The following is a 72,089-nucleotide window of genomic DNA, read 5'->3' as shown; positions in this document are numbered from 1 at the left end:
CGTTGCTGCTACGGTTGCAGGTTCGAATCCTGCCTCGGGTATGGATGTGTGTGATGTCCTTAGGTTAGTTAGGTTTAAGTAGTTCTAAGTCTAGAGGACTGATGACCTCAGATGTTAAGTCCCATAGTGCTCAGAGCCATTTGAACAATTTTTTTGAACAACTGAGGCTGACGAAACCCTGATCTATCTCCTTTACTTTCTTGCACGTGGAACTTTTAATGCAATTGAAATAAAAAACATTCAACTTTCTCCAGGAGTACCTGTATTCTACATCCATTCACGCAAACAAGGCTCATAAAACACATCTACCAAAATCAGGAATGTTGCCTATTAACAAATTTATGTACTGAATACACTGGCTAATTTGCAGTGAGCTACTGTTCGCTAACGTAATGCGGGAAAATACGCAACTGTTCAGCACACAATAATCCACGTTATAATTGGTGCAAAAACAAAGGAACATGCAAGTAAAAAAATGCCACTATAAAAAACAGAAATAAATTTTCAAAGGCAGTTAAGAAGCGAATGAAAACTAAAGGCTGAATAACTTCGGTCTCGTTAGTACTAATAGCAGTTATCTGCAATAACGACTGTGTCGGCAGATACTGGACTTGCAAAGAAATGACTTACGTAAAACCAGTTGATTTACTGAACCAAAGTGACTTTAATCTTTGATTTTCAAAGTTACTGAAGCATACAGTTCAATATTAGGTGCAACTTCAATCATTTGAAAGATAATAACCAAGGAATAAAGTAAACTAACTTTCACAGAATTTATAACTTGAATATAAGGGTCTTTTCAGCAGTAGTTCGCGTGGGTTGAGAATTTTTTGTTATACGTAAGTCAGTCTCCGCGACGCCGATGCTGTATGCGAGTTGGCCAAGTCGCCGTTGTTGGTCAGTAATCCTTGAGCTTCTGATCCAGTAGTTATCGGCATCTTTCCAATCCTCTTGACTGTAACCGCCCGTTGCGAACGTCCCACGAACGCACGATGTTTGTAGAATTATCGTAATTAGCGCATTTACGTGCAACGATGAAATAAGACATGATACCTTCATTTAACGGTTGACCTAGCCCGACGTCATAATGTTTGTTGGCCGTCACCAGCCAGTGTTCCAAATTTACGGTTTTCCGTTCGATCGCGGCTAGGCACATTTCACGGCACAGCTGTCCGCGATTCGAAAATACATCGGATTAATTGTAACTTAACAGTCCGCGGTGTACTTCAAACAATCCGCGCCGTGGTCATTAGTCACCGCAGTCACGTCACTTGTGCGGAGGTCGGCACATCGTGCATTCGAGATTAAAGTTATTGATATCTGTTCATGACAACGGCTGTTTACTTTTACAATCCACAGAACGCGCTACAGCCCATGGTGCCTACAATCAAAACAAGGCACTAATAACGTTCACTCAGCTTAGCGGTTTGCACATCACAGTTTTTAAGCTTAATCTGTCGAACAGCAGTTCCGACTAGTAAGCCATTAACTTTGTCCGTGGTACACGCCAAAACCACACAACGTATCGCTGTTCACGCAGTTGTTTTACGTGGGCCACGGACAAGGTACAGATACTACAACTCACGTGCCACGACAATCCTCTTGTAGTTCTCGTTCCCGACTCTTTGCGTCCTTGTCGACCTGTCGATATTAGAGCTGTAAAAGTAACGAGAAAATGTGTATCCGTATGTATTCGTTACTACAGACAACAATACTCGTTACAAACGTATCGTTACTCGTTACTTTCGTTACCGTCGGTACTGTATAACCCGTATGGAGTCCAGTCGCATTCATAAGATTACATTTTGGTACTTTGGTGTATTTTTTGTACTTGAATCAGTTTTAAGCGGGTTTAACAACTGAATAAAACGTAATATAAAATTCCCTACGTATGTATTCGAAATTATGCAGGACTCGCGAGCACCATAAGCTTCGAAATTGCATAATATGGATGGCTATTCGATGAATGTTCTGATCTCCTTTACGGCCTGTCTCTGCCCATCTCCTCCGCCACCCTCTCTTTGTCTATTTCTTCCTGCTCCACCTCTCTCTGCACATCGCCTGCTCTTCCCTCTCTCTGTTCATCTCCTACTCGTTCCTATTTCTCGTCTTCTCCTCAATCTTGAATTATTTAATGTGACAGCTAAAGACAATTTGTTGCAAATGCACTAGCAAAAAAATAACGGTGCAATAATCAATATAATATGTACCCTACACAACAGACAGAAAATATGCAGAGAAATGTCGTACAGAAACCTATGGTTCAAATTTAAAAATAAAATTTTTTCCATGGATTTCGGCTTCAGGGAACTCCGCCTCTCAGACAATATTTGGCCTGACTCCGAGAATGCTCTTTCTGACGGTACTGAAGTAGCCACGACAGATAAATATCTTTGTGCTGAGCATGACAGCTCAGGATAGAGAAGTGTTCGCGCCTGCCGCCATTTTAAAGGACACTCGTGCCTACTTCAAACTTTCCTTCCATACATTGCCTCATTGAAATTAGGCCGGTAACACCCGATGTCGTAGACCTTGACGTCTGTCGCCTTAGCATCAAATTCTTTCCAAATTGAGTCCTCTTCGTTAAAAGGAATGACCGATACAGACTCGGGCAAATCTGCTTCAGCTGGTATTCTTGAATGAATATTTGTTTCCAATTCAGTTTTTAATGAGCTTTTGGAGAACTCGTAAGCAGATTCGTCTTTAAATGCAAGTGTAAGCTAAAAACAATTTTTTACAAATGCAAGACACAACGTATGTATTTTAAATAACTGATCAGCGAAATGAAAATAATATCAATGATTCAATCAAATAAATAAACTAAAAAACATATCGAGACAAAAAAAATAGTAACCATTAAACTGAAACATTCCCTGGTAATTTTTTTTTTTAAAAAAGTGAGTCTGCGGTAAAGGCAGTGAACCTGCAGATCATCGTGGATTAAGCTGCAAACACGGACCAAGAAGTAAGATCGAAAATATTTTATAATAGTAACCATCTAGATCATGGAGCCACGCACGTCAAATTCGTCGATAAGGTCTATACAAATTACTCACCTCACAATAAATATTAATACAGAATATTCCAGTTCCAAAAACAATATTAATGAAACAAAAATTGGCACGACAACAAGGCTTGTACAATAGTACCTATATTCTCTAAATAGTAACTATTGCGCCTACGGGCGTGCTTCCTTAAATCTTCCGCAAACGGCCGCGCAGAACCGAGCGATACGAGCCGAACGCGGAGTATGGTAACGGGTACCGAAATGTATTTACGAGTAACGATTCGGTACTTCGAGTCAGCCAAAGTATTCGTTACTCAGTGCCGAATACATACGCTTTGCTACAGCTCTAGTCGATATGTTTCTACACCGCTCGCCCGTCTTACTTGACATTACACTTTCTAAAATTCCAGTCACGTCGTTTTGCAGTTTCGTAAAAAATTACTACATCAAATTACTCTGACCAGGGAAAAAATTTAAACAAGACGTTAATAAACGATAAAAAACCATGCAGCATCATAATAAATGAAAACAGCAATTACATTCATGATCATTGCATGACAAACAGAAACGTAGTTGTACAAAGAAATAACTTTACAAAACTTATCCTGAAGTAATTCTTTCAATATATGACGAAAATAGAGCAGAAAAAGGAAAAAGAAAGAAAGTATAAGGAAAAAAAGGGGGGGGGGGGGGGAAATCCATATCGTTCTCTAGCGTTATCTTCACACTGCGTCTCGCAGCGTTACGGGTTATGACCTGCCTCGCTCTTGATGAGACCTTTAACATCAATATTGTCTTTGTCTAGTTGTTTTTCTAATATGAATGTATGTTTTTCACGACATTCACTACTGACGCTGTTCAATGAATACCCGCCTACATTTACGATCTGAACAATCTGAAGACGGTTGTTATGCACAAACGAAACTATTCGTCTTGTTTTAAGTGTCTGTATGGTAAAAGTTTTTTGTATCAAAAGCTTTTTTTATTTAATTTTAATAGATTACACTGCAGTAACATAACATACTCTGTGAATGGTTGAAGTTTCATTTCGTTTCGTCCTCCCCTTCTGGATGCTTCGCTTCTCTTCTCAGGGTAGCGTATGTCACTTGTGAAGCCAAAGTGAAAGGCAAGAACTCCTTGTATCTGATCGGACTATAAGTTGCTCGATCGTGTACTGACGAGGGCTCACACGGTCGGTTTTACGGATGTGGCAGCAGCGAGTCATTGTGCTGCAACTGTTCGATACTGAGAAATGTTTTGGCGTTAGTCTCGCGTGCGACGTACCAAAAATCGCGAGTGACGCGGAACAGTGAATGGCATATATGAACAACACAGTACGATGACGGGAAAAGGACTATGGAATGTTCCCATAATGTGAGGTTCAACAGCCGTAAAGTATTTTATAAAATGCATTTTAACCATCAGCTGTTTATTTGTCCCATTAGTCATCTACCAGTTTCGGTTATTAATCATCATCCAGGTTGCAGGGTGTGGTGTCACCGCTAGACATTCATTACGTATCCTGTTTCAGACCTCACGCCAATCTGCGTGAGCTTAACGCGTGCCTTTCGGCTACTTCCGAGTGGCGTGGCTGTCTTGCTACGCCACAACACAGGGTACAACAGATTAATTAAAAGCGTCTCACATTCCTTTCAAGCTGAATAATACCGAAATTATCCAGTGAAAATGTTCAAACACCTTACATAATTTGTCTTAGAATACTGAAAGTTATGTCTCAGGTCAAATAGACAGACATCGCAGGAAAAACAAGACGAACGATCACTGGAAATGATTACAACAACTAAAGCGAAGTCGTTTCTTCTCAAGCATGGCCATCGCTACGTGGGCACAGAAAATGCTACGAGTATATGAACTGGTTCTACGTGAATTCCGAACAGAGTAAGTGCCGTGGCCGTTTAAAAACTGCAAAGGACATAATCATGGCTGATCATTAACGTTCTCGCCCACCTGACGTAGCAGATATGCATAACTGCACGAGAAGAGTCCACAAAGAAATTACAGTGCTCATTATCCAAATTTTTAAACAGGAATTTTGTAGATTTGAAGGATAAAGGTATAGACTTCGTTGAAAACAGGCCAAACTCCAAGACAGTAGTGTGCAAAGCAAGAGGGGAAGCTACTGTTAGGGCCCACGACCCTAGCGCTAGTTCGTATATTCAGCTGAGAGAAGATATTTTGAAATTATCTGAAGGTAATAGTTATTATTATTTTTTAAATATTGACTATGGGTCTGCTCCTAACAAAAGAGTTCTGGTGTTTTCCTACGAAGAAGCAGAGAAAATCCTGTGTGAGAATGGAATTGTTCTTCCGGACGTGACATTTAGCAGTTGTTCAAAACACTTCAAATAACTGTACACCATACGTATGAAAGTGTTCTTCTGAATTCAAAATTTTCCTGAGTGTTCGACGAAAACTGCGACGCCAGCCTTCGAAATGGCTAACATTAAAGCTTAGAAAACGGTATTCCTTGAAACATCCCTTTCCAGAAGCAGCTCTCACTCTAGCCGATGTCTGTGGAAGAAAATACATGAACTGAGATTAACGGAAGGATACACAGATAGGGAAGACGTCCGATTGTTCTGAAGCATGTGTGCTGCAGCGGCACATCTTCAAAAATGGCTCTGAGCACTATCGGACTTAACATCTGCGGTCATCAGTCCCCTTGAACTTAGAACTATTTAAACCTAACTAACCTGCCCGAAGCAGGATTCGAACCTGCGACCGTAGCAGTCGCGCGGTTCCGGACTGATGCGCCTAGAGCCGCTCGGCCACCGCGGCCGGCGGCACATCTTCCACAAAACAGTGTTGATGAGGCATGGATGGTAACAAAGGAGGGAATGCCTAGTGGATAGAAGGTCATGAAATTGGCAGACTACATGGTCAGTCAGTGGATAGAAAATCCTACTAAACCAACTGAAATGTGGAACGATTTTAACCGGCGCCAAGAGTGCTGTCATAGGTTGGCGTAGGAAACTAAGCTCCTGAAACAGAAACATCCCAACGCATACTCCGTCCGAGCAAGTCCCGGAGGGCCCAACGGCACCGACCGACCGCCGTGTCATTTTCGGTCGATAGGTGTCACTGAAGGCGGGTACGGAGGGGCATGTGGTCAGCACACCGCCCTCCCGGCCGTGACCGGAGCCGCTACTTCTCAGTTAGGCAGCACCTCAGTTGGCCTCACGAAGGCTACCGACAGCGCTCGACACACTCTATCCGAACCTATACTGATAAATAAGTCCGCAGCTCGTGGTCGTGCGGTAGCGTTCTCGCTTCCCACGCCCGGGTTCCCGGGTTCGATTCCCGGCGGGGTCAGGGATTTTCTCTGCCTCGTGATGACTGGGTGTTGTGTGCTGTCCTTAGGTTAGTTAGGTTTAAGCAGTTCTAAGTTCTAGGGGACTGATGACCATAGATGTTAAGTCCCATAGTGCTCAGAGCCATTTGAACCATTTTTTTGATAAATAAGCTGAAGAATGGAGCAGTAAATGCTACATTTGAAATTGAAAGAGATTCCATTGGTCTGTCTGCTCAAAAAACAAGAAAAATTAAAAGAAAATGTTTATTTAACACCACAAACGGTCGTCAAGTCTCAGTCACTAAAAGAATGAAACTATTTTCGACGTACTCAGTCGTCATTTTCAAACGGAATCACAAACCTGGAAAACTACATTAATAATTGCAACCACACTTAAAAACTGAAGGAAAGGCAGCAGAAACGGGTCACAAGACGTCATGACAATTTTTAGTTGCCCAGTCATTTCACACCTAAATGTAATGTAGATAAAAACTGCATCGGGATGTAATATATTATATACTCTTGTACTACGTCCTGCAGAGATGCAAGATTATTTTGCAAACAAAGACTCAGGCGTCTGAAAATTAAAAAATACGTGCATTTAACTAACTTCATAGCGAAAGCTGCCATGAGGTAGTTAGTTATCATTGCCTCGCCGTAATGTTGTAACGTGCAGAAGCCCAAAACTATGATATAGAACACAGCATGCATTCGTACTGTCTTCTGCTAATCAAATCTTGCAAAGACGATGCAAGCATGACATCGCTTCAGTTGTCTGGTTGCGTATCAATTCACTAGAGAGCATAAGCGTAGCTTCGAATCCTGCCTCGGGCATGGATGTGTGTGCTGTCCTTAGGTTAGTTAGGTTTAAGTAGTTCTAAGTCTAGGGGACTGATGACTACAGATGTTAAGCCCCATAGTGATTAGCGTCATTTGAATCACTTGAACCATAAGCGTAGCATACAAAAACAGAAGACAAAAAGAGATCTACATAGAGTTTAGAACAACAAGCGCTACATGGCGCCACCGTCAATTTTCTACGGACGTGTCTCTTGCTAAAACGTAAACACTAACCAGACGGCACTATTCATTATTTACAAATCATTAAGACGGTTGGCAGACTGCGTGATCGTAGTAGACGAATTGTAACAGCTTACAGCGAGAAGTCCCCTTAACACTGCAGTATTATGGCACCCTAAATACAACTGTTACAAATACAGTTTGAAGCGATAATCCTACGTACCCTATTACGATGCCATCTGTTACTCATTATTACATACATACGTACTGAATAAGCAATTAACCACATCTGTAGCGTACTGTGTTAATACTAAAGGACGACCATCACGTGTAGTAGGACGGGAAAGGTTAGGGGGGAGGGGAAGTAAACAAGGTCTTCATACTCGGTTTTTTGTCTTTGACTAAACTGCGAAAAAAAAGAAAAACAAGAAGAAAAAGTTACGTAGATGTTGACAGAAGATTAAAAGAGTATTGTATGAGTCCCATCAAATAAATTCACAATTGCGAATAAGGACTACCATCAACTGTAGAATGGAAAGACGAGAGTGAAAATTTGTGCCGGACCTAAGCCAGAACCCCGATCTCCCACGTATCTCGAGCGGTCACCTTTCCGTTTTTTTTTTTTTTTAATCTCATTTTGTTCGTTATTGGTCGTTGTATTTGTCCGGGACGGACGTCCCATGATGCTTGTTCAAGTTCGTCGTTGATCCATTCACTCAGTTTCTCTGTTACAGAGGGTAGCTAGTTCTCTGACCGAACACGCTGAGCTACCTTGCCGGTGTACCGTTGGGCTATCTGTGCACGACTCACGGCCACATCCAGACTTCCATATGTCGCCAACCATGCGTTTACGACGGCTGTGGTCGCCGCAGTGCCTGTAGCTTTGGATACTCATGCATGTCGGAAGGAACTTTGCATCGTAATCAGACTAACACAGGCACTGCAATATCGTATTTATCTGCCGATACCGGGAAAGCGACTTTCAAGTACCTGTACGGGAATATACATAATGGATGTTCGAGTACAGGCCGCAGACGCATGGGGCATAGCCAAATGGTAAGGCGACCGCTCGCGATGAGGGGGAAACCCGGGTTCCAGCCTCGGTCCGGCACAAATTTCCGTTGTCGACATTCCATTCTGCAGCCGATGGTAGCCCTTATTCGCAATGGCGAATTCATTTGATGTGTTTCGTAACGGCTGTGGTAGCCGCATGCATGTCCAAAGGAACTTTGCATCGTAATCAAAATAACAAAGGCACGGCAATATCGTATTATAAGAGCGTACAACTGCACGGGGAACTCAAGAAGAATCTCTGGCTTTCCTACAAAAAAATTGAGCGCGTAAGATAAGTCAAGAAGTTTAATCATTGCTGTGGTAATGTTGTAGAAAGGAAAAAAATTAAAGTGGGAAGGTGAAAATGACAAAAACATGTAAACATTACTATGTGCTCAGCCAGTGCTAAGCAGCGACAAAATGTGAAGTGAGGTTCTTATTACAAAACAGTGGGCAGTGTTGCGGATTCCACTGACGGCCGGAAGACCCACGGCTGAAGTAGTTGTACCACGCTGACGTCACGGTCGGGAAGCCCGCGACACCCGACACGCCGAAGCTGGCTGCCACACCCCCAGCTGCAGAGCCGCCCGCCGCCGTGGCAGCTGGCAGCGTGGCGTTTGTGTCACTGCGGGACGTCGTCGAGGGCGGCTGCGTGACTAGTTGGCCGTACCAGAATGGGCGGCCGACTGGTTCGTAATTGGATTGCCTTCTGGGTACTTTACCAGCGCGCTAAGAGGGCTAACGGGTCCTCGTTAACACAAGGACGCTCGCCCCGGCTCTGCGCCTGCCGGGTCGAAAGCGGTTCTCTGCTCCCGCCGACCGGTTCGGCAGGCGGCGCTTGTCGGCACAATCTCTGCCGCGGCCGCGGAATGCCACTCGTTCGTGGCTCGCATCCGGCACCGAGCGCTGGCACACGACTGCCGATCTCTCTGCCACGGACTGCCGATCACGACTGCGGGCAACAGCGTTCTCGTGCAGCAGACCATCGTCATCGGGGAATACGACTGAAATTAACACAATTATAAAAAAAGAAATCTGAAAAACAATGGCTCGTATGGTGTTGATGGAGTTTTAAATAAAATTCTGAAAAACTATTCGAAAGTAATAATTTTTTTTCCAAAATTACAGTTTCAAACATGGCTGTTTCTCAGCAACCGTATATAATTTTCAAACACAGGAATTTCACAGCTAACAGGTTGCAAATAGCTGTTTGGTACACTGACCTACGTTTCGACACTTACTAAGGGTGTCTTCTTCAGAACGAAATTCTGAGGACCGTAAAATTACATTGCGAAAGAGCAATGGTCAAAATTATAACAGCTATGCTCAAGTCTAAAATAAAATAAAACACGTACCAGTCTTGTCACGTACGTCAAGCTAGGAAATATAAGAAAAAATAATGTACTCCAGAGTAGTCTCACATTTAAGTGGAAACATTTTATGTAGCCCAACACAGTTTTGATAACGCAATGGTTCTTCTATGAAGAATGCTATTCACACATTCACGCACAAATATTAAACGCCTTAAATCGTAATAGGATTTTCTGTGTCCTCTCTTCAATGCATTGTGCAGATCACGCAACATCTTAGAAAAAGGTAATGTTTTCTGGATTTGATAACTTTAGCCTCAGCTGGTTTGAACCGTGCTTAGCAATCAGAATGCAATAAGTTGTGCTGAATAATACAAACAATACTGGAAGGAGAGAAAGTTGTAAAGGATGGAGAAAAAAAAAAAACTCAAAAAGTTAGTCCCACAGGGTTTAATCTTGGATTCATTCCTACTCCTCGTACATGTGAAAGACCTTCTGCTTAACATTCAGTCCACACCTACAACACTAGAGTAAAAACATGACCTTCATTACCGCCCCCGCCCCCCACCGACACAACTAAATAATGACAACTTCCTTGACACTAATCATGTATACCTGTGAACTGTGAAATAACTCGTACCACGTCATCTCCATAAAAGAAACGTTAAAATGAACTATGGAACATTTGACTAACGAACTAATTTGTACTTGTGCCAACCGTCTAACAAAGCCATTTACACTTGACGAATCAGGAATCACCAATACATTTTAAACGCAGAGGAAAACTATATATATACTACTGGCCATTAAAAGTGCTACACCAAGAAGAAATGCTGATGATAAACGGGTATTCATTGGACAAATGTATTATACTAGAACTGACATGTGATTACATTTTCACACAATTTGGGTGTATCAATCCTGAGAAATCACTACCAAGAACAACCACCTCTGGCCGCAATAACGGCCTTGATACGCCTGGCCATTGACTCAAACAAAGCTTGGATGGCGTGTACAGGTACAGCTGCCCATGCAGCTTCAACACGAGACCACAATTCATCAAGAGTAGTGACTGGCATATTGTGACGAGCCAGTTGCTCGGCCACCATTGACCACACGTTTTCAGTTGGTGAGAGATCTGGAGAATGTGCTGGCCAGGGGAGCAGTCGAACATTTTCTGTATCCAGAAAGGCCCGTACAGGAACTGCAACATGCGGTCGTGCATTATCCTGCTGAAATGTAGGGTTTCGCAGGGATCGAATGAAGGGTAGAGCCACGGGTCGTAACACATCTTAAATGTATCGTCCACTGTTCAAAGTGCCGTAAATGCGAACAAGAGGTGACCGAGACGTGTAACCAATGGCACCCCATACCATCACGGCGGGTGATACGCCAGTATTGCGATGCCGAATACACGCTTCCAATGTGCGTTCACCGCGATGTTGCCAAACACGGATGCGACCATCATGATGTTGTAAACAGAACCTGGATTCATCCGAAAAAATGACGTTTTGCCATTCGTCGTTGAGTACACCATCGCAGGCGCTCCTGTCTGTGATGCAGCGTCAATGGCAACCGCAGCCGTGGTCTCCGAGGTGATAGCCCATGCTGCTGCAAGCGTCGTTAAAGTGTTCGTGCAGATGGTTGTTGTCTTGAAACGTCCCCATCTGTTGACTCAGGGATCGAGACGTGGCTGCGCGATCCGTTACAGCCATGCGGATAAGATGCCTGTCATCCCGACTGCTAGTGGTACGAGGTCGTTGGGATCGAGCACTGCGTTCCGTATTACCCCCATGAATCCACCAATTTCATGTTCTGCTAACAGTCATTGGATCTCGACCAACGCGAGCAGAAATGTTGCGAAACGATAAACCGCAATCGCGATAGGCTACAATCCGACCTTTATCAAATTCGGAAACGTGATGGTACGCATTTCTCCTCCTTACACGAGGCATCAGAACAACGTTTCACCAGGCAACGCCGGTCAACTGCTGTTTGTGTATGAGAAATCGCTTGGAAACTTTCCTCATGTCAGCACGTTGTAGGTGTCGCCACCGGCGCCAACCTTGTGTGCATGCTCTGAAAAGCTAATCATTTGCATATCACAGCATCTTCTTACTGTCGGTCAAATTTCGCGACTGTAGCACGTCATCTTCGTGGTGTAGCAATTTTAATGGTCAGTAGTATATATATATATATATATATATATATATATATATATATATATATATATATATATATATATATATATATATTTGGGGTTCATCAACCTTTTTACTGGTATGAGGCGACCCGAAACGAATTCCTCCCCTGTGCCAACCTCTTCGTCTCAGAGTAGCACTTAGGACGTACGTCGTCAATTATTTGCTGTATGTATTGCAATCTCCGTCTTCCTCTACAGTTTTTGCCCTCTACAGCTTCCTCTACTACCACGGAAATCATTCCTTCATGTCTTAACAGATGTCCTGTCATTCTGTACCTTCGCCTTGTCAGTGATTTCCACCCTTTCCATTCCTCTCCGATTCTGCTCAGCCTGTTCATTCGTTACCTTATCAGTCCACCTACTTTTCAACATTCGTCTGTAGCAGCACATCTCAAATGCTTCGATTCTATTCTGTTACGGTTTTCCCACAGTTCATGTTTCAGTACTACAAAATGCCATACTCGAGGTGCACATTCTCAGAAATTTATTCCTCAAATTAAGACCTTTGTATGATACTAGGAGACTTCTCTTGGCCAGGAATGGCCTTTTCGCCATTGGTAGTCTGCTTTTGACGTCCTCCTTGCTCCGTCCGTCATTGGCTATTTCACTGCCTAGGCAGCAGAATTCTTTAACGTCGTCTACTTCGTGACCATCAATCCCAGTGTTAAGTTTCGCGCAGTTCTCTTTTCTGCTACTTCCCATTACTTTCGTCTTTCTCCGATTTACTCTCAGTCCATGTTCTGTATTCATTAGATAGTTCACTCCATTCAGCTGATCATGTAATTCTTCTTCACTTTCACTCAGGATAGCAATGTCATCAGCGAATCTTATCTTGGGTATTCTTTCACCTCGAATTTTAATTCCACTCCTGAAGCTCTTAACAACTGAAATCTGGCCTCATCCGACCAGGTCACGGTTTTCCAGTCGTCTAGCGCCCAAGCAATTGGTAAAGGGCCAAGGAGAGGGGCTGCAAGTGATGTATAGTTTGCGAAGACACTCGCATCGCTCGTCTGCTGCCACAGCCCATTAACGCCAAATTCAGCGCCACTGTCCTAACATATACATTCGCCGTAGGTCCCACACTGACTTCTGCCGTTACTTCACGCAGTGATGTTTGGCTGTTAGGGCTGACAACTCTACGCAAGCGCCGCTGCTCGCGGTCGTTAAGTGAAGGCCGTCAGCCCCTGCGTTGTCCGAGCTGAGAGGCAACGCCTCAACAAGTTGGTACTCTGGGCTCACTCTTATCGTATTCTCTAACGATTCAGAAATGGACCGTCACACGCGTCCAGCTCCGACTGCCATTCTGCACTCAAAGCCTATTGATGCCCCTTGCGCGGCCGTAATCACGTGTGACACCTTTCCACATGACTCACCTGAGTACAAATGACACCTCCGTCGCCGTACTGCCGTCTTATACCTTGTGTACGCGACACTACCGCCGTCTGTGTACGTGTGTATCGCTATTCCGTGACCTATTTTTACTTCATTGTATTCGTAAATTGCATACACAAACCTTGTTCGTGAATCTCTTAACCTGTTACTGAAATGCAGATATAAATCCCTAAAGTAGTTCCTGCGATAGTGATTAAAATTCTTCTGGCTATTATGCCGCATCATTGCTAACAACAATAATAAACTAAAACTTCATGGAAGCCTTTGAGCAAACGGCCCTAGCTTCTGCTCCGTTACGTCCCAGTTGTTGGCTACGACATGTGGACGACACATTCGTTATCTGGCCTCACGGTGAAGCGGAATTGGGAAACTTCCTCCAGCACTTAAATAACCTGCACAAAAATATAAAGTTCACACATGAGACTGAAAATAATGGTACCTTGCCATTTCTGAATGTCGAAGTAAACAGAGCTGCCGAGGGTAAACTGGGACACAAACCAACGCACACTCATCGGTACCTGTGTGCGGAGAGCCACCACCACCCAGCTCAAAAGTGTTCTCTTCTGCATACGTTAACTGCCCGAGCCTACCGGATAAGCGATGAAAATTACGTCAAAGAAGAATTAAAGGAGCTACAACACACGTTTCGTGCCAACGGCTATGATGACAACATCATAAGAAAGGTAGCTGGAACCAAAGGGAACAGAACACGAGAAGAAGGCAAAGAAGAGAAGCTTCCACTGGTACACTTGCCATATGTAAAAGGCGTCAGTGAACGGCTAGGCAACGTCCTCCGCCGACGAGGTTTCAAACCGATTTTTCGAAGCAGCCACAGGATCCACGAAATGATGGGATCCACCAAGGCTGTAGTCAATAATCTTAACACTGCACGTGTTTACAACTACGGTGTGACTGCGGAGCTACCTACATACAGTAGGAGAAACAGGGAGACCTGTCAGCTTACGAGTAGCAGAACACGAACGCTACGTACGATTACAGCAACATAATAAATCGGCGATAGCGGAACACCTCCGCGACTGTGGACAAGCTATCAGGTTCCAGGAAGCCCGAGTACTGGCGAAAGAATCGTGGATGCGAGAACGCAAAATACGGGAGGCGATCGAAATTATTAAGCAGCCTGACAACATTAACAGAGAAGATGGCTACAAACTCCCGGCGACCTGGCTGCCGGCCATGCCAGTCCAACGGCCCGCGAGCGGCCGCGTGGCAGGAGCTACACGGGACACGGGCGTACCTGTAGAGCAACTGTCAGTCCACTTCCGCGCACACCAGGAGGAAAACTTGCCGACCAGAAGCCGAACGCTGATTGGCGGACAGCCACCTATCGTTGACGACGTGGACATCCACGAAAAGCCTCTTCCCTTCCATCTTCCCTTACGTCATGACTAGCCAATCATATTAGAGGGCCAATTAAAAGTTAACAACTGTGACGTCAGACATCGTCTGTAATAAATAGAAGCACCTATCCCCATGCAAAACCAGTCGAGCCCTGAGGAAGGCCGTTGCAATTCGGCCTAACGTCGGTTTTAGTTTATTATTGTTGTTAGTTTTTAGCAATGACACGGCATAATATCCAGAAGAACTTTAATCACTATGACACCGGCCGCGGAAGCCTACGTTCTTATATTAGTTCCTGAGATGATTGGCAGATTACAAATGCAATGAACCATGGACCTTGCCGTTGGTGGGGAGGCTTGCGTGCCTCAGCGATACAGATGGCCGTACCGTAGGTGCAACCACAACGGAGGGGTATCTGTTGAGAGGCCAGACAAATATGTGGTTCCTGAAGAGGGGCAGCAGCCTTTTCAGTAGTTGCAGGGGCAACAGTCTGGATGATTGACTGATCTGGCCTTGTAACATTAACCAAAACAGCCTTGCTGTGTTGGTACTGCGAACGGCTGAAAGCAAGGGGAAACTACAGCCGTAATTTTTCCCGAGGACATGCAGCTTTACTGTATGATTAAATGATGATGGCGTCCTCTTGGGTAAAATATTCCGTAGGTATAATAGTCCCCCATTCGGATCTCCGGGCGGGGACTACTCAAGAGGACGTCGTTATCAGGAGAAAGAAAACTGGCGTTCTACGGATCGGAGGGTGGAATGTCAGATCCCTTAATCGGGCAGGTAGGTTAGAAAATTTAAAAAGGGAAATGGACAGGTTAAAGTTAGATATAGTGGGAATTAGTGAAGTTCGGTGACAGGAGGAACAAGGATTTGGTCAGGTGATTACAGGGTTATAAATACAAAATCAAGTAGGGGTAACGAAGGAGTAGGTTTAATAATGAATAAAAAAATAGGAGTGAGAGTTAGCCACTACAAACAGCATAGTGAACGCATTTTTATGGCCAAGATAGACACAAAGCCCATGCCTACTACAGTAGTACAAGTTTATATGCCAACTAGCTCTGCAGATGATGAAGAAATACATGAAATGTACGACGAGATAAAAGAAATTATTCAGGTAGTGACGGGAGACGAAAATTTAATAGTCATGGGTGACTGGAATTCGTCAGTAGGAAAAGGGAGAGAAGGAAACATAGTAGGTGAATACGGATTGGCGGGAAGAAATGAAAGAGGAAGCCGCCTTGTAGAATTTTGCACGGAGCATAACTTAATCATAGCTAACACCTGGTTCAAGAATCCTAAAAGAAGGTTGTATACCTGGAAGAATCCTGGAGATACTAAAATGTATCAGATAGATTATATAATGGTAAGACAGCGATTTAGGAACCAGGTTTTAAATTGTAAGACATTTCCAGGGGCAGATGTGGATTCTGACCACAATCTATTGGTTATGAACTGCAGATTGAAACTGAAGAAACTGCAAAAAGGTGGGAATTTAAGGAGATGGGACCTGGATAAACTGAAAGAACCAGAGGTTGTAGAGAGTTTCAGGAAGAGCATAAGGGAACAATTGACAGGAATGGGGGAAGGAAATACAGTAGAAGAAGAATGGGTAGCTCTGAGGGATGAAGTAGTGAAGGCAGCAGAGGATCAAGTAGGTAAAAAGACGAGGGCTAATAGAAATCCTTGGGTAACAGAAGAAATATTGAATTTAATTGATGAAAGGATAAAATATAAAAATTCAGTAAATGAAGCAGGCAAAAAGGAATAAAAACGTCTCAAAAATGAGATCGACAGGAAGTGCAAAATGGCTAAGCAGGGATGGCTAGAGGACAAATGTAAGGATGTAGAGGCTTGTCTCACTAGGGGTAAGATAGATACTGCCTACAGGAAAATTAAAGAGACCTTTGGAGAGAAGAGAACCACTTGTATGAATATCAAGAGCTCAGATGGAAACCCAGTTCTAAGCAAAGAAGGGAAAGCAGAAAGGTGGAAGGAGTATATAGAGGGTCTATACAAGGGCGATGTACTTGAGGACAATATTATGGAAATGGAAGAGGATGTAGATGAAGATGAAATGGGAGATATGATACCGCGTGAAGAGTTTGACAGAGCACTGAAAGACCTGAGTCGAAACAAGGCCCCGGGAGTAGACAACATTCCATTAGAACTACTGATGGCCATGGGAGAGCCAGTCATGACAAAACTCTACCATCTGGTGAGCAAGATGTATGAGACAGGCGAAATACCCTCAGACTTCAAGAAGAATATAATAATTCCAATCCCAAAGAAAGCAGGTGTTGACAGATGTGAAAATTACCGAACTATCAGTTTAATAAGTCAGTGCTGCAAAATACTAACCCGAATTCTTTACAGACGAATGGAAAAACTGGTAGAAGCGGACCTCGGGGAAGATCAGTTTGGATTCCGTAGAAATGTTGGAACACGTGAGGCAATACTAACCTTACGACTTATCTTAGAAGAAAGATTAAGAAAAGGCAAACCTACGTTTCTAGCATTTGTAGACTTAGAGAAAGCTTTTAACAATGTTAACTGGAATACTCTCTTTCAAATTCTGAAGGTGGCAGGGGTAAAATACAGGGAGCGAAAGGCTATTTACAATTTGTACAGAAACCAGATGGCAGTTATAAGAGTCGAGGGGCACGAAAGGGAAGCAGCGGCTGGGAAAGGAGTGAGACAGGCTTGTAGCCTCTCCCCGATGTTATTCAATCTGTATATTGAGCAAGCAGTAAAGGAAACAAAAGAAAAATTCCGAGTAGGTATTAAAATTCATGGAGAAGAAGTAAAAACTTTGAGGTTCGCCGATGACATTGTAATTCTGTCAGAGACAGCAAAGGACTTGGAAAAGCAGTTGAACGGAATGGAGGATATAAGATGAACATCAACAAAAGCAAAACGAGGATAATGGAATGTAGTCAAATTAAATTGGGTGATCCTGAGGGAATTAGATTAGGAAATGAGACACTTAAAGTAGTAAAGGAGTATTGCTATTTAGGGAATAAAATAACTGATGATGGTCGAAGTAGAGAGGATATAAAATGTAGACTGGCAATGGCAAGGAAATCGTTCCTGAAGAAGAGAAATTTGTTAACATCGAGTATAGATTTAAGTGTCAGGGAGTCGTTTCTGAAAGTATTTGTATGGAGTGTAGCCAAGTATGGAAGTGAAACATGGACGATAACTAGTTTGGACAAGAAGAGAATAGAAGCTTTCGAAATGTGGTGCTACAGAAGAATGCTGAAGATAAGGTGGGTAGATCACGTAACTAATGAGAAGGTATTGAATAGGATTGGGGAAAAGAGAAGTTTGTGGCACAACTTGACTAGAAGAAGGGATCGGTTGGTAGGACATGTTTTGAGGCATCAAGGGATCACAAATTTAGCATTGGAGGGCTGCGTGGAGGGTAAAAATCGTAGAGGGAGACCAAGAGATGAATACACTAAGCAGATTCAGAAGGATGTAGGTTGCAGTAAGTACTGGGAGATGAAGAAGCTTGCACAGGATAGAGTAGCATGGAGAGCTGCATCAAACCAGTCTCAGGACTGAAGACCACAACAACAACAACATGTAAGTTTGCAATGTCAAAATAAATAAATAAATTATGTGATATAATTACAAATTATAAATTTTCTCATTTTTTTTATTTACTTGTACTGTGAAACGTTGCTTCCTGTGAAATTTCATGACTCGAGGTTGTGATGGGTGAGTTTACGAATTTTAAAAATGACTGTATCTTATGAATGCATTGAGTTAAGAAGCTGAAGGCTTTTACGCCGCCAAGGGACCGTAGATCTAAACTGTGACAAATTTCAACTTGATTCCTCTTCCTGCTCTTGAGGAAAAAGGGTCTTAACTGTGGGGAAGACAGATGCACACCTTTAGTCGAGTCGAGTACTGAAAAACACTCTGCTGGATTTATTAGCTACTTGGAATCGCAGTTGCAACGAAGGGCTGCTCCAGATTTTTAGTGTACGGCCGTAGTTGCCTAACGCCGTGATGCGGATATCGTGTTGCCTACCCTGATCCTGTAGAAGCTGAAGGTTGTATAGCTGAGCTCCTGGCGTGACCGCAGCCGTTGTCTGTTGCTGCAGCTGGGGCTGCCACGGCGTGTTAATGAGTGTCGTGTACGAGGTAGCCCAGCCTCTGGCGCGGTATCAGGTATCAGGTTCCGCTGTCTCGCCTCGCGCGCCACGCTCCCCCCACCCCTCTCTCTCTCTCTCTCTCTCTCTCTCTCCCTCTTCCTCTCTTCTCTGTTTTATTTTCCCCTCGCTTCGCCGCCGGAGCGACAGATCCCGTCCAGGCCGCCGCTGAATGCCAGACGTCGGCGCCAGCCGCCGCTACTTACACGTACAAGAGGCAGCCGGGCGCCCGCGGTCATCCGGAATTAACGACAGCCGGTAACCGGTCCGGCTCGCCGGTCGATCGCGAAACGCCGGCCGCACCTGTACGGGCAAAAAGCACGTGGGTCCACGCAGCGAGCCTTCTTGTTCCGTCACGGCAAGTGCCTGTCGCCGCAGAACACGCCGAGCCGGCGTTCGAGGAACGCAAGTATCGGCTCTGACAACGCACCGATGTCGGCGTCATTAGCGGCTCGCAGGAAGACCGCACAGGCAGGTTTTACCTGCCCGTTTTTGTTGCTCTCTCTCCTCCTTGCCACTTACCCTCCTCAAACACACACACACACACACACACACACACACACACACACACACATACGCACAGTCAGGATAATTCCAATTGGGCGGCAATGGGAGCATTTTTTTGTATAGAGGTTGTATTGTTTATTAAGACCTCTCATTAGTAACGTTTTGGTTTCGACATAACCTGGCATCGGCGTCTGCCAACATAGAGTTTAATGGCTCCAGGAAAAGGTAAACGCATGAGAGAGGCAGTTCTGACATTGCTCTTGATGATGGAACAAAGACAGGAAAATCAAGACACTGTCATAGGAGTTGTCGACCTAGAGAAAGGTTTCATGGTAGTGAGAATTTAAACCGGTTTTTGGAACACCTGAATCAATACACCCGAATAATCAGTTCACTATGGAGGTGGAAAAGAATGGATGCCTTCCCTTCCTTGATGTGTTGGTCAGAAGGAAAACTGACGGTACGTTGGGACATTCTGTTTATAGGAAGCCTACTCACACTGACTTGTATCTGCGAGCTGATAGTTGTCACTATCGAGCCCAGCGTGAAGGAGTACTTCGTACCTTTGTTCACTGCGCCCACGTTATCTCAGACCCTGACAGTTTGGCAGCTGAGCTATCACATCTCGAAGTCAGAATGGTTATAGTGAGAGGCAGATCAAACGTGCATTGCGCCATCAGCCTTCTGTGCAAAGGGTGAGTGACGGTAGCAACGAAGTGGCACCTAAGTCTACGGCCTTTTTGCCTTACGCAGGAAACATTTCCAACAGTATTGGCCGTATTTTGCGGAAATATGATGTGAAGTGTGTTTTTCGACCACCCTCTAAGATTAAGGCCCTGTTAGCGTCCGTAAAAGATGATCTTGGTTTGCGTAAGGCTGGTGTCTGTCGTATTCCTTGCAGTTGTGGCATGTCATATATTGGTCGATCAGGACTGTGGAAGACCGGTGTATTGAACATAAGCCTCACACACGCTTACAACAGCCGAGCAAATCTGCTATTGCATAACATTGCCCCGACACCGGTCATCCTATGGAATACAACAACACGGAGATTCTGGCTTGCACGTCCAGCTATTGGGAAGGGGAGCTGTTGAAATCAAACTATCAAGCAACCTTATAAGCAGAGATGGTGGATTTTGTTTAAATGCTGCTTGGAATCCGGCTCTGTCTCTCACCAAAAAACAGAGGGACAGAATTAGTCCTACCTCACCTGTCACTATCGATATTTCTGATTTTGGCTATCTTTGGTTGTGTGTTGACTCTGCGGTTACTTGATCTTTGTGTGGTATCTTCCTCGTTTCTCCTCTGTGAACCGAGGTATTAAATCCCTTGCACATTGCTTCCTCCTTGTAGCTGTGCCTTGAGAATGGCAGGGTGTGCTCCTGTCGAAATATCGGCGGTGGTCGACGACGTCACCCGGCAGCAAACGTGTAAGTTATTTGAGGGATGTAGTCTTTCGTTCGTACTAAATCACTTTCTGTGTTATGAACCTGATTTTGCAACAGTCTTGCTCAAAATATCAGACAGATTAAATTCCTTCCGAACTTGCAAATACACCTGATGGTTCACCTTCTATCACAACAGCCATCTCTCCTAAATTCTGTGTAGCTCATTCTCGTCAGTCCCCCTCTCCCAGAATTTCTTTCTCTCCAGTGTCGGCAGGGTTCTCTTTTTCTAGTCCGTACTTTCCTGAAAGCCGCTGTCGCTATCGTTCAAAAAATTGGTTCAAATGGCTCTGAGCACTATGGGACTTAATTTCTGAGGTCATCAGTCCCCTAGAACTTAGAACTGCTTAAACATAACTACCCTAAGGACATCACACACACCCATACCCGAGGCAGGATTCGAACCTGCGACCGTAGCGGTCGGGCGATTCCAGACTGTAGCTCCTAGAACCGCTCGGCCACCCCGGCCGGCCGCTATCATTCCAATATTCTCCTCTTCTTTTATCCATTCTGCTTCTGATAATACAGGAGAACAATTATTGAACTATATGAAAAAAAACGTAAATTACTTACAAACTACGGCGTGCAACACTTTATTCAACATGTAAACGTCACTGCAGGTATTTGGAATTAGTTTGTGACATGTTCGATATGCCTATCATCATTGGCAGTGGTGTGGCGCAGACGAATAGCGAAATTCTGTATGACACGCTGCAGTGTCGGAACATCGATGCAGTCGATGACCTCCTGAATGGCTGTTTCCAGCTCAGCAAACGGTTTTGGTGTTATTTCTGTATACCTTGTCTTTAATATAGCCCCGCAAAAATGAGTCGCATGTGTTGACATCCGTAAAATACGGCGGCCAATGGAGGTCGATGGCAGCGGCCTCTGGGTACCCCACACCGAGAATGCGGTCCCCAAGGTGCTCCTCGAGGACATCAAACACTCTCCGCTTCGATGGGGTCGACCTCCGTCTTGCATGAGCCACGTCTTGTCGAAATCAGGTTCACTTTGGATGATGGGAATGAAATCATAAAACTTTCTTGTACCGTTCGGTAGTCACCGTGTCATCGAGGAATATCGCACCGATTATTCCGTGACTGGACATTGCGCACCATGCAGTCACCTCTTGAGGGTGAAGACACTTCTCGAACGCGAAATGCGCGTGCTCAGTCCCCCAAATGCGCCAATTTTCCTTATCGACGAACCCACCCAAATGAAACTGGGCTTTCCCGCGTCCAACAGTGCAGTTTGTAACGCAAACCGTTCTTCGTTACGTACTTACGACCTACCTCCTCAATTATTTGCTGGATGTACTCCAGTCTCTGTCTTCCTCTACAGTTTTCGCCCTATACAGCTCCCTCTAGTACCATGGAAGTCATACCCTGATCTCTTAACATACGTCCTATCGTCCTGTCCCTTCTTCTTGTCAGTGTTTTCCACATATTCCTTTCCTCACCGATTCTGCGCAGAACCTCCTCATTCCTTACCTTATCAGTTCACCTAATTTTCGACATTTGTCTGTAGCACCACATCTCAAATGCTTAGATTCTCTTCTGTTCCAGTTTCCCCACAGTCCACGTTTCACTACCATACAATTCCGTAATAGCTAACCCTTGGTTCAAGAATCATAAAATAAGGTTTTATACATGGAAGAAGCCTGGAGATACTGACAGGTTTCAGATAGATTATATAATGGTAAGACAGAGATTTAGGAACCATGTTTTAAATTGTAAGACATTTCCAGGGGCAGATGTGGACTCTGACCACAATCTATTGGTTATGAACCGTAGATTAAAACTGAAGAAACTGCAAAAACGAGATGGGACCTGGATAAACTGATTAAACCAGAGGTTGTACAGTGTTTCAGGGAGAGCATAAGGGAACAATTGACAGGAATGGGGGAAAGAAATACAGTAGAAGAGGAATGGGTAGCTCTGAGGGATGAAGTAGTGAAGGCAGCAGTGGATGTAGTAGGTAAAAAGACGAGGGCTACTAGAAATCCTTGAGTAACAGAAGAAATATGGAACTTAATTGATGAAAGTGAAACTACCCCTTTGATCAATTATACGTGACTGTGCTTAAACTGACACACAATATTTTGTTAGCGCAACGCAATCTGACTTTCAAAATTCCCTACAAAGGAATGGCCCTGACTAACATTAAACTATACCTTTCACAAATCACTTACCTCACAAAAATCTTCGCTGCTCAAGCTACTGCAATACAGCGAGCGCCACTACTGCCAGCTAAATAAAAGATTCAAACTATGGAAGGCACTAACTACTGATAGGGATAGTTAGCAAATGAAAGATATTAATAGAGAACAAACAATGTATTTACCTTGATATCATCATATATAAATATAGCAGTTCATGACAAATTTCAAAACTCCGCCATCTCTCTCCCCACATCCACCACTGCTGGCGGCTCACCTCCAACTGCGCAACGCTACGCGCTGTTCACATCCAGCTGCCTAACACTACAATGGCGAGTATTACAACAATGCAAAGCAGCCACAGACTGCACACAGCACAGCCAGTGATTTTCATACAGAGGTGGCGTTACCAATAAAAAAACATAAACAGCCTAACAGCCTACTTACATAGCCCCCATGCTCCCCACAAAAAATTTTACAAATTTTTTTTGGGCAGTGGCCAATAATGATTTGATACAATTTTTCATAATTACAATAACAAAGAAATCAAATGCACACACTTATTGATATTATGTTGGTCAAAAGCTCAAATTTTCTCACAGTCTATAAAGACAGTCCTGATCATTCATCACAGTGAAACTGCCGTTTTTTTTCTCAAAGGCTGAGCAGTAAAAGAGAATGCACACGGAAGTAGTGGATTTCCATGCCGTCTTGAAGAAGTAGTGTTGTCCTTCCAACGGAAAGACAGTGCTGACTCTTGACATGCTGACAGGTAATGGGCCACAATGGAGCAAACCCACAGCAGAGTCATTCGAAGTTTTGAAGAATATTGGTAGGTAGGTCATCACAGAGCAGACCCACTGGAGTCCTGGTAGAGATTGTGGTATTGGTGGGCCACCAGAGGTGCAGACCCACTGCAGTCCTTGTAGAAATAATGGTATTGATGGATCATCAAAGATGTAGACCCACTGTAGTCCTTGTAGAGACGGCCAGCAGCCATCTGTTGCAAATGTGCGGGTGCACAATCACCATCGAAGAGTCTTGCAGACAATATAGCAAGTCCATAACCACCACTTGTGCACTCACAAAGTTTTTGGAATTGTCCTTAGAACCAGCAATGCTGTTATCCAGTCCCTTGCAGAATTATTAACACATGTGCAAACACTAACAGTCCCTACTTCTCACATATTGTCCATATACTATGACCAACAGAAACGTGTGCAGTGAAATGTAACTAACAAGTTAATAATATCATGAACTGGTGACAATTACAATTTAATAACATAAGAATACAATTACAAAGGTACAAAATACATCATTAAAGAACATAGCAATATAGATAACAATTGTAGTAACACAGGCTTTACAAAAGAATAGAAATAAACATATACATCAGTGTTACAGGAATTATGAGATAAGTAGATACATAAAAGATCAGAATAACTTTCGAAACACCAAATTCACACATGAACATTAAGACAGAACAGAATAAATAATGTATAAACATCTTTACAAAGAAAATAACATAGTATTTGAAAAATTCTACAACATAAATCTTATTAGCTAAACACATAAAGACAGGAAAAAGACAAATACACAAGGGTACACAAACATATAGAGGGATGACACAAAAGGAAAGGACAGGGTTTGTTTTACTGCAGTATTTTGCATGGAGATCTCCCTTTGTTCATCATTATTCCCAAAAAGTCCTGTCTAAGCCTGCTTTCTGTATTCTGTTCATATTTCTTTCAAAATAATTATTTCTGATTGTACAATACTCATTTGGGCCCAAATCTTTTTCATATAACTTCGTAATGCATTCTTTACCTATTCTCCATAGTCAGTTTCTTATATAGTCTACCCCCTCTTAAGCTAACTTAAATCTACTGAGCTCAGATGCTAAACTAAGGGACGAGGCAATGCAGCAGCACATAAAACAATTAATATTAACAGCAATAAAAAAAATGGAAAATCGCAAAGCAAGCTACAGTAAATCTAAATTACCAAGCAATTCAACATTACAACTAATATGAGGCAATGCGCAGCAAACAAAAAAATAAATCTGGCTTAGCAGAGTAACACAAATTAAAGTTCAGTAGCACTATGCCTGGCAAACAGCAGCTTATATCTAAACATGACATAGCTCACGCAGAAAAAATAGTACACTAAAGATAACAATGCAGATAAGGGAAATGTATAATCACATCTTAATGTCTAAGTAATTAAAGTGGTGCACCACAAATTATTCTACAAAAGAAATTACCAAGTACTTGAAAAGAAAATTATAGATGCAGTTACTGTTATTAGTCCCTTCTTATTGTTCTCTCCATTCCAAGAGCTCCTTTTTTAAAGAATGTGGATCATAAAATAATTATTTAATAGATCTGTTGACAGAAAGTGTTCCCATTAGCAAATGCATTTCATTTTATAAAAGCAATGCTGCAACACAGCTGGAAACAAGATATCAAATGAAATAAGCAACTATGAAAAGCAAAGCATAAAAATATCATTCAATAGTCATGTGACATTTCATAAATTAGTAGAAATTCTCTCAACTCTCGTAGAGAGACGCTTGTCGTAATCAGGTGTGCAGATGTAAAAATATTTCTCGTCATTTCATTAGGCATTTCAGTAAATATCATAAATTACGAGCTCCACAGTATGCTTTCGACAAGGAAATGTCAATAGCGAGGATAATGGCCTCCCTTTTTTTTTTTCTACCTGTGCTTCCGGAAAGGCACACCCTAATGGCTTGTTCTCCAGGTGTCTGACACAGCGGTGTGCCGACGACGCACGTGCAGGTGGTCACTTAACTTTCTTACGGAAATATTTACGACAGCAGTTTCCGCTACAGTGACAGTCTCATATAAAATATTTCACAGGTCAAGAATTTGCGTTGCAAATGTGTAGAAACAAAATCCTATGAATATAACAGTGTCCAAAAAAAGTTTCGCCGCCATTGTGATACATTCACGCATATACACACATTTCATAACTCTTGAAGTACGATTCTTGGTTTCCAACATCCTTTTTCACAAATCAAGAGTCCCTACCCACTATTCATTATTCCTTACCTTATTACACATATACATATTCGTATTCATCAACACATAATAACTACATAGCATAATCAGATTCCTCATATAACATCAGCTTATTAATCATAAACATACCTCAACAGCATAATACACATCGTCGTCGTAAAAGTAACATCATTACACCTCAGTCAAATCTCAAAAACGTCGAAGCTTTCTGCATTAATGTCAAAACCTAAAAAAATTCTCTGCTCATGTCAAAAGTGTCATCTGCCTCAAACGTACTTTAAAAATCATGATCCCATACCAAATATATCATTCAAAGCTCTCATAGTATCACAATGGTTCCGAAAAAATATGAAGAGTTCACACAGTACAGACAAAATACAATTTCGTAAGTGTGAAGTCATCCAACGGTGTAATTACGTAAACATGTGTCACTGACATAGTAAAAAACATGCTTGTCTCTCAGTTAAATGATCAGATCGCTGTGTAATTTATGTTTTAGAGAAATATGGTACCGATGTGTAAAGTTGTATAAGCAAATACCATATTAGCTAGGGTTCCTTGTGCTTGCCAAACACATGGTACACAAAGTAGGCGTGAACCCCCCTGAGGATTAATGTAATTATACCCTCAGGTGTTACAGATTACACCAATGGAATGAAATATATCACGGAAAACTTTCTTTGTAATTCAAAAATCTTTAAAAATAAATGTTTTAAGTACAAAATTAATCACTGAAATACGTGTACTGTAGCGCTAAATGTGCGTCTTGTTGCAACATAATCTGTGTGGAAATGTCGTAGTTATCGTCCTCCGAAAGCTAAGTTCTGCAGAAGTCAATGTACTTACCTCATAATACACAAAAGTGAAATGCTTTGCGTATAAATGTCTTAGTTATTACGCTTATTGCCGTGATGAGGAAAGTACTGTGCTGTAATGTATTGTTGTGCTACGGAAAAGGCAGTCTCATTGTAGCTATACCACAAAAGTTACTACTAAAACCTGTTTTACTTTCCAGAATAAAACAGAAAACTGTTCAGATATAAAACAGAAACACCGCAAAAGCAACATTGTAAATTGTCACTCATTAGTAGCGTCGTGATAAAATCGTGTAGCTGTCACATAAACTAACCCCTGTGTCATCTGGTATCTCACAGAAAGTACTTTAAATCCAGAATGTATTTTCAAGTAAACCAAAATGTTGCATTAAAATCTCATTAGCAGTACCAGTATGTGTCCTAAGTATGTAAGCCTTATAGTCATTACATAATCGTGCAACTAACAAGCAAGAATGTACAACTAACAACACTGTGTCGTCTGTTCATTATAACAATGCATTCGTAATTTCTGTTTAAATAAGTTCTCTTGGTTCTTGACTGGATATTTCACTTCAAACATTGTTGCATGTTAACAGTTTCTTAAGTCTGACAAGCATACTAGTAATGTGAAGTGAAAAGTTTTATGGCAATGACAAAGTTAAAAAGCAGATTATCTTTCAATAAACGGTTTTACATGTGAAATGTATTGCAATCTTTTACCCGTTCTAGTGCGCAGCGTATCAACTTCAACGCAATTACCATGCGGTATACGTCGTTAAAGAATACTGGAATTTTTCTTAATGTTAGCGTCTATGTTATTTTTCTCTGAGCCAGCCGGCGCACGTGGGTGCCTGCGGCGCGAGTCATTGTCTGTCTCTTTGTTGGCGCGCGTTGTTATTAGGATTAGGAGACCTAACTTCTACAAATTCGCCTTGCCGAGAGGGCCCAGCTCTGTTAGAATCCCGCCAGTTCTGATGAAATTCAGGTCTGTCGTTACGATCATTTCGTCTGTCGTCATGTCGGTAGATTCCATAGTTTCTTTCTTGTCAGTCACATGGTGGAGAATTTCTCCCTGAATCGTAACTGCGCGCTGGTCCGTTGCGTCTAAAGTTATTCTGTCTCCCTTGATAGTATTTATTTTGGTTCCCATGTTGTCTGTTTCTCTTATTGTCTCTGTGATAGTCATTACCACAGAGAGGTGATCTTTCCCAGTAGTTATTACTACTCTGCCAACGGTTGTCATACGGGTGGTGTCTGTTTTGGTCACGATTTGTGTTGTGAGAATAGCCTTGTCGCGTCCAGTTATTATTTCTTTCATCGCGGAATTGCGACTGATGTGACCTGTAATTGTTGTGCTCCTGCGTTCCGCGATTGTCAGTGTCACTTTCCAGTTCTTGTAACAGTCCCTGAAAAGCTTCAATGTCGTCTTTGCAACGTCCTGCCAAAATAATGTGTCGTAAATGTTCAGATAATTTGATTAAGCAAATGCGGATGAGTTCTGAGGGGCTGTATGGGTTTGACAGGTACTGATTCTTGTGCAACATGTCTTCAAAATATTTCACAAGACTGGAGAATTCAGATTGTTCGAAATGTTTCATCATTATGATACCATGTTTTACTCGGTCTTGTGTGGCTTGAGCCCAATATGCTGAGAGGAAGGCATGGTAAAATTCTCCTTCACTGTGGCAATCGTGAATGACCGATCGCATTCTTACAGCTGGTTCATTCTCCAAGTAGCCACACATAAATTCTAATCTGTGTTCTAACGACCAGTTGGGAGGAAAACTATGCGAGAATTGATGGAGCCATGCTTGTGGATGAATGTCGTTGCCAGAATTCTTAAATGTTTTGAATTTACGTGTAGTAATGAACAGCTTATAGTCAAAATCATCATGTCGGCGAGTCGCATATCGGTCATTGTTAGGTCGTGTCGGCTGTTCCATATCAAAATTCGGTGCACATTGCCAATTTCTTTCATAACTTCCGAAATGCCCTGTGTTATTATTTTGTGGCTGTTCCGTATTTCTGTGTCCCTCTTTCCGTATTGGGGCGCGAGTATCGTCTGAAATACGTAATTCTTGTATTACCTGTGTCAGCTGGTCTTGTACTTCCCGGATTTCTCTTTTGTACTGTGTATTGATTTGATTTTGATTCTGTTTGAATTTTCTAATTTGTTCACACTCTTCTGTGTCAGTGAAGGCTACAGGTCTTGTGTCATTCAGATCATCATCTACCTTTGTAGATAAGTTAGTGACCTGATCCGAAAGTTCGGCTACTTTCTCCGATAGTGAACACATTTCCTCAGTGTGTTTTTCTGAACCAAGTTTCAGAGTGTCCATTTGTGTTGAAATCAAATCTACTGTGTCCTTTAAGTTTTCCTGAGTTATTGCAAGTTGCGTAACCGAATCGGTAGATGCAACTGAGTCAATTTTAGCCCACAAGGTCTCATGATTTTCATGAACAATGGCTTGCAGTTCTTTTATGGCTGCTTCGTGATTCTGTAACGCATTTTCATACCGCGAAAAAATAGGTTGAAAATGCTCACAAATTTTTGTTTTTACGTCATTACAGACTTTTTGACATTTCGATTCAATGTTATGTAGCTCAGTAGTTAAATCTTCACGTGTTTGTTCAAGTGTGGTGTCTAACTTTTGAAGATTTTGTTCCATTGCGTCTAACTTTTTAAGATTTTGTTCCATTGTGTCTAACTTTTGAAGCTTTTGCTGTGTTTGTCCCATTTGTTGTATTAATTGTAATAACAATGCATTAGTGTCTGGAATCTGTTCCTCTACGCTTTTCGGCAGTGCATTTGCACCGGCAACATTCACATTTTGACAAGCAGAAAATGTGTCTTGACTTAGTTGAGCAAACGGTGAGGACGCAAAACCTGAATCTACAGTATTTGCAAAATTGTGTCCTGTCATTTCGGATTCCTGAGGCGAGCTGTTGCCGAGCGATCGATCGATAATGCTTCCCTGTTCACTAACTGTTTCACTGCCTACACCATTGTTTGCCGCCCGCTCCATTTCCCTATGCACAATTACCAAATTACTACTTTGAACATTAGTTAATTCATTACTCTGCGGCGCTAACACACTGCTTTCGTCTTCACTGTCATTTCTCAATTTACTTTGGAGCCTAGTATTACGTTTTTCACACGCCATTATTGTCACAATATTTCACGATAACACAGAAAAGCACAATTTGAAGAGCAAAAATAAGAGAACACATTAACATAACACTGAAAATAATATCTAGTTAATTGCAGCTGCGAAATACTTGGTGCAAATCTACATGCATGCCACAACTGTTTTACTGTACAACAATGAAAGACTGCAACTACAAAGGAGATTCTCTCTACAATTACGCGCTAGCAATAAACAAAAGCTACACTAATTACACAAACTACAAGAAAAAAAAAATCAGAAGATTCCAGTGAGGTATCCTCGGCTAAGGGTCGACATATGAAACGTCCCCTTTGAACAATTATACATGACTGTGCTTAAACTGACACACAATATTTTGTTAGCGCAACGCAATCTGACTTTCAAAATTCCCTACAAAGGAATGGCCCTGACTAACATTAAACTATACCTTTCACAAATCACTTACCTCACAAAAATCTTCGCTGCTCAAGCTACTGCAATACAGCGAGCGCCACTACTGCCAGCTAAATAAAAGATTCAAACTATGGAAGGCACTAACTACTGATAGGGATAGTTAGCAAATGAAAAATATTAATAGAGAACAAACAATGTATTTACCTTGATATCATCATATATAAATATAGCAGTTCATGACAAATTTCAAAACTCCGCCATCTCTCTCCCCACATCCACCACTGCTGGCGGCTCACCTCCAACTGCGCAACGCTACGCGCTGTTCACATCCAGCTGCCTAACACTACAATGGTGAGTATTACAACAATGCAAAGCAGCCACAGACTGCACACAGCACAGCCAGTGATTTTCATACAGAGGTGGCGTTACCAATAAAAAAACCTAAACAGCCTAACAGCCTACTTACAAAAGGAGGAATTATAAAAATGCAGTAAATGAAGCAGGCAAAAAGGAATACAAACGTCTCAAAAATGAGATCGACAGGAGGTGCAAAAAGGCTAAGCAGGGGTGGCTAGAGAACAAATGTAAGGATGTAGAGACAAATCTCACCAGGGGTAAGATAGATACTGCCTACAGGAAACTTAAAGAGACCTTTGGAGAAAAGAGAACCACTTGTATGAATATAAAGATGGGAGATATGATACTGCGTGAAGAGTTTGACAGGGCACTCTAAGACTTGAGTCGAAACAAGGCCCCAGAGGTAGACAACATTCCATTAGAACTACTGACGGCCCTGGGAGACAAAACTCTAGCATCTGGTGAGCAAAATGTGTGAGACACGCGAAATACCCTCAGACTTCAAGAAGAATATAATAATTCCAATCCCAAAGAAAGCAGGTGTTGACAGATGTGAAAATTACCGAACTATCAGTTTAATAAGACACGGCTGCAACATACTAACGCGAATTATTTACAGACGAATGGAAAAACTGACAGAAGCTGACCTCGGGGAAGATCAGTTTGGATTCCGTAGAAATATTGGAACACGTGAGGCAATACTGACCCTACGACTTATCTTAGAAAATAGATTAAGGAAAGTCAAACCTACGTTTATAGCATTTGTAGATTTAGAGAAAGCTTTTGACAACGTTGACTGGCACACTCTCTTTCAAATTCTGAAGGTGGCAGGGGTAAAATACAGGAAGCGAAAGGCTATTTACAATTTGTACAGAAACCAGATGGCAGTTATAAGAGTCGGGGGACACGAAAGGGAAGCAGTGGTTGGGAAAGGAGTGAGACAGGGTTGCAGCCTCTCCCCGATGTTATTCAACCTGCATAGCGAGCAAGGAGTGAAGGAAGCAAAAGAAAAATTTGGAGTAGGTATTAAAATCCATGGAGCAGAAATAAAATCTTTGAGGTTCGCCGATGACATTGTAATTCTGTCTGAGACAGCAAAAGACTTGGAAGAGCAGTTGAACGGAATGGACAGTGTCTTGAAAGGAGGATATAAGATGAACATCAAAAAAAGCAAAACGAGGCTAATGTAATGTAATCGAATTAAGTCGGGTGATGCTGAGAGAATTAGATTGGGAAATGAGACACTTAAAGTAGTAAAGGAGTTTTGCTATTTGGGGAGCAAAATAATTGATGATGGTCGAAGTAGAGAGGATATAAAATGTAGACTGGCAATGGAAAGGAAAGCGTTTCTGAAGAAGAGAAATTTGGTAAAATCGAGTATAGGTTTAAGTGTCAGGAAGTCGTTTCTCAAAGTATTTGTATGGAGTGTAGCCATGTATGGAAGTGAAACATGGACGATAAATAGTTTAGACAAGAAGAGAATAGAAGCTTTCGAAATGTGGTGCTACAGAAGAAAGCTGAAGATTAGATGGGTAGATCACATAACTAATGAGAAGGTATTGAATAGAATTGGAGAGAAGAGAAATTTGTGGCACAACTTGACTAGAAGAAGGGATCGGTTGGTAGGACATGTTCTGAGGCATCAAGGGATCACCTGTGTAGTATTGGAGTTCAGCGTGGAAGGTAAAAATCGTAGAGGGAGACCAAGAGATGAATACACTAAACAGATTCAGAAGGATGTAGGTTGCAGTAGGTACTGGGAGATGAAGAAGCTTGCAGAGGATAGAGTAGCATGGAGAGCTGCATCAAACCAGTCTTAGGACTGAAGACTACAACAACAACAATTCCGTACTTCAAATGGCTCTGAGCACTATGGGACTCAACTGCTGTGGTTATTAGTCCCCTAGAACTTAGAACTAGTTAAACCTAACTAACCTAAGGACATCACAAACATCCATGCCCGAGACAGGATTCGAACCTGCGACCGTAGCGGTCTTGCGGTTCCAGACTGCAGCGCCTTTAACCGCACGGCCACTTCGGCCGGCAATTCCGTACTCCAGAGGTACATTCTCATAAATTTATTCCTCAAATTAAGGCCTATGTTTGACACTAGTAGACTGCTCTTGGCCGGGAATCCCCTTTTTGCCAGTGTAAGTCTGCTTTTGATGTCCTCCTTGCTCCGTCCGTCATTGGTTATTTTGCTGCGTAGGTAATACAATTTCTTAAATTCATCTACATCGTGACCATCAATCCTGATATTAAGTTTTTCACTGTTCCCATTTCTGCTACTTCTCATTACTCTCGTCTTTCTTCGATTTACTCTCAGTCCACATTCTGTACTCGTTGGACATTCCATTCAGCAAATCCTGTAATTCTTCTTCACTTTCCCTCAGGATAGCAATGTCATCAGCGAATCGTATCACTGGTATCCACATCTGAACCTTTCTTTTTTTCCATCATTGCTTCTTAGATGTACAGATCGAACAGTAGGGACGACATACTACATTCCTGTTTTAAACTCTTTTTAATACGAGCACTTCGTTCTTGGTCGTCCACTCTTATTATTCCCCTGAGGCAGTATCGCCATCCAGTGTGTTCACCATGAGGTCTGCAGTCCAACTGACCTAGCACACAGTACCACCACCAGAGGGCGCCATTCCTCCCATGACGTTATCCAAGATGGCGGTCTGGAAGGGAAAATGGTGGGAAAAGGATTCAGCCTGTTATGGGCTGTTGGAGAGAGGAAGGAGCGTACTTTATTTATTTTGGAAGAATTTATTTAGGGACGGATTTCATATAGTACTTTTATTATACTGATGCAAATCATTCGCCCTGGCGTGCCTGGGGTCACAATATACCGTTTACAGACCTTCAAACTACTCGTAAACTGTAGAAATAATGCAGTGCACTGATGTACAGACACGCAAACAATTCGTAAATTACCGAAATAATGCAGTACACAGCTTACAGACCTGCAAGTACTCGTAAATCACCGAAATAAGGCAGTACACTGATGTACATACACGTAAACAACTCTTCAATTACCGAAATAATGCAGTACATAGCATACAGACTTGCAAACTACTCGTAAATCACAGAAATAGTGGAGTACACTCATGTGCAGATATGCAAACAACTCGTAAATTGTCAAAAGATAATGTATGTGTAATGCCATTCAAAGACGCTCACAATACTTAAACAGCCGAAAATAATGCACTGCACAAACACTCACTGCACATAAAAAACACTTTCGAACTATCGTTACCCGGAACCATCAGAGGCTAACAAACCACTCCGCGAACTACTGATGGACACAAGCTAGCACCATCGGTCTCACGTCGCTACCGACAGCATGTGTAAGTTGCGTCTACAGTTAGAGATTACATGTCTATGTAAATGAGAGCCAAGTTACCCCCTGCGCTGCGCGCACGTGTTTGCCATTGCTGGCATGAAACCTCTCTACCTATGGATACTGATGTCACAGGTCACGCTATAGAAATCTGTTCAAGAATAACATTGACTGCTTTCACCCTCACGATTCTAATGTGACATGCGAGCTTTGTGAAGCCGTGCACACGTTTACCAGCCAAGTGTGGCTGATGCATCGCTGCAAGATGCTCACGTAGCTTCACGCCTTCAGAAGCGCATCTAAAAGGTACTCAATGTTATACTGATGTCACGTGACGTAAATTGGAGCCAAGTCCTCCTCACGGAAACAGTAAAGTCCCACAAAAACAGTTACCGGTCACTTTTGTAGGAGCTTTCGTGATGTCTCAGCTTATCTGCATGGAAATTCTTGCCCCAACAGGAGCTGTTTACGAAAATAGCTAAGAATAACACCGAATGCATTCTTCCTGATAGTCCTAACGAGGCATCATCCCTTCCAGGAAATCGTGAAGTCCTGCTTTCAACAAACATCTCCAAAACACAAACGTTCCCACTGCTATGTAGAGGCTCCTATGTATCAGCACAATGGATGTCTTGTGAATGAATGGAGCATTATGACTGGCTCTTACTGAATTTACCTGCCAAACTGCTGGTGTCACCGGTCTGTAAGCACTGTCCTCTTTTTTTTTTCTGCAGACGAGACTTTCAGTAGCAAAAAACTATTTTGTACAGATCGCCATATTTCACTGACAATTAAGCCCTGCAAAGCGACCTACAGATTGTCAAACACATTCCACGTATTCACCGTGCTTCTGTGCAGAGCTGAAGGAGGAAACTGCCACCGTAAATTCGGCCCACGACCGCAGGTGTGGCAGCGCTTGTCAGCCAGAGAGAGGCCAGCTGGTTGTGGACGACCCCTTACCCCTGGAGGGTCTGTGTAGTAGGAGTTCAAACGCTGTCAATACTAGCAGCGCAAACACTCGTCGTATTCAATCTTCTCAAATTTCTGCAGAGCATACGCACGACACGCGATCCCTAAGGCGACTCAGCGAAAACTGGGTATTAGTTCACTTTTTACCCGTCCAGGGAGAGCTGCGAGCCAAATCATCGTAAGTCGAAAGCTTTCTCGGACTCTCTGAAATGGCATATAAAGGATAGCATGCTTGCTTGCTGCTACACTTTCTACGGCCATCTCCAGACTCACAAGAATATTGGGAACCAGACACATATTTATCAGTGTAAATACAGTTAAATATTAGGACTGCTGCCGCATTCTGACACAGAGCAATGTACTGGACATGTCTCCTCTTTATGACCGTGGTTCTGGAATGAATCTCAGTATCTATAGCGCACATAATTTTCCACGTAAAATATTTTTTTTTCATTCCCCTCATGCCTATCGCTGTGCTGAATCTATACCTCCCTCACGATATGACATGCAGCGGCGGCCACCAGACACTCGCACATATACCACGAAGACTGTTGTATAAAGGCTGGGTCGGTTCCCTTCATTGTTTCTGCCCTCGACCTATTTGCTCGCTTGCTCACTTTCAACACACATCTCCAGACTCTGGGAGTATAAGAACAAATGTATTTTCACATGGTTTGACAGAATATTACACCATTTACGCTATACTTCTCGATATCAGACACTTAGAAATATCGCTATCTTAGCAGTGTCGCTGCCGCAACATAATTCCGAAGATACAGACTGGAAATTATTTAATCAAAATATCCACGGGTGTACTGCCGGTCTACAGTGTCCAACGGGCACAATATTTCGGCGATCGTACATGTCCCCATCATCAGGTGAACTGACGGACTGAGCTCCTGTAAACGTGCCGGTACGGAGATCCGTACGCTATGGCTGCTCAAGGGGAACTGGGTTCGGTAGCGGCGGCGACCGATTTAAATACCCTCCGCCCGCGGCGCGCTCACTCCGCTGTCCGCGCCCCGCGCCACGGTCGCGCGGTGGAACAGATTGCGACGGCGTCTGAGATGACGTCGGTGTGATGGCTCTGTCCGCCGTGGTCGTCACAACTATACGTTTGCTCGATTTACTCTCGATTAACCCAATCGCTGGTTCCCAAGCCTTGCTAAGATTACAGCCACAGTCACGGTTTATGAGGTCGTCATTGGTGCGAATTTCGATGGCCTCTCTAACAACGCTGTCCCAGTATCTCGACGTCTGTACCAGAATCCTCGTGCGGTCATACTCCATGGCGTGATTTTCCGACAAGCAATGTTCAGCGACCGCCGACTTGCTCGGATACATCAGTCGAGTGTGCCTCTGGTGTTCACGGCATCGATCCTCGACGGTACGCATCGTCTGACCGATATACGACTTGCCACATTGACACGGAATCTGGTACACGCCGGCCTTTCTCAAACCGAGGTCATCTTTGGCGCTCCCCACCAGTGCACGAGTTTTATTCGGAGAACAAAACACAGTTCCGACCCGGTGTTTCTTCAAAATGCGGGCGATTTTCCCCGAGAGTGCGCCTGTATATAGAATAAACGCAGTGCCTACCTCCTCCCTCGTGATTTCATCCATCTCCACAGGTTGTGCTGTAGTGGTTGGGCGGAGAGCACGTTGAATCTGACACTCTGAGTACCCATTTTTTTAGAAATACAGTTCTCAGATGTTCCAATTCCTCGGGTAGACCATCTGTGTCCGAGATAGTGCGCGCCCTATGTACTAGAGTTTTAAGTACCCCATTCCTCTGTGAAGGGTGGTGGCAGCTGTCTGCGTGCAAATACATATCAGTGTGCGTTGTCTTCCGATACACCCCATGACCTAAGGTGCTGTCAGCCCTTCTCTCGACCAAGACGTCAAGGGAAGGTTAATGTAGCCTCCGTTTCAGTCTCCATAGTGAATTTGATGTTGGGGTGTATGAAGCCCGAAACTTAGCGACGTGGAGGGTGCTGTAAACCAGTAAGTAACTAGAAACGTATCGCGTCTGCGAAGACCTTTACCCGAAAACTCGAAACAAATTGAGGAAACTGATATTTCCACTCGTGAATACCTATTTCGGTGATGTAACAGACTCGAAATCATCCCTATATTTTACAAAGTCAACTAAGATGTTTCTCATGTCTAGAGAACCAGCAAATGTGTCTTCTACCCGTCTTTCGCCTGCTAGATGCACACACCACAGTCGATGTCCCCTCAACTAAATAAAGGGCGAAATCCGTGGAAAGAGTCTACCTGACAATTTACCTGAGAGGGAATAATGGTCCAGTGCAAACACACGTCCATATTGAATCTTCTCAAAGTTCCACACTACCACGAAAGCACTAAGTATTAGTTCGCTATTCGGCCGTTTAGAGGACGACACGGTTAAGTCAGCTGCACTCCTGCATCCCAAGAGGCCTCTCCATTCGGACGGCTCCTACCGTTGGCCGGAAACGCGCATCATTCGTGCCACAGGCCATCGCTCCCGCGCCACGCACCCACCCCTAGAGATGCTGTGTCCCGTCGCTCGTGCGCCGACTACAACACCACGTTCAAACTCACTTAAATCTTGATAACCTGCCATTGCATCAGCAGCAACCTGATTAACAACTGCGCCAGACACTTGTTGTCTTACATGCATATAGCCCACCGCAGTGGCGTATTCTGCCTGTTTACATATCTCTGTACTTGAATACGCATGCTTATACCAGTTTCCTTAGCACTTCTCTGTATCTCGCTGATAGATATCAAAGGTTGAAAGATGGCTGTTAAACGATCATTTTCAGTTTTTCAATAACTTTCCTTGAATAATTTGCGAACTTATCTTTGCTGATACTTTTTTGAAGAAGTTTCTGTAACCAATATCGATATTTGCAGTGTTGATTCTTTGAACTGTCTGTCTAAGATGTGTTGCGAGCGGAACCTACCGGTCACGAGTTTCCAGATGATTGGGCAGTCAACGGACTGTATGTTGGGACACAATGCTTGTGAGTAGCTTAGAAATTATAGCTTAGGTAGAGCGAAAAACGAGGTATCGTAGAGGAATGAAACTTTGTTGAAACTTTTTGAAGGACATGGTGAAACAGAAATAACTAAAAAGCCAGTGAAAGAAACACAATTTAATTTCCATCTGAGAGTGAAATGTTTGTTAACTGCGTACCATGTTTACGTCCAAGTTACAAACGTTGCTCAGTTTGACGACCATCCGCATCCGCGACATCCCGGAGCCACACTACACGTTGCTCTACTGCTGCACGAAACAATGACGTTCAGCGGAATGTTCAGCCGCTGTGAGAAAGCTCATGCAGTGTTTCAAGATCGCACTTAGCGCCCAGCGTTCTCCGCCATGGCAATAGCAACTTCTTCAACAATTTTTGGCGCAATTGGCCGTCGGCCTCTCTCAGAAACAATTCCCAAATTGCTAGTTAATTCGAAGTTCCGAATCACCTTTTTCAACCCCGGTACAGAAATAGGGCCTCTCGGTATTCCATTAATGCATCGATGTCGCGAAGAGCAGCAGTACTGTTGCTTTTGTTCTGATAAGACAGCTCTACAAGTAAAGCCCTACTCACCTCCTCCAGACGCAACTGGAATGCTCGGTGATGCTTGTGTTTGAGCACAATTTCACCTACGAGTACTGCCGCCTAACGGCAAGTCATGACACTAACGCTGGTAGAAGCGCAAATCCTGCAGTACACAACCTGAACGTCATTCATATCAAGTTTGGTACCTATACAGGCAATAGTTTACCTTCTACACTGGCTCAAGTAGCGAACATTTAATTATAACCTCTCTGTACACACTTCATCTCAAATGGCTGAACATTTTATCTGGAGTTAGATGTGACAGCAGCGTATCTGCACTATTGGTGGGAATGTTTCATTTGTCGTAGTTATCTGAACTGATTGCTCATATAAAAGTTTCCTACTCATTCCCTCCTGGTGTTCAAATCTCATCATTTCTTTTATTACTTCATGTGTCAACTTGCTATGAATGTAGCATCCATGTCTTTGTTAATTCAGTATGCTCGAAGCTGCCTATGACAAGATGATTGTGTCATTTAATCTGAAACATTATTCAGGCAGTTCAGACATTGTATCTTTCAATTTAGCTCATTATTTAATTTTCCTGGAGTTATACTTAGATAAATTTGAATCTTTGTGATTACTGGTACCTTGTTGTTACATCCACGTGACTTTCAGATGCCCACTGGGTTGTGTGTAATGTTAACTTCATTTGGAACCAATTATATCATCTAGTTACTAGTGTTTCTATTTATTTCTGATTTCATGAATCACTTATTGAGTTTGTATGTTCGTATTGGAGTGAGTTTTGTGTACAGCCATTTTGTGTTCGTTTGTTTCAAGGTACCGCCTTCTTCTAACTAGCACTTCCACATAGCAGATTTCATAAAATACACTGTCAGAAAAAAAAATTAGTACACCATTATAGAGGTTTCCGATTCACTCAAGATTTATTGGTGCAACAGTGCAAATGGAGTTTACATTTACAGACCAACAGCACAAGCGGTTCTGAGGTACCAGGTATCGACCCATGATGAGACACCCGTAATAGTACGTGGTCCAACCTCCACGGGTGACAATGCAGCTGCTGACTCTGGCTGCCAGTCGATTACGCAGATGGCGAATACTGTCCTGTGATACGTTCTGCCACATCTGCTCTACCTCTTCATTTAGTTCTGTAAGAGTTGGTTGATGAGTGACATGTGCCACTTCTGGTCCCTTCATGCCTAACGTGTGCTCGATTTAAGAGAAGTTCAGGCTTTGTGCTGGCTAGGGAAGTTGCTGCACGCCTTGTAGAGCACATTGAGTTTCATGGGCAGGAAGTGGGCAAGCACTAACCTGTTGGAACAACACAGCACCTGCCGGTTGCTGGAATCGCAAGAGAATGGATCTAACAACATTCTGCAAGTACTGAGTGGTGGTTGGTGTCCCCTTCAGAATTACCAAAGGTGAACAAGTGCTGTAGCTTATGTCACCCCAGACAATAAGGCCTGGCTGGGACTTGTGTGTCTCGGATGAATGCATTCTATGAGACAGCACTCACAAGGTGTACATTGTACACACAAAAGACCATTGCTTGTTGCATGCAGACAGAATTTGCTTTCATCGCTCAAGACCACGACACCAGTTGAGCCATGCGTGGATGCTGCGGTCTGAGTGGAAAATGGGCTAGACATGGGCCTGTCTGTAGTCCTATTGCTAATAACCGGTTTGCAACAGTTTGTGTTGACATGTCTGGGCTCACAGTCCCTCTTACCTGTTCTGTGGTCTCAGTACCAGTTGAGTCTTCAGAGAACAGCCCCTCATAGTACACAGGTACCAAGTCACCTGTTAATCTTCCTCAAGTGACATCTACCTCGCAGGCAACAACAGCAGGTTATAGGACCCACGTCACGACGTAATGCCGCTGTAATACATAGTAAAGTTGGAGCAAAAGTTAGTGCCAATAATGTCCTGCTTACTATGACCAAAACTTCACATTGTCACCTACCAGTTTTGACATGACTCGCACGGCTGCCCTGGGAAGTTTCTACAGGCAGGATACTCTGTTTTTTATGGTTTGTTTTTCATGGTAGTGAGCTGATTGTGTCTGATGTGCTTCAGCTCTTCCTTTCCCTTCTGGTTGCGTTGTCTCTCTCTTATTGCCCTTGGCGAATTGGTTACGGTCCTGCACTCTCATTGAGGACCTCAATTCAGATCCCTATCCTGTAATCCGTACTTAGGTTTTCCATAGCTTGCCTGCATCAACAAAGAAAATACCAGGATGGTTGCCTTATACAGAGCCAGCTGGTTCCCTTTCCACCGTTTCGCAGTCTGTAACGACCTCGTTATCAAAGTAACAATTTTTTTTTCATGACTTCGATGTCCTTTCGATGCACTTTTTCTGAAATTTAATTTTAGTAACTACTGCAGTTGTACACGTTGTACAAACTTATTAGTACAGAATTATGATGCCGTTTTTTAATCTCGTTTCTCCCTTTGTGGAGCTGTCCAACTCGTCCCAAGTAATCTCTGAATGCCAGCTAGCTAGTTGTCGACATGGCTGTCATTCACGTGGCTGATATCGCAGCGGCAGAGTAGTTGTCACAGTTTTATCAGACGCTGCTTGTTTTTTTCCCCTACCGAAGTGATCACTTCTCGCAATGTGCATTGTTTTAATTTAATCTTGCGAGGCTAGCTGATTATATTTGAAGAAGATCTCTGAATTGACATTCGGCAGGAGCAATATTCAAAGTACAGTTCAGTTATCGCAATGTAGTGGGTACACCAAAAGTAAAACACACACACTCTGAGAGAAGGAAAGAGAGAGAGAGAGAGAGAGAGAGAGGCGATTTCATATCAGGAAAAGTATTTTCAAAAGCGTGACGTGGGCTTCCTAGGAATGTGAACAGCATGATACATTCTTCTAAATGACGAACAAATACAGGGTGATTCACGAAGATAGGCAAATATTTTAATATGTTATTCTACAAGTAAAACTAAAGAAAAAGCTTCATATAAACATTGTTCCGTGTATTGACTTTGTCCTCATAAACTATGTTTTTCATCCATCACCATACACAAAAGTCCAATGCTGTTAAATCGGGCGATCTGGGTGGCCACAGACGTGTAGTACTATCCCTGTTTCATAAATAATCTACAAACTAAAACCGTTACTATGTTTTTTCTCTTAAATACACTGTTGTTATTATGTTCTTTCCCTGAACAATACAGAAGACTAACTCGTTTCAAGGAAAGGAAAGGACTGAAACAATTCACTAACGGTTGCCAATAATGACATAAACGTTTTACATTCTTAATGGAAAGTAAACAAATTTGCTTGTATAATAATCGTTGCTTCTCTGGATGTCCTGGAAAACTACTGCAGATACACGTCTGGGACATGTCTTATTGCATTCACCAGACAAATAACAACAAAGTAAATGGAAATAGCGCTCTACTTTAACCTTGTACAGTTTTGCGATGGCTTAATATTAGCAAAGTTGCTGAATTTCAGGGGAAATCTTTTATTAGCTGTAACTTTGTAACTAAAAATTTGCGGACCTGTGTTTACATGAACTTTTTTCTTTAGTTTTGCTCGTAGAATAACATATTAAAATATTTGCATATCTTCGTGAATCAACCTGCATATCGCCCCAAAATTACGTTTTACATGGAAACTTTGCACGAGAGTTCTACGGGGGCCACGGCCATCGTTATTTAAACCTAGCTGTAGACCAAATGTATTCCAGGTATGCGTTTATTCCAATCTTCTATTATCTCATTTCCCCTTTTCTCCTCTCTCTGTCCATCTCATCCTTCATCCCTCCCTGTCCATCTCCTACTATCCCCCATTCTTTCTCATTCTGCGCCTTGCCTTCTGCCTGTTCATGTCCTCCTCTCTTCTCTCTCTATTCGTCTCCTCCCCTCTCTCTGTCCATCTCTTCCTCTCCCCTCTCCATGTCCATCTCCTCCCCTCTTCCCTTTCTCTGTCCATTTCCTCCTCAACCATCTCTATGTTCATGTCCTACTCCCCCTCTTTTTCTTCACCTGTCTCTGTCCATCTCTTCATCTTTCCTTTCTCTGTTCAATTCCTCCTCTCTCCTCTCTGCGTCCACTTTCCCCTCCTTTCTCTCTGTCTCTGCCGAATACCTCCTCCCCCTGTCTCCTTCACCCTTGTTGTCTGTTCATCTCCTCGTCCCCCCTTCTATCTCCTTGTTATGACACTCACTCCAATAGGAGCCTAATGGCTCTAATCCCACCAGTATTTCTTTCCAGATCATAACTAAAACGTATATCAAATTAGGCTGAAATCGTTCCAGGGGTTTAAATGATCTTCGTACTCATGACTTTGCCTCTGTATGCACAAGTCAAACACATTTCACGTGTATATAACAAATTTCACACGTATTTGTTCCTGTATTTCACCTGCGTCTTTAGTGAATTTCGCCTTGCACTTCCATTTTCACACAACTTAATGTTTATGACGTCATTTCTCCTGAACTGTGTGGCGTACGATCACATGTATTTCTAGGTATCTTCAGAGCCATATGTGGATACCGTCTGCAGAAAATGTTGCGAATATAGTTAGTAATAAAGAAGTAATAATTAAAACGTCATGCTTCATATGGCAGTTTTACTGCATGAAAAGCGAAAATGTAGTAAGCGATAAACTGTTTTCCTTTCATTATTTTTTGTGTGGGCCATCAGCGAGAAAATGTTCATTACAGGTTCGAAATTATGTGTAGTTTGTTTCACGCACGAAGAGCCGTCTTTGTGAAATGCTGGATGACTAAAGTGTGGCTGTTCGCGCGTGGTGGGCTACACTACTTTTTCACACCCACCGTCACCCCTTTGATAGGTAGGTGGTTTTTACCCCGACACTGATTCCTTCCGGACAGTAAGTGATACGTGTACCAAGTTAGGTTGGAATCGGTCCAGTGGTTTAGGAGGATATGTGAAACATACATAATAGGCTTGGATAAAAAGTAACGCCAATGCCGCCATAACATGAAGGATGTGCGTGCAGTGGTAAGAGCGCTGTCTGCAGCTGACGGCAGAAGGTCAGCTCAAGTGGCGTGGTAAGCGGCGGCGGCTGAGTCAGTTGCAGTATATGCTGTCTTAAACTGAGGGAAACCAGTTCAAGTGGCCTAAGGGTATGTGTAGGTGTCACTAAAAACATGCGTGGATCAAATTTGAAGCGCCACGTGGTCGGGGTTTTCGGGGACTGCATGAACCATGTGGTGGTGCAGCATTGCCAAATAGTATGGTGGCGAAATGGGTGAAAGTGTTTTTGGATGGCAGGGATGTCATTCAAGACCGGCTCATTGAATGGAATCGCCCTTGTTCTCCTCGCCAGCACAGCGTGTGCCGCAAACTAGATGGTACCAAAGCGATGGTTTTATGGTTTCGGATAACCACGAGATAGTCCTGTGTCACGTTGTACTGCAGGGCGGACAGTCACTCGGCGGCACCTTCACCCTGCACTGAGAAGGAAGCGACGGTGTCTTCTGGCATTGCGTCCCATCATTGCTCGATGCCACGCAGTGAAACCTACGCAGAGGCTGCTGCATACATGGGGGTGGGAGGTAATGTAACACCCATCGTATTCACACGATATGAGTCCATGCGATTATGACCTGTTTTCCAAAGTGAAGGGACCTCTACATCGCACGCGCTGCAACACAGTAGAAGACATCATTCGTGGCATAGGGCAGTCTTTGTGAGACATCGACAGAGATGGACACACTGACGGTATACGACGCTTTCCGTCTGTGAGCGGGAGGGAGATCGAGATCCGGAGCGATTATACTGAGGGCATGTAATAAAGTGAACGTCTGTCAATAAAGTGTGATATGAATTATCGTAGTGTTGCCACTAGTTTTTATCCAATCCATGTACGTATATACGTACATAGATACGAGGGTAATCGCAAAAGTAAGGCCTCCTATATTTTTGTAAGTACATAGACCTGTTTATTTCTACAATGGTTGACATCGGTTTACAGCTTGAACATAATCACCATTTATGTCGATGCATTTTTGTAGACGCTGTGGCAGTTTTTGTATGCCCATGTCATACCAGCTCGCCGCCATGCTGTTCAGAAAGTTGTGAACCTCTTCTTTCACCTCGTCGTCGGAGCTGAATCGCTTTCCGACCAAATGTTCTTTTAACCTAGGGAACAGGTGATAGACACTGGGCGCCAAGTCAGGACTACAGGGTGGGTGGGTGATTATGTTCCACTGAAACTGTTGCAGGAGAGCAGCGGTTTGCCGAGCGATGTGTGGGCAAGCGTTGTCATGGAGAATGTGTACGCCCTTACTCAACATTCCCCTTCTCCGGTTCTGAATTGCCTGTTTGAGTTTCTTCGTAGTCTCACAGTACTTGTCGGCGTTAATTGTGGTCCAGTGATTCAACTCCGACGACGAGGTGAAGGAAGAGGTTCATAACTTTCTGAACAGCACGGCGGCGAGCTGGTATGAGATGGGCATACGAAAACTGCCACAGCGTCTACAAAAATGCATCGACATAAATGGTGATTATGTCGAAAAATAGCTAAATGTGCAAGCTGTAAACTGATGTAAACCATTGTAGAAATAAACAGGTCTATGTACTTATAAAAAATAGGAGGCCTTACTTTTTAGAGTACTCTCGTATATAGAGGGTGAAGAAAAACTCGCGCACTCTGTCTTCTCATAGTGGTTCCTCACATACTGGCAATACAAAAATATCTCTCTCAGAATTTCGTCCTGTTCATATTTCTGGCATTAAATGGACGTTAAAGATGGGTAGCGCGGCAACACTGTAATGACATTTACGGTGATTACCCCTGTCAGCTTACAGCAGCAGTGCTGTGCAGTTGGTGCAGTGGATAGTGTTTTGGGTTAGCGTGCAGGAGGTCGAGAGTTCGATTCTGTGTTTTAATTTGCCAGTTTCATTCCGCTTTATTGCATTGTAGTATGCACCGTTTCTTAAGCTTCATATTTCCAACATTTACATCGTACATGTTTGGAAGTTATTTGCAAAGCACATTGCTGGCCTTACTGGTGACATAACGTCACAACAAATGAAATGGACATGTACGTGGCAAGAATAATAGCTGGTACTAATCGACGAGACCATTCGAATCTAGCAGATGCAGTGGTTTGAAACAACTCGCGTCCATGACATGCAAAGGCTTCTTTAAAAGCTGACCACTGAAAGCGATTGTACTTCCATTTCTGTGTTCGCAATAATTAAGCTCAAATGTTTTGTAGAAGACCCACTGTAATCGCTGTATGACGATAGAGGCATCAGATATCGTACCACGCAGACTAAATTCATCTGGACTCAGAATCGAACCCTCGCCCCCCTGCATCCTAACCCAAAATGCCATCCACTGCACCAACTGCAATACGCTGACAGAGGTCGTTACCGTACATGTGATTACACTGTTGTCAGACTGCCAGTTTTTAACGACCATTCACTGCCGGAAATATGGGTGGGACGAAATTTTGTGAGTGACATTTTTGCATTTCTGGTATGTGAGCAATCGTCCTGCGAAGTCAGAGTGCGCGAATTTTTCTTCGCCGTGTATACAGAGTGTGTGTGTGTGTGTGTGTGTGTGTGTGTGTGTGTGTGTGAGAGAGAGAGAGAGAGAGAGAGAGAGAGAGAGAGAGAGAGAGAGAACTGTAGTTTGATTTGCACATGACGTAGGAACTAGCATCAAATATTTCATTCTGCCAATGGCTCTAAGCTGCCTCACTCTTCCTGATGAACTTTTCTCGTGCTGCATTTCACGAACTGCTTCAGAAGTTATTAAATTTGGTGCGGAAGATGACACCCTTAAGATGTCAAACATGGTGCTTGAGAAGAAGTGCCACACGAAATATTAATTAAATCATCAATATAGCATTTAAACAATTTGCTTCACACAATTTAAAACTACTCGAAATTAAAAAAAAGAAAAAACAAGATTGACTCTCGACAATAGTTTGCGTGAATAAACAACAGTGTAATGTTTTTGACGAGAAATAGATATTGAGATTCGTTCCAGAACTATAACTGTCAAGAGTAGACATTGCCAGTACATCTCTCGGTGTCAAACTCCAGCAGCAATCGTAATATTTAATTGTAGTTACACCAGTAAATATGTGCCTGCTTCCCAATATTCTTGTGACTCTGGAGATGGCGGTAGAGAGCATAGCAGCAATCAAGCAGGTCGGATCCAGAAACAGCATCTCAGGGGACGCCTTTGTTGGAGGTTAGGGCTTGTCCGTCCTTTGTAGTCCAGTTGAGAGAGACTGAGAAAGCTTCTGGCTTAGGACGATTTGGCTCGGGGCTCTTACTGGACGGGTTAATAGTGAACTAATACCCAGTTTGCGTTGAGTCACCTTCGGGACAACGTGTGTCGCGTGTATACTCCGTGGAAACTTGAGAAGATTCAATACGATGTGTGTTTGCGCCGGGAGTATTGATAGCGTCCGAGCTGCGGTACTCCTGGGGTGGGTGGGGGCCCTCCACGGTCTCTCTGGCTGACACGCGCTTCCGAGACTGGCACTGTGCTGTGGTACGGTGCGTGTGGGCGTCCAGATGGTGAGCACGTGGGATGTGGGAGTGGTTTCAACGATCTCAGTCATCTAGCCGTGAATGGATCGTGTTTGTCAATACATAGCGGTGGTAGTTGTGGTTTGTTGTTACTATCCCAACACGTGGTAGACCCTTTCTTCCGCCCTTCTTCGTCCTGGTGTAGTGGAGATAATCAATCAATTTAGGAATTGTGTAGTACTTTTAAAAAGAAAGTACACTTAGCAGACCTGCAGCAGTCGGAAACTCTATAATCGTGATGGTATAAATGCACGTCGAAATTTGAAATTCCAACTACCATTTCATACATCAACAATCGTGACATCAAAAAATAATAGTTTTGGATTATTTCATGAAATTTTTCATGAAAAACGTAACACTGTTGTTTATGCATGCAAACTACCGTTTAATGTCGATCTGTTTTTTTTTATTTACAGTAGTTTTAAACTGTGTGAAGCAAATTGTTTGAATGCTATAGTGACGGTGTAATTAACATTTTCCGTGGAACGTCTTCTGAAGTACCATTTGTGAGATGCTCGAGATATGATATTCCACACCAGATTTGATAACTCCTAAAACAGTTCGTGAAATACAGCACAAGGGAAGTACACCAGGAAGACTGGGGTACATTGGAGCCCATGGCAGAATGAAATATCTCATGCTAGTTCCTATTTCATCTGCAAAACAAACTGCAGTTCTTTCTTTCTCTCTCTCTCTCTCTCTCTCTCTCTGTCTCTCTGTTTGTACGCAACAATCTTTTGTAAATTGTATTTTGAGTCAACCTGTTACTAGCTTTGTGAAAACATCAATTTGTGCCTATGAACTAGCTACCTTGCCCGCCTTTTATCCCCTACATCACGATCACGTGGTATATGGGTCGATTCCCAGTCAGGCAATTGCCTTGGAAGGAAGGTGTCTCTCGCGTGCGCCGGTATTCCGTAGGGGTTTACCACCGGCTAAGGGCTGCTTCGTTTGGGGTTCGGTCTGACCACGACCGACAGCTTGTGCAGCCCGACATTGGCACGCTACAGAATGAGAGAGAAAGAGAGAGAGAGAGAGAGCAGGTATTTCTGGAGGAGTGTCTCAGGGCTTTTGTCTGGGGTTCAGTGTTAGGTCCGGTCTGTGAGTTGCGGGCCCGACCTGTCACCTCTCTGACAGGCGGCACGTGGCGCGGCTTCCGCCAGACGTATCGCTTTGCGGGATCCCGAGCAAGCAGCGCGAGCCGGCGTTCTGTGTGGGTCAGTGGACGGCTTACGGTGGATGGTGCATGCTTCGCAATCAAAAGTGTAATTACCTGGGATGGGTATTTTTTGGTGTCATCCCTTCCGCAATTGGAATTTAAAAAAAACGATCGGTCTACTTACTTCCTTTCGATGTATTTTACAGGACCTGGATCTTTCCAAACAGCAGAGAATGATGAGCAAGAGAGATCCATCCCCTGTGAAGTGAATCTTTTATAGATAAACAACATACCTTCTGCTATGTAACTGAATTTCCTGTCAGCAGATCCTTCCTTTCCAGCATAGAGCCGCCAGTTTTCAGCTAGGGGAAGGGGGAGGAGAGGGTTTACCAGAGGCGTTGATTAGGTGACGAATTCAATTAAGTAGTCGGTCAAACTGACAGAGTGACTTGGGGCTATTCGAATAACCCAGGCATGAAAGTGTAGCTGTATCAGCGATGGGGGAGGGGGGGGGAAGAGGTGGAGTGGAAGGGATGGGGGAACAATAGGTTTAGGAACTGTCAATCGAAGGCTTATTCCCAGGGAACATAATCCTCTTAGCAACGCAGAACAATAGGTTTGCCCCTGAATGTATACTTCCCCTGATGTAGGCAACCCGCAGTGTTCGATGATGCCGTCCCTGCTCCACTTCTACCATGGCAACCACGAGCTTTTGGACATATGTTCACAGGACCTCCTTTTCTCCATATCTAGTCTGGAATCCGTCCCAGCAGTTTTTCGGTTTTGTTAATGTTCACGTTGCATATGCATAAATCAATTTTTATAATATGTACGGATACGTGTGGAAGAAACAAATTAAAACGGACTACCTGTTAAAAGGCCTTAGGAGGGGCGAGACGTACTTTAGAAAAGACAATTGCAAACTACAAATTGAGTTGATTGTTTGTTCTGGTTGCGATTCAGCAAATCATGAGAGTTTAGAAACTGGGCAGTGACTGCTGGCCGGTGTGGCCGAGTGGTTCTAGGCGCTTCAGTCTGGAACAGCGCGACCGCTACGGTCGCAGGTTCGAATCCTGCCTCGGGCACGGATGTGTATGATGTCCTTAGGTTAGTTAGGTTTAAGTAGTTCTAAGCTCTAGGGGACTGATGACCTCAGCTGTTAAGTCCCACAGTGTTCAGAGCCATTTGAACCATTTTTTTGGGCAGTGACTGTCTACTTACTCACTTAACTTGTTTACAGCGGGAAATATGAAAACAAATGTCCCGTGTATTAATGCTGGATTAAATTCACATCGGTTGAAGACAATGTACTTTCCAAACTACACTGCTGGCAGTTGTAAGTGAAACACCTGGAAAGATAGAAAATAATTATATTCGATTTCTTGTGTGTACCAGTACAGGAAAATACACGATTAAATTTGAAGGGTGCGAAAATTAATACACCGAGTTTGCCACCTCTGGCTCTGACCCACCTGGGCGTCTAATACAAGTGTGCTTAGGCCGCGCGGAGTGGCCGCGCCGTTTAAGGTGTCCTGTCACCGTTGTTCTCAGCATAGGTTAGTTTAAGTAGTGTGTGAGTGTAGCGACCGACGACCTCAGCAGTTTGGTCCCTTAGGAGTTCACACACATTTGGATGACGGGAGTGGGACTATCCCAGCTCTAAGCCAGAGCTGAGTCGCAGTAGCGGCATGTCAGTCTTTGGCCACACGTTTGCAACGGGTGACAGATCATGTGGACGAGCAGTAACAAGCGTAAGGACAGCAATGAGATAAATGTTCAGTGACTTCGAAAGTAAAATTTTGCCAACCACCTAAGTGAAATCCTAAAGGGTTTTGCTTGGTCTTACGTAAAATCATAAGCGGTTCGAAATCCTCTGTTCATTCACTGTATCACCGAAACGGAAGATAACAGAGAGAAGGCCGAAATACTGAACTGTTCCACCGCGGAGGATCGTAACACCGTCTCTCGCGTCAACCGTCATACAATCGTCGAAATGGCAAATATTGAGATAGCCGATCGCGGAACAGATAAACAACTAGAACCGATTAATAGTGGAAAGGCTTCAGGACCAGATCAGATACATATTAAGATTCTACAAAGATTATCAGAAAGAACTTGCTCCAGTTCTAGCAGTAATTTTGTCGTAGAGTGCTTGAACAACGAAGGGTATCTAGCAAGTGGAAGAAAGCGTAGGTTATTCCCTTTTTTTAAGAAGAGCCGTGGGACAAATACACACAATTATAAACCTATATTATTGACGTCAATCTGTTGTAGGATTATGGAACATGATTTATGCTCAAGATTTATGACCTTCTTGGAGAAGCAAAATCTCCTCTATTAAAATCAACACGGATTCCGCAAACACAGATCCTGCGAGCCTCAGCTCGCTCTGTTCCTCCACGAGATCCTCAGCGCCGTAAACATTGGCGCTCTCGTCGATGCCGTGTTGCTTGACTTCAGGAAGCACTCGACACAGTCCTGCGCTGCCTTTTGGTGGAAAAAAAAAGAAAACGTAGCTTATCGACTATCGGACCAGATTTCCGACAGAGCTCAAGACTTGCTTGCAAACCGAATTCAACACGTAGCTTTGAAAAGAGAAAAGTCGACAGAAGTTAAAGTAATTTCAGGAACTGTGATAAGACCGTTACTGTTCACAATGTGTGAAAATTATCTAGCAGAAAGCGCCGGACGGTCTATAAGACAGTTTGCAGATGATGCTGTAGTCTACAAGAAACTAACAATGTCGGAAGACAGCAGCCGTTCGCTGAATGACCTGGAGAGCACTGATGAATGTTGCAGGCTCTGGCAGTTGACCCTGATTCGTAAGTAAATGCACCATATTGTGCGTACATAGGAAAAGAAATGCGTTATTGTACAACTACGCCAGTGATGAGGAATTCATGGAAACAGTACCACCTTAAAACATCTAGGAGTGACTATCCAGTGCGGCCTTAAGTGGAATGACCACATAAACAAACAGTAGGAAAACCATATACCAGGCTGAGATTCACACGAAGAATCTTAAGGAAATGTACTTCATCCACGAAGGAAGTGGCTTGCAAGACGCTCGTTCGACCGACTTTTAAATACTGTTCATCAGTCTGGAATCCTTACCAGGTAGAACTGACAGAAGAGCTAGAGAAGAATCAACAAAAAGAAACGTGTTTCGTCTCGTATCGTTTAGTCCGCGCAAGAGCGTCACAGAGCTGCTGAAGAAACTCCAGTGACAGCCTTTACAAGAGAGGCGTTGTGCATCGCGGAGAGGTTTGCTATTGAAATTTCACGAGAGCAGTTTCTGGGAAAAGTCGCACAACGTATTACTTTCTCCCACATAGATCTCGTGAAATAACCACTATGCAAACATTCGAGAGATTAGAGCCAATACAGAGGATTACAGACACTCATTCCTCCGGCGCAGTTTATCGTATGGAACAGAAAAGGGGGGGGGGGGGGGGATCAGTTAGTGGTACCAGAAGTATCCTCCGCCAGACACTGTTAGATGACTTGCAGAGTATTGATGCAGACCTAGAGACGTTGGCCAGGGAAACAGTCAAATTCAAATGACTCCGAGCAGTATGGGACTTAACATCTGAGGTCATCAGTCCCCTAGAACTTAGAACTACTTAAACCTAACTAACCTAAAGACATCACAGACATCCATGCCCGAGGAAGGATTCGAACCTGCGACCGTAGCAGTCGCGCTGTTCCGGCTGAAGCGCCTAGAACCGCTCGGCCACCGCGGCCGGCAGGGAAATAGTCGACGACGCACTGAGTCGAGGTAGGTTTCGACAGCACAGCCAACACGCGATCTCGCCTTATCCTGTTGAAATGTAATGTCGCGGGGTCCTCGAGGATAGGGGACAGCCACCGGCCTTAATTCATCTGAATTGTAACAGCTGCTGTCCACGTCAAGGGTTGCATGAAACAGTGTTGATCACGTGTGCCCAACAGTACCCCTTAAAGTCACGACAGGTGCTGGGCCCGTATCACGAAGGCAAACACTATCTGAACATTCTGCTCTGCACTTGCAATGCTTCCTTTGTGATGCGTAAGCAGAATTGCACTGTGACTATGTGACCTTGCATGGGCAGGTGCACAATATAATGTTCCTCTCAGGCGCTAGCCGAGTGGTGTCGTTGAGATATTAAGTGGCATTGTGTATTGTCCTCATGGAACCATCAATTTCACAATAGTATGACAGTCATGGTATCGCAACAGACGCGACCAACAATATCTCTGGATGATAAACTGCAGTCTCGATAGGCCGTGATCGAGTTGCTATTACATTCTGACACATTCCGTAGGACATTTCTGCTCCTTACACGAAGCATAGCACGACATTCGCCCAAACAACCAACATTCAAATGCGTCTTCTTGAAGAGAAAATCGCTATATATTCCTTCATTATATGCTAGACGTATTGCATAGGACATGTTCTACCTTGGGAATTTAACTGTGATCCAAAAGAACCCTAAGCGTTTTGAAACTTCCTGTTTATTTGTTTAAACATCCTTTCTCTCGTTTTTTCTGTTGTCTTAAAGACACAAATTTATCATCTACATCTATATCTCTACTCTGTAAAATGCTATAAAGTGCGTCGTAGAGGATACATCCCGTAATAGAGTTGGTAGCTGGGTATGTTGGATGGATGTCAGACAGTGCCAGGGAACCAGGGAAACAGTTAATGCTCCTTATTAACATATCTCACAGCAGCACAAGGTGGTGGCGACTTGGCAAAGGCATTTTGTGCCTCGGCTTTTGTTGACCCTGGACTGCTGACGGAGTGCAGCATTGGCTTGTCGCGGCCCTTGCGACGTAACCCCCTCCTCCGCCAGTGGCAGTTCTTCGTGCTCATTCCCCCGCCCCCACGCCCCTCTCTCCACGGTTTCGGGAGGCGGCTGGCCAGTGGTGTAGCGTCCAGTGACCCACTACCCCCGTGCTGGTGGTTGAGGCTGCTAACCCGGGCCCGCACTGGCCCGCTATGGCGGCAGCTTCCGGCCGGCCTACCCCAGCGTCGATGCGAACTCCGCTCATCGACCAGAACCCCATACAGAGTCAGCGCGACACAGCCCCCACAGTGGTAGGATTTTGGTACTGGCCGAACTGATTTTAGTACAAATGGCTTGGGTACTCAGGACGAATAACTAAAAATCCGCAAATATAGCGTAAATGGAAATTGCTGTTGATGCTAGGTCTTCACAGAATGGATTGGTAGTCCGGGGTTCGTATAGTTGGCCTATCGACAGATTCTAATAATACTTAGAAAGTGTATTTATTTATGCAAACATACTCTTTCTTAAACGGAACAGTGGCTACTGATATTAAACAAACTAAAAGTAAGTTAAATTAGAATGTCGGTGGTGTTTGTTGCAGGATTATCTACATCTGCGTGAGTACTCTGCTATTCACAATAAAGTGTTTAGCAGAGGGTTCAATGAACCACCTTCAAGCTGTCTCTCTACTGTTCCACACTCGAAGGGCGCGCTGGAAACGGGCACTTAAATTTTTCTGTGGGAGACCTGATTTCTCTTATTTTATCGTGATGATCATTTCTCCCTACGTAGTTGGGCGCCAACAGAATGTTTCCGCAATTGGAGGAGAAAACTGGTGATTGATATTTCATGAGAAAATCCCGTCGCAATGAAAACCGCCTTTGTTTTAATGATCGCCACTCCGATTCACGTATCATGTCTGTGACACTATCTCCCCTATTTCGCAATAATACAAAACGAACTGCTCTTCTTTGAACTTTTCCGATGTCATCAGTCAGCCCCACCTGATGCGGATCCCGCACCGCACAGCAATACCCCAGAATAGTGCGAGTCGATTACGAGATACTGTATTTTAAAAAGTTACGGTATCGATACTTATACAATATCTATGGTGGCACACACTAAAGAATAGCATAAGTGCGTACGCTAGTTATATGGATTCTGACCAGTAACGAGACAATTGACTATCACAGGTTGTGTTCAAACTGACCACCAGCAGCGGAAATACACGCTTCCAGTCTGGTATGGAGCGACTGTTGCAGGTGTGCCAGCATTTTACAGGAGATGTCCAGAAACCTGCAGTAATACATCGCTGCTTATCATCGGGTATAGTTGATATGCCCTAGTAGGCAGTGTGTTGGAGCCTTCCTCACAGAAACAAGCCTACGGGCGTCAAATCTGGGGAAGGGACTGGCCGAGGTAGAGGCCCTCAGCGTCCAGTCCAACAATATGAAAACATTTCGTGAAGACATGCTGTGGTACTTCGTGCACTGTGAGATGTACGTCCATCACGTTGGTACCAGAGGTTCCTCCTAGTCTGCAGAGGATCTTCATCGGCATCCGTGGAAGATGGTCTGTTAGGGGTGTAAGGTGTCAGGCAAATCCAACACCTTCCATGAAAACCCTCACATGATAAGCAAATCCAGTAGTATGTCACATAGCTCCGAATAAATTGTGACATTAAATTAACCAAAGTAATACGAGTAACGAGTGAGCAAATGGAATACCACAGACTAACACAAGAATGCCTAAATACACGACATACCGCCGGCCGAAGTGGCCGTGCGGTTAAAGGCGCTGCAGTCTGGAACCGCAAGACCGCTACGGTCGCAGGTTCGAATCCTGCCTCGGGCATGGATGTTTGTGATGTCCTTAGGTTAGTTAGGTTTAACTAGTTCTAAGTTCTAGGGGACTAATGACCTCAGCAGTTGAGTCCCATAGTGCTCAGAGCCATTTTGAACACGACATACCTTCCCACCGTGAGACAGACGCAGTTCCGAGGGGAGAAACGAGAACAGAAGCCGAGAGCAGAACCGTGTGAAGCTGGAAGGCCCTACGATAAGGGACGGACACCCTCGTATGCAGCTAACCGCTAGGACCACCCACCAGCCCATGTTAAAAGCTAGAGCCCTCTAGAAGAACAGTATAGATCTTACGATAACACAAAAAGGGCTACCCCAGTCGCAAGTTTTAGCGTGAGACTTTTTCGCGTCTCTGTTACGTCAGGACCACTCCCCAGCCCATGTTAAAAGATAGAGCCCTCCAGAAGAACAGTATAGATCTTACGATAACACTAAAAGGACCACACCAGCTGCAAGTTTTAGTGTGAGAATTTTTCGCGTCTCTGTTACGTTGCAAACTTTAAAAATATTGCCCCACCACGAATAGTATAACGTTTCTCATTGGATAGACAGAATATTTGTAGGCGGAGCTTAAGGTTAACATTGAGACCCTGATTGGTCAGATGAAAACACAGCCAGATAGTTTTTTTAAACCAACTTCGGTAAATTGTAGTAAGGAGAAATTAGGAAGGAGTTGCTTCCGAGACAGCGAGGTGAGCGGAGCTGTGCTGCCCGCTGCCCCCTGATGAACACCGACAAGGTAATGAATGCACGCGATGCCGCATAACAGCACATAAAGCTTCACTCAGAACTGCAGAAGTCTCATCTGTTACACCCCCTTTTTGCGTAATACTAGTTTCGATCGTCAATTAAACCTCATTGTATTCACATTTACCACTTGAAGTAAAAATCTGAAATGCGATGATTTTTCTGTTATATAGTTATTGAGAAGCCACATCAGCCACTGTAATTTACGACAAGTAAGATAAGCAATTAAAGATAATTGAGGGTCACTGTAGACCGTTTTGATAGTTTTCTCTTTTGTGAAACTTAATTTAGACCTAGATTATAGATGTGATATGGCATAGGTCATCCTTCGATCCATTGTAGAATTTGGATACCCATTCAGGGAATATTCGTTCACATTTTTGTTGAACGCAGTCGGTTTTTACCATCCTGTATTAAAACATTTCCTTTTATCAATAGTGCAATTTATAAACAATGTTTTGTGAGTAGAATAAAATTTCCAATGGTAAACTTGACTGCTTTTTCGACGTTATTCTACCAGCTAACTAAAAATAGGAAAGCCTTGAACCCGTTCCACTAAATTTAGTTAGTATTAAGATTCTTTTACAGGGAGTGCAGTGGAGCTGAAGCTGAAATCATTAAGTATTTGGTTATATCATCGTTAGTCTCACTGAACTCTTCTGAACTCTTCTGAACTCTACATGTCATGTGTGGTCTGGCGTCTCCTTACCAGCAACAGGTCCCAGGTTCAAACTAGTCAATTCCCCAAAAAACACGCTCAGAGCGTCGTTGCGCGAAAGTGGTAGGGAGACACGATATAGAACAAACAGACACCACGCAGAATGTTAGAGGGGGCTGCGGTACTTGTGTGCATTCAGTGTCCCGCCACTGAAAAACCGTCCTATGAAGTGATGTTTCAGCATCCCACAGCACTCGTTTGCACTCCGTAGATGCTGACGTTCCACCTGACTAAGCCAACGGGGATAGTCAACAGGGCAATAGTGCCTGTTTCGGCGTTTATCTGGGCATTATCAGTAAATATGGCTTCATCACTGAAAAAGATAAATGATTTATGTGGAGCAACCTGACTTAACGCCCCTGAACAGAACATGACACGAGTATCATAATTGTTTCCATGCAGCTCTTGATGGAGAGAGACGTGACGGGGATGGAACATATGTCGGTCGAGAAAGCCGGACTCATGCAACTTCCTCGTGCGACTGCGCGGAAAGTAACGTGCTTATCAGCTGCAACAGCAGCAAGAACATTCATTTCCCCTCTCACCCAGCCTCACTTGTTCCCTTCTGTTACATTGTCTAGATATTACACTACCACTTTCAAGTAATTGGTTGAAGACGTTGGTGAATAATTGCTACGTCGTTGCGTCTATTGGGATATCTTGCCGCATACACACTACAAGAACGAACAGCATTCTTCCTATACTCTCCGTACAGCACTCAAGAAACACACAAGCATAGCGTAAGCAAACATAATTACGCAGGTTTAAAGGCAGAAGTGTCGGTGTGGAAGATTCATTCGCATTACAGTCCTGCAACGGACACCACTGACATTGTAATTTACCTTACTTTTGTTTGTTATTGTCGATAGGTGTGGTTCCATTCAAACAGCGTCTGCTGCACAAAAAATACACTAATGTCGATAGGTGTGGTTCCATTCAAACAGTTTCTGTTGCACAAAAAATACACTTTCTAAGTATTATTACAATCTCTTTCTTGTTTAACAATACGAGGCCCTCACTACCAACCCATTCTGTGAAAACCGCACATCAGTAGCATTTTCCATTTCCGCAGTACTTGTGGTGCAAGTTTCAGGTGATTCATCTTGTATATGCTTTTCCAAGCTGCACATAACACACCTGTGCTACGCCTTTTGGCACGTGCATTGAACACTTCGGCCGCTGCCAGTGCAGAAAGACTTGTGACCTCATGATGGAGTACTATGTCGTTTATTATTTTCACCCAGCATCAGGATGGCCCACTTCGACTATTTGATGTTTCATAAGGCGCAACACCAGCACTTCCCTGCAGCTGGCACTACTGCAGTCCTCCTCCTAACTTTGCACGTTTATGACCAACCATGGTTTGTGCGATACAGTTCCCTTGTACAGTTATACACGTATAGCAACAATGACTGTTTAAATGCCAAGTGCACACTGTAATTATTTGAACTTGTCTTCACAGTGCCTATGGGGACGACACATAGGGGCCGTAGAATATTCCTAGAGTCACCATTTAAAGCTGGTTCTTGAAATTTTGCAGGCAATCTTTCTCGTGATAATTTACGTCTATCTTCAAGACTCGCCACTTCAGTTTCTTCAGCATCTCTGTGACACTCTTTGATGGGTCGAACAAACCAGTGACCAATTGTGCAGATCTTCTCTGTATACGTTCAATATCCCTTATTAGACCTGTTTAGTATGGGCCCCACACACTAGAGCAGTATTCTAGGATGGGCTGCACGACTGATTTGTAAGCAATCTCCTTTTCAGGCTGACTGCATTTCCCTAGCATTCTAATACCAAACCGAAGTCTACCACCGGCTTTACGCACGACTGACTCTATGTAATTATTCCAGTTTATATTCCTGTAAGTGTTACACCCAGGTATTCGTATGAGTTGACTCACTCCACCTGCCACTCATTGATATTAAAGTCATAGGATACAACATGCTTTCGATTTGTGAAGTGCACAGCTTTACATTTCCGAACATTTAAAGCAAGTTGTCAGTATCTGTACTTCTCTGATATCTTATCAACGCCTGACTGAATATTTGTGCAGCTTTTCTCAGACGCTTACTTCATTACAGATAACTGCATCGACTGTGAAAACTGTCCGCAAGGTGATTAATATACTGCACGAACAGCAAGGGCCCAACACTGTCCCCTGGGGTACATCCAAGTACCGTCTACATCTGTCGATGACTTTCCATCCAAGATAGCTTCTGCATTCTCCCTACCAAAAAATCCTCAATCTAGCTACAAATCTCGCTTGATACCCCATACGATAATATTTTTGATAAGAAACGTGGGTGTGTTACTGAGTCAATTCTCGAAAAAATCTGAAAATACTGCATCTAACTTAATGCCTCAATCCAAAGCCTTTAGTACGTCATCTGAGAAAAGTGCGAATTGGGTTTCATACGATCGATGTTTGCGGAATTCATGTTGATTGGCATCGAGGAAGTCACTCTATTAGAGGTAGACGCTTAAGTTTGAACTCGGAATATGTTCCAAAATTCTACAACATATCGATGTCCAGGATGGTGGAATGTTTCCGATTTCATCAGTAATCTTCACTACCTGTGTGTAAGCAAACATATTTCACATTGTTTTGGCACAACTGTAATTAATTGTCAGGCTTACTGTCATACTTGATTCGTTGAGTTCCGCCATTGTTTGCCGAAGGTCTTCTATACTCGAAGAAAACCGGACAGTACCATATGTAAATCGAATGTGTTTCAGGTAAGTTCTGTTTATGTATATTCCTTCTCAATCCCCGGTTAATAACTGAAGGCCTCTTCCAGGGACGGAGAAAATACACTCCTGGAAATTGAAATAAGAACACCGTGAATTCATTGTCCCAGGAAGGGGAAACTTTATTGACACATTCCTGGGGTCAGATACATCACATGATCACACTGACAGAACCACAGGCACATAGACACAGGCAACAGAGCATGCACAATGTCGGCACTAGTACAGTGTATATCCACCTTTCGCAGCAATGCAGGCTGCTATTCTCCCATGGAGACGATCGTAGAGATGCTGGATGTAGTCCTGTGGAACGGCTTGCCATGCCATTTCCACCTGGCGCCTCAGTTGGACCAGCGTTCGTGCTGGACGTGCAGACCGCGTGAGACGACGCTTCATCCAGTCCCAAACATGCTCAATGGGGGACAGATCCGGAGATCTTGCTGGCCAGGGTAGTTGACTTACACCTTCTAGAGCACGTTGGGTGGCACGGGATACATGCGGACGTGCATTGTCCTGTTGGAACAGCAAGTTCCCTTGCCGGTCTAGGAATGGTAGAACGATGGGTTCGATGACGGTTTGGATGTACCGTGCACTATTCAGTGTCCCCTCGACGATCACCAGTGGTGTACGGCCAGTGTAGGAGATCGCTCCCCACACCATGATGCCGGGTGTTGGCCCTGTGTGCCTCGGTCGTATGCAGTCCTGATTGTGGCGCTCACCTGCACGGCGCCAAACACGCATACGACCATCATTGGCACCAAGGCAGAAGCGACTCTCATCGCTGAAGACGACACGTCTCCATTCGTCCCTCCATTCACGCCTGTCGCGACACCACTGGAGGCGGGCTGCACGATGTTGGGGCGCGAGCGGAAGACGGCCTAACGGTGTGCGGGACCGTAGCCCAGCTTCATGGAGACGGTTGCGAATGGTCCTCGCCGATACCCCAGGAGCAACAGTGTCCCTAATTTGCTGGGAAGTGGCGGTGCGGTCCCCTACGGCACTGCGTAGGATCCTACGGTCTTGGCGTGCTTCCGTGCGTCGCTGCGGTCCGGTCCCAGGTCGACGGGCACGTGCACCTTCCGCCGACCACTGGCGACAACATCGATGTACTGTGGAGACCTCACGCCCCACGTGTTGAGCAATTCGGCGGTACGTCCACCCGGCCTCCCGCATGCCCACTATACGCCCTCGCTCAAAGTCCGTCAACTGCACATACGGTTCACGTCCACGCTGTCGCGGCATGCTACCAGTGTTAAAGACTGCGATGGAGCTCCGTATGCCACGGCAAACTGGCTGACACTGACGGCGGCGGTGCACAAATGCTGCGCAGCTAGCGCCATTCGACGGCCAACTCCGCGGTTCCTGGTGTGTCCGCTGTGGCGTGCGTGTGATCATTGCTTGTACAGCCCTCTCGCAGTGTCCGGAGCAAGTATGGTGGGTCTGACACACCGGTGTCAATGTGTTCTTTTTTCCATTTCCAGGAGTGTAGTTATACGAAATGGAGTCACTTTTCCTAGCTTCTTTCTGAATTCTGACCTTTTCTCGCTCCTGATATAATCGGATACAAGCTGTAACCTTGTTTGCTGTGTATATGTTCTTGTACTAACTGGTGCAGACGGGTATTTTCCATGGTTATAAAAAAGCCATCTGTTCATATTTTATTGTGAAAGAGGGAAACGCTTCCTCATAATTTATGAATGCAATAAAATTTTACATACAAAGTTAATGTTGACGGCTTCTGAGAATGTAATGCTTCCGTTGCATTTATAGACAAGCGCATGGGAAAGTTGTAGGCTGTCCAATTCGTATGTTTCGTCTGAACGTAAGTTAAGGTCGTTCAGCACAGATCCACCTCCAGCGCACCTCGATATTTTACGAAGACTGTCTGAAGAGTTTTATACCCAGGAAGATCACCCCTTCACACCTAAAATGCCGGCCGCGGTGGCCGAGCGGTTCTAAGCGTTACAGTCCGGAACCGCACGACTGCTACGGTCGCAGGTTCGAATCCTGCCTCGGGCATGGATGTGTGTGATGTCTTTAGGTTAGTTAGGTTTAAGTAGTTCTAAGTTCTAGGGGACTGATGACCTCATAAGTTAAGTCCCATAGTGATCAGAGCCATTTGAACAATTTGAACACCTAAAATGTATAAACATCCTCACACTGGAGGCAGTACTGAACCACTTCTGTTTTGTCACTGATTAGTCTTTGAATGCTATATAGAGGTAGTGGTGTAGCCCATGTATTTTTTTGTAATTCTTTAAATTTTTTAGTACGCTAGTGCAGCGGTTGCCTAAGCCATGCTTGTTGTATCGTCTATTTGTTGGCGTTTTGTGAGTTTCTTTTCAACAAATCTGTGTAATTAGATGTCTCTTGCGTATACAGATAAAAAGATATTGCTGACATAATCATACAAGTGTAGGTAGGAAAAGAAAAAACGCAGAAATATTCGATAACAGCGAGTTTTTAATTCTTGCGTCGCATGTTGTCTGCATACGGTGAGGGAGGCAAACGAAACTCAGCCGAACTAGCTGAAGTGATTGAAATTTTACAGCACCTCCAAAGATAGTGTGTATGCCTTGTAAACCCGTTAAATTAGTGCTTCAGCAGTATGTGTGGCTTTGAAGGTGGGCCATGACCTCACACCTAATCATGGACAAATGCAAAGTTCAATAAAGCTCGCTCCTCCCAAGTTACTTACTATTTTTCTGCCAAGATCCCTGTTTGTAAAATATTCTGCTCCTCAGAGAGTCAAGAGAAACTTTTGGTAATGAAACCAGTCCATACGGCGAAGCGTACCAGTGCCGTAGTCAATAACGCGTACAGTTGAGCCAGCAGCAAATTCATTTCCCGTGTATTTTCGTTATCTGGCCGTGTCGTGTCGCGATCACCTGTCACACGGTGTAAGCAGATAACGCCGCTTCGCTATCTAAAGTGCCTCTTGAACCGCTCCTGCTGCCTCATTGGAAAATAGCACGCCCACGCGAGGTGCGCACAATTACGAAAAAAAAAGTATCAGCAACGGCAAAAAATGTACGTGAATAAAATTGTCTGGCAGCCACAGTGGATATAATTCCACCAACTACGTTCCCACATGACTACATTGGGTGCTTTATTCTTACTGTTACACAATAACCTGGCTTAGGGGAACAGTTTAAAGTTTCATCTGTTGTGACAGATGAAACACATGACACTTATCGCAAGCATCTGGCTTAACAAATTAGGCCATTCGAGTACTGAAACCCCCATCAACTCTGTGATATATTCTCAATTGTTGTCATATGTGATTAACATCACAGTGAGAGCATTAGTAATGTCTTTTCGTCGTCTCCGCATATTAAAATAGTCGGAGGCACGTAGCAGAGCTGTTACATACATCCAACGATTCTCGCACAAAATCTGTTCTTTCAATGATGCCTTTCCCATTTTTAAAGACCTGGTGAAACATCCAGAACTCTTCCAGGAAATTCCAGACCAGCGCAAACTCCCCTGCAGGGCGACAATTCATTATGGAAAAAATCGCCCGGGCTGTGACTAAGCAACGTCCCCGCAGTAGCCTTTCTGCCAGGCTTGCTAGTCTCGCAGTCTATGCACGTGAAGTTTATTAATCAATTAGAACATTAATTAACTACAGTAATATGTTGTCACTCACAAATAATGCGAGTTTCAGCAAGTATGACTTTGATATCGGATATGAAGCTTTATCTTTGTGTAGCACTTGTGGGGCCCCATCAATTACGTGTTTCGACTTTGCGTGTAAACACGAATGACTTGTGTAAAACTCCTAGTTTTCCTTGTAGGGGTAGCATCAAGAGTACCTCCTGGACTTCTTCAGGTCCATTAACCGTTCTATTACCATAACATTTTTGTTTCACTGAGTACCGCTTTGGTCATAAAGAGCTCAAGTAATTTACACGGCATATTTGGCAATATACTGGGTGATCAAAAAGTCAGTATAAATCTGAAAACTTAATAAACCACGGAATAATGTAGGTAGAGAGGTAAAAGTGACACACATGCTTGAAATGACAAGGGGTTTTCTTAGAACCAAAAAAAAGTTCACAAAATGTCCGACAGATGGCACTGGACAGCAAAACGTCAGTGACTGTGCATGACAATCGTGTATAAAAGGAGCTGTAATGAGAGAGAGAATCAGATGCGCCAGCAGTCGCAGCATGTTGACGTTACCTGAAAAGGCGCTTTTAGTGAAGCTGTTTTATCAGAATGAGGACTGTGCTAGTTCAGCGTTAAGATCCTATCGCCATAGGAAGGGGATTTGAACGGGTAAAGGTCCGTTGACAAATGCAGCTGTGGCGAGAATGATTTCAAAGTTCGAAGCCACAAATTGTTTAGACGATAGACCCCGTAGTGGCCAACCGAGCACAAGGTGTAATGCTGCTGAGACAGTTCAGGAAGAAATGGAGACTGCAGCGGGTTCGTCTACGCACGGGGAAGTCAGCGCTCGTGCAGTCGCTCGTCGCTCCGGCATTCCATACACTACTGTTTGGTTGGCACTGAGGCGTACCCTCCGATGCTATCCGTACAAAATCCATCGGCATCATGAACTGTTACCTGGCGATTTAGTGAAGCGGCGGGCATTTGCGGTGTGGGCGTTTCAAAAGATGGCGGAAGATGACGATTGGTTGAGTAACGTGTTGTGGACCGACGAAGCTCATTTCACGCTCTGAGAGTCTGTCAACGCCCACAACTGCAGAATTTGGGCTACCGAAAATCCTAGAACTGTCGTGGAAACTCCATTGCACGACGAGAAAGTCACGGTATGGGTTGGATTTATCACATCTACCGTTATCGGGCCTTTTTTCTTCGAGGAAATGCGTGATTCTGGTTTTGTAACTGTTACCGTGACAGGTGAGAGGTACGCCGATATGTGACAGAATCGCATCATCCCCAGCCTGGCTGATAAACACCTGCTGGAACGTACGATGTTTATACAGGATGGCGCTCCATCCCATATTGCTAGACGCGTGAAAGATCTCTTGTGCGCGTCGTTTGGTGATGATCGTGTGCTCAGCCGCCACTTTCGTCATGCTTGGCCTCCCAGGTCCCCAGACCTCAGTCCGTGCGATTATTGGCTTTGGGGTTACCTGAAGTCACAAGTGTATTGTGATCGACCGACATCTCTAGGGATTCTGGAAGACAACATCCGACGCCAATGCCTCACCATTACTCCGGACATGCTTGACAGTTCTCTTCACAACATTATTCCTCGACTACAGCTATTGTTGAGGAATCATGATGGACATATTGAGCATTTCCTGTAAAGAACATCATCTTTGCTTTGTCTTACTTTGTTATGCTAATTATTGCTATTCTGATCAGATGAAGCGCCATCTGTCGACATTTTTTGAACTTTTGAATTTTTTTGGTTCTAATAAAACCCCATGTCATTCCAAGCATGTGTGTCAATTTGTACCTCTCTATCTACATTATTCCGTGATTTATTCAGTTTTCAAATTTATACTGACTTTTTGATCACCCGGTATCATTTATTTTAATGAACTTACATAGAAACATACATTAATGAATCGAAAACAGGAAAACTAGGTTTATAGGCTTCCCTACATTTGAATCAAATCAACTCTAAATGCTGTTTAAAGATGAAAGAAAAGTATCTTCTTACTTTTAAAGAATCTCTTCTATCCACCCATTAAACTTGTGCTGAAGCAGGACAAGGAACTTAGTTGCGCCGACTTCTATTTGTCTGTAAAAGAGATGTTTGCAATTCAAGAAGAAATTTTCTTCTTTTGTAGTTGATTTCTTTCTTGCACACAGTATTTAAAGCCGGCGAAATTATAAAAGCATTGAGGGCACTAATATCCGAAATATTATGAAAACCATGGTCAATCGTCTTGTCATACATTTTCTCGTGCACGTCTAATTTCTCCTTTGTGTCTACTACTGATGTAGTTGCATTACCGTCTAGGATTAGAATAGGTTTTGCTCTTTCACTTTCGTCAATTTCTAAAGCAGTATCATTATCTTATCCTTCTTTTTGGGCAATAGGAGACTGTTGTCGCTGATTCCCGGAATTCTGAGAGACTTGGAGGTGCAGTTCTTCCTCTTACTCAGACGTATTTTGCAGGTAGTTCACGATCGTTCCTTACTGCTCCAAACAGAGTCATCTGTCTTCGCTCTAATTCCATTGCCGACTCCTAACTTCTGAACAAATTGTGTTTGTGATATTTCTACAACTTCTGGACAAATTTTCCGTCAATTCCAATACTACTCTTTTTCACTGGTTTTCTACAGGCTGGTCTTCGCCCTGTACAGTGCGCACCTACAGGCTTGTGATTTAATAATTAGTGCTGTGGCATATCTTTATACCACGCTTTCTGGGTTTTGGAGACGTACTGACGAAAAGGACAGGTACGCCTAAAAATTACCAGCTGTCTATCAACTGTAATATTCGCATCACGTTCGTCATGGAATGTTCTTAACCACTGTTCAAATATACCCTTATAGGATCCAATTTTTCAAGGTTACGATTATGTCGCCTCTGCTGTCCATAGTCGAATCGAATGCAACCTGATATTTCTGTTCAAAAAAATGGTTCAAATGGCTCTGAGCACTATGGGACTTCTCAGGTCACCAGTCCCCTAGAACTTAGAACTACTTAAACCTAACTAACCTAAGGACAGCACACACATCCATGCCCGAGGCAGGATTCGAACCTGCGACCATAGCAGCAGCGCGGATCCGGACTGTAGCGCCTAGAACCGCTCGGCCACTCCGGCCGGTGATATTTCTGTAAAGCGGCTCCTAGCCACGGAGCTATCGAAGATAGGTTAGTCATGCACTTTGTTCCGTAAATCCACTATACCCTCTGTCTGACCTTTGTCCACACCAATTATAAGTATGCCCAAAAATCACTTAAATTCTTCCATGTCAAAATCTATCCTTCTTTATCGGTCCACTTCAAAATATTGTGGAAAATGAGGGGCTTCCTTAGTAATTCAGATGTGCCAATAAGTTTCGTGCTGGCTTCTTCCCATGGTATCTAACGAGATTCTCCCCCCCCCCCCCCCCCCCATGTTTCTTTTCCATTTTTGGACCTGAAATCAACAGGATAACTATTTTAAATTTACTTATTTACGTATATTATTATTACTGCTATTGAAAACACGTGATAGATGATGTACACTTACTTGAAAACATTCTGATTTGAGATACCATCAGCAGGAACAATAGTCTTGAGTTGATTCGCTGCCTTCAGGAATAATGGCATCAGTCCCTCTTTCGTCGTCAAATGATATTTTGCTTAATTCCTCTTCTTCATTCAAAAATGTTTGTATTTGAGGGCTACTCAAACGTTTTCTTCTCGTAATGTAATTCTATGATACGATGAGGCGTAACATTGACAACAAGTGAGGGAATACACAACAGCCGAGGCAAGAAACTAATAACGGGTAGAGAAATAAGCGCAAAATGTTATTTTCATTATTACAGGTGTGTCGTACAAAAGCTTTTCAGTGTAAAGTCATCATTCTATTTTCATAAAGTGACATTCAAGGAACAAACAGTTTATATTTGGGCCATTTTGACTGCAGTGGTACTCAGCACAAAAAGCTTTAAGAAAATTTAATATTCTGTAAATATAAAGCTGAACAAAACATAGCAGCGGGTGAAAGTCATATACTTTGAAAATAATAGTTTTAAAAATAAGGCACATCCACAGGATGTCCCAGAAAACGCCAAAAAACTTCAGAGACATTTTCTTCTATCAAAACAAGAAGAAAATGTATAGTGAAAATGTCTAGTAAACAAGGGCTCTAAAATGCATACTTTAAGAGCAGTGAGCACTTGTTCAGTAGAAGATGTGTGTTGCATACTAGCGAAGATGAACAAGTGCTCATATCTCTTAAGGTATGCAGTTTACAGCCCAAGTATACTTGACATTTGCTTTTTGTTTTGGTATAAGATACCTTTCCCTAAGTGTCGTTGTGTTTTGGGACACTTTGCGTACTTCACATGTGAATATGTAGTCCTATTGGCCTAGGTACTAGGAGGGCTAGTATGGGAACTCATCTGAAAACTTCCCGTCCGGAGCATGATACCAAAGCGTCAGATTTCCATTCCTACTCACAAAGTGAGATTATGGCCAGCCTTTCCGCGCAGTCACATTTAACGAGAGTAGCGATGAATATAAATTTACAGGACAGGAGAGCAGCTTACAAACACTAGTAAAAGAAGCACAGTACATATTTCATATCATTGATGGTTACAATATCTGTGTTTATGCAGTGCCTGCATCTTCACACTACGATAGATTCCGTGACGTGTGGGAGGACATACGGAGGCGTGTTCGGGTAGCCGAAGTGGTTAAGGCCATCGCTGGCGATAAGCGGGAAATTCGGATTCGACTCCCGTTCCGGCACAAAGTTTCGTGAGTCACAAACAGCTGACGTCAATACTGATTCGCAAAATGCGTATCCATTTAAGAAGATATAGTATAATCATCAGTAACATAGACATTTGCAAAGCATAGTGATTGAATAACAACAACAGTGTTGAGGTGGTAAAGAGTGCTTAAATCAAACATGAACAAAAGAAAAACTTATCAGATGTTGCTTTGACAGTTGGATCATAAGAATTCACTGGTAATAAGAAAACTTTAAGAACGAAGTAAGAGAGAGAGAGAGAGAGAGAGAGAGAGCGAGAGAGAGAGAGAGAGAGAGAGAGAGACGGTCGACCCATGATCCATCTTTGGCACCGATCATCCGTTCATACCACCATCGTTAAATTAGCGGATGTGACATCGGCACTCGCGAGTAACGAAACAAACCAAATAATTGTTCATCAAATTAGCTGCATTCCTTATTCTTCTGAAGCCTCAGAACTCATGAATACTTCTGCCAACATGGTTCCTAAACCACAGGCTTATGTGACATGGTCACAGACCATACCGATCCTAGAAGCCCGTGTTGCTTCGTCGAAGTCCAGGTTACAGGTGACGTCGACTGCTCTTTCTCTGGGCTCTAAATGGTTCAAATGGCTCTGAGCACTATGGGACTTAACAGTTGAGGTCATCAGTCCCCTAGAACTTAGAACTACTTAATCCGAACTAAGGACATCACACACATCCATGTCCGAGGCAGGATTCGAACCTGCGACCGTAGCGGTCTCGCGGTTCCAGACTGACGCGCCTAGAACCGCACGGCTCTGGGGGCTCTATTTAAGGACACATGGCTGTGGACAGACTCCACTAACGAAAGTGGAACTACTTTTTGTGGGCCAGCTAAACGTGTCTTTGAGCAGCAAGCTCTGAAGAAAAAATTTCGTAATGGTAAGGTCGTAAGCCCTGGCGTTTTTATACTATCACTTTCATATTACATGTGGATCTTTGAACGTAAGTGTTTTATTTTTACGGAAAGCGGCAGCTTAGAGGTAATTGATTACATATTAATATTAGCGGCACCGTAACAGATAGAAACTGTTTCAAGTATTAATGAAAAAGAAAATAATTTTTATAAATGGAAGACCATTTCAAAATAGAAGCAGATATTGAAATAATTAACAGCATATCATCTTAAAAGAAGTAAATGGCGTTCCTGGTCACACGAGTGAACTTTTTCGTAGTAAAGAAGATGCTAAATTTAATAAAGCCATACTCATTTCGACAAATTTTCCGTGTTTTTCACTAGTCACGACAATCAAGATCCCTCACCCCATTGTTTCCAGCACCCACACAGCATTCATACGCTTCACATTTCGTCTCATTTTCTCAACGCCCTTACTTAAAAATACTTTTACCTTATATATTTGAAAATGTACTCTTCCTTTTCTTTCCACTGTTAGAAGCGTTTTTGTAGACATTTTAATCCAGTACAGTTGATAATTGTAGAAATATAAACATTTCAATAAGGTAGACAGACAGTTCACCGGTCACCATTGTCATGCTGATTGCAGGTTTGCTCCATAAACCTGTGTCACTTTCAGAAAATAATATCCGATTGAAAGAAACATGCCGGCCTGTGAGGCCGTGCGGTTCTAGGCGCTTCAGTCTGCAACCGCGTGAGCGCTACGGTCGCAGGTTCGAATCCTGCCTCGGACATGGATGTGTGTGATGTCCTTAGTTCGGTTTAAGTAGTTCTAAGTTCTAGGGGACTGATGACCTCAACTGTTAAGTCCCATAGTGCTCAGAGCCATTTGAGCCATTTGAAAGAAACATGATAATAACATTTTTTCATCCTACTCACACCACAATATGGCTCCAATTGATCGGCAATGAGCCGTGTCTTTGATGCCAATAAGGCATCACTTGGAAATGTTTCATTACATTTGATGGAGTTCTGGCTATAATAATACCATGTGAGTTTAAAACTGAAATTATTTGTCATTCTTAATACTGTCAGAATGTATGTTCCTAACAGAAGACAAATTAAATAAACTAACAAAAAATCAATTGAAAGACTGTAAATACTGGCATCGAACTTAAATATTGGAAGACTTGCGAAATTTAAAAATACTTTCCTGACACAATTAAAATACTAAAAAAGGAGGCATGTCCTCTTGTTACTGGGCGGATGGAACCCTCTATTAATGACAATATTTACTGAGACGCAATAATCGGAAAAAACCTCTAAACGCGATGAACAACATCACAGACCATAATCTCTCGATAACCTCTGGAGTACACACAAAATGAATATTCAAATTTAAGTAGGGGAAAATGTGGGACCTTGAAAGGCTTTCCAGACTTTTTTGCCTCTAGCCATACCCCTAACAGAAATTTAATATATTTTCTTATTCTATTTTGAGATGATAGAATTCATTTTATGTGTGCTGCAGTCTTTTCCTGATATTTCAAAAATACTCCAGAAAATTAAGATTTTTCAAATGCGAAAAAGAATTTGACGTAACATCATGGTCATATACTTAGGGATAAATACTGTATTCAAATTTAAAAGAGTTGCAATCCAGAAAATCTTGTCAGTGATGTGTTTAATAGTCTATGTGTTGGATTATTACTCTACAACATACCAATAATCAGTATGTGAAATAAAACTAAGAAGAAGTATTATCAAAAACCAGTTACAAGTTAAAAACATAGCAGAAGCTATTGGCGACAAACATACATTCCATTTTCGGACAGGCTCATTGGTTGGATGGTTGATTTGGGGGGAGGGGATCAAACAGTGAGGTCATTGGTCCCATCAGATTTGTGAAGGAGGGAAAGGAAGTCGGCCGTTCCCTTTCAAAGGAACCATTGCGGCATTTGCCAGAAGCGATCTTAGGGAAACCACGGAAAACCTAAATCAGGATGGCCTGATGCGGGTTTGAACTGTCGTCTTCCCGAATGCTAGTGTGCTAACCACTACGCCACCTACGCCACCTCGCTCACTTTCAGGATAGGGCAAAATGCTACGACAGTAGAGAAACTCAGTTCATCTGCAAATATCGTGTGTTCCACAGTAAGACCTTCTGTTTCAAGAACAAGATGGCACACGACTACACTCTTTTCACTCTGGCCAGACGGCTCAAGGTCACGTCGCTTTACCCCCACTACTCATGCTCCCCCCTACTTCCTTGCAAGCACAGTTCATAGTCAACAGCTTTTGCCGCTTAAATAAGACACCAACAATGATAAGCATTCTCGGTTTTTAGAATTAGGTTATTAGACTTTAATGAACTTTGTTCTGCAAGTTGCATATGTTTATATACGACTCTAGAGATTATTACGCTAAAATAATTATGTTAATAAAGGCAAAGCAAAGGAAAAGTTTAAATTTAAGCCACCAAAGAGAAACTATGGCAGGCGGACATCATCTTCACTGCCTTCGTCGTCACTAACTTTATGTAGGTATATTACAGTGCTCTGAATGCGTTCACCTCGAAGTCCTTCTTTCGAGAAGTCTTCTTCCTGCAGTCGCTCCACATGACGTCCTCCTGCAATTTTCTCTTGCTTCTAATTAAACGTGTAGAATTATTGTCTGCTATCTGTTGCTTCATATGAGCGCATGTCAGTTCAGTGATGTGGAGGAGGCCGTATCACTTCATGTCTCATTTCTGCAGCCAGATCATCGAGTTCATATCTCCTATAACTGCTGCTCTGTTGCCTAACAATGCAAAGCAATTCAGCTGCCGAGTGTGTGCGGTCATAAGGTACGCTTTTGCTTTGCAACCATCCTAAAATGTCAGATTTCTTGGATTTTGTGGTGGGAATTTTTTCGTTAAGCATGGAATGATATTTCGCATTGTCCGTGACTACACACATCCTTCTTCCAGGCTTCGAAGAAGATCGGGCAACCATTCCCTAAACACTACATTATTCACCTCTTGACGATAATAAGCACCGCTTTTAGATTGAAACACCAACTCTGCCCTCTGTGTGAAACCGTATTTCGCTGATTCGGCATGGCAGAATATCAGAAGTGACCCTTCACATCACGGGATCTTTAGACCACCGTTTCTTTTAGAATCCTGCCAGATAAAACTTTTAGCGTGATTTTGATTAACCCAAGTTTCGTCGAAGTAAATAATAGGACGAGGATGATCTTCATTCCTTATCTCACATATTAGTCTCGAAAATGAGACTCTTGCGGCTACAATATCTTCTCTCTCCATCAAAATCACCGATTGCCATTAGCTTTTCGACATCTAAAGCCAAGTTTTCTTAATATTTTATGCAAACACTTAGTACCTCGTATTTTAGCTTTTCAAACAACTTCACGTTCGAAAGTGTTGGGTATTCTCGACTATCATAAAATTTCGGAAATGAGCAAGGATTACGTCTTTCTGTAAATCATCTAAACCTGTGACATTTCTTTAAAGTGTAATATTTTTTCGTGGAAGGAAAAATCTTGGCCCTAGGCCATCTCCATTTTCGATTACACTTTCACTGATTTTCTTACAGATGCGTTGCACTGTTCTTAGCGAGACCTGAAATGTTTCTGCGGTTGTTTTTTGTGTATCTCTGAAA

The sequence above is a fragment of the Schistocerca serialis genome, chromosome 7 (assembly GCF_023864345.2).
Source record: "Schistocerca serialis cubense isolate TAMUIC-IGC-003099 chromosome 7, iqSchSeri2.2, whole genome shotgun sequence".
NCBI classification, from domain to species: Eukaryota; Metazoa; Arthropoda; class Insecta; order Orthoptera; family Acrididae; genus Schistocerca; species Schistocerca serialis.
The sequence above is the reverse complement of the archived record's forward strand: the minus strand, read 5'-3'. Positions refer to the sequence as shown.